The sequence below is a fragment of the Coenobita brevimanus genome, chromosome 57 (genome assembly GCF_032717465.1).
Source record: "Coenobita brevimanus isolate Jiangsu-jjx chromosome 57, ASM3271746v2, whole genome shotgun sequence".
NCBI lineage: Eukaryota > Metazoa > Arthropoda > Malacostraca > Decapoda > Coenobitidae > Coenobita > Coenobita brevimanus.
Window position 1 is genome coordinate 7,140,733 of NC_137010.1, and position 72,089 is coordinate 7,212,821.

The 72,089-nt window shown below is 42.3% G+C and overlaps 2 protein-coding genes across 2 annotated transcripts in view; both read right to left on the reverse strand.

Moving 5' to 3' along the window:
- Positions 1 to 2,510: 2,510 nt before the first annotated feature.
- Positions 2,511 to 32,121, reverse strand: ND-19 (NADH dehydrogenase [ubiquinone] 1 alpha subcomplex subunit 8). Its single transcript, XM_080274390.1, has 4 exons — positions 31,964 to 32,121; positions 22,337 to 22,512; positions 15,156 to 15,263; positions 2,511 to 3,125 (listed from the first exon to the last, which is right to left on the reverse strand). The coding sequence occupies exons 1-4, from the start codon at positions 32,087 to 32,089 to the stop codon at positions 3,011 to 3,013; spliced, it is 525 nt and encodes a 174-aa protein (XP_080130516.1). The 5' UTR covers positions 32,090 to 32,121; the 3' UTR covers positions 2,511 to 3,010.
- A 14,088-nt stretch (positions 32,122 to 46,209) lies between these two features.
- The window catches only part of LOC145402163 (RNA polymerase II-associated protein 1), a 46,894-nt gene continuing 21,014 nt past the window's right edge, over positions 46,210 to 72,089 (reverse strand). The window contains exons 5-11 of the mRNA XM_080274282.1: positions 64,243 to 64,877; positions 62,382 to 62,544; positions 60,051 to 60,208; positions 54,473 to 54,667; positions 52,965 to 53,071; positions 51,547 to 51,790; positions 46,210 to 48,405 (exon numbers count right to left, since the gene is read on the reverse strand). Coding sequence (XP_080130408.1) covers positions 46,246 to 48,405; positions 51,547 to 51,790; positions 52,965 to 53,071; positions 54,473 to 54,667; positions 60,051 to 60,208; positions 62,382 to 62,544; positions 64,243 to 64,877 — 3,662 coding nt within the window. The 3' untranslated portion in view covers positions 46,210 to 46,245. The remainder of the gene's footprint in view (positions 48,406 to 51,546; positions 51,791 to 52,964; positions 53,072 to 54,472; positions 54,668 to 60,050; positions 60,209 to 62,381; positions 62,545 to 64,242; positions 64,878 to 72,089) is intronic.

Here is a 72,089-nt window from a genome sequence, read left to right on the forward strand (position 1 = left end):
ACATTTTTCACAACCATTGACATTCTTAATTACAACAATTATATCTCTTTCAGTGTTTTACCTGATGGTGGGTATAAGTAGGGGTAATTTATGTGAGATAAGGTGGTAAGAAGGGGTAAAAGAGAGTTTTCTTTCTCTGATGCTCCACATAACACCCTCTGAGTTTCTCAGTCAGCTTATAAACTTTCACTGCTGCCAGGTTCACACCACTTCCCACACACAACCTTCTTTATCTTCCCCTGGTCCTTCCAAATCGTTCTGATGGTGCTTTCATTCATGTCATGCTTTTGTTGCCATTTTGATAAACGTACACATTACTTGAAACAGTAGAAGGTCCTTACCAATTCAATTCATATTCCTCCAGTTTGTTTTCTGTTTTTCTGACTATTTTCAGGATGGTAAACTACTTTTTTCTGCTAAAAAATTTTCCAATTTTTATTATCACATTCTTTAAGCCATACCTATGATTGGTACTCAAAGGTGGTTTTCATTTCCCAGCTGGATGCTAGGTCAGGTTAAGTCAGATTAAATTATTAGGTATAGTTAAGCTACATTAGGTTAAGTTTAGTTAAACACTTAGGTTATAGGCCCTTTTGCCTTAACCCTGACGAGTCAAACGAGTTGACACAGTGGAACACAGCTAAAAAAAAAGGGAGAAACAGATTTTGCATTAAACATTTATTTACCACCCAGTAATAATCAGAAAAATGCAACAAACTATCAGGAAGAAGAACAAAGACTGTGTAACTGAACATTAACTTATGAGAACACACGGCTGGGAGTATATATGCTGTATATTTTTTCTGATTACCAAACATTTTCGTTCAGTTTCGTCCCCTAAAACTGCAAAACCCATACGATTGTGGGGTACAGTCAGTGAAACACAAAAAGGGACCCAGTAGCAGTATGCTCAGTTGCTCCAAATGTGTTGGAAAGCATGAAATCGAACAAAAAATGTGGAACTGAACAAACTTGCAAGAATGTGTGGATGATTTTTTTTTTTTTTTCTTCTAATGAGCAAACATTTTTGTTCCATTTCGTCCATCCATCCATCATCCTATCCTATGTCGCCCCATAGACGAGTGTAGGAACCCAGGGCTAGGCAAGTTGGTCCTGACAGTTAAGGTGACAGTGACCAGCCTCATTCATCCCCGAGTGGAATTACGTGAGCAATAAACCCCAACCACCCATTGGATATAAACCTGCACAAGCTCATTCTGACTGTAGCACCTACATTATCCTCTAAACCACCAGGTGCCATAAATTGGTTATATGGTTACCACCCAGCATAGTAAATGGTTTCCTGATGTACAGAAAAACGTCTGGCTTGTCCCTCAGTGTAGTCACCCACAGGCAGAAGGAAGAGAAAAGAATGAAGGAAAGAATGACAAGAGGGAGTGGAAAGTCACCTGTAGGGAGAAGAAAGAGGAAAGAATGAAGGAAAGAAAGACAGAAGAGGAAGGATGGAAGAGAGAAAAGTGCACACACCCAAGTAGCACTACATCTAGTGAGTGGATGGTGAGTGCCCCCACCTTCCCTTATTTCATCTCCTAAAACTATAAACCCCATTTTGAGTGTGGGGTAGAATTAGGTGAGGTGTAAGAAAGGATTGATAACCGTATGCTCAGTCAGCTGGAAATGTGTAGGGAAGCACAAAATCTAACCAAGAATGTGGAACTGAACGGATGGATGAATTTTCTTTTTTCTAATTAGCAAACATTTTCATTCCATTTCGTCCTTTAAAACTGCAAAACCCATTATGAGTGTAGGGAAGAACTAGGCGAGGAACAAGAAAGGACCGAAAACCACATGCTCTATTGGTCTATAATTCTGTTGAGAAGAATGAAATCGAACGAAGAATGTGGAACTGAAAGCTAAATTACGAGAACGCATGGATAATGCTTTTTTTTTTTTTTTTTTTCTGATTAGCATACATTTTCATTCCATTTTGTATCCTGAAATTGCAAAACCCATAAATTTTCATCTAACCATACAACCCTGAGCGTGTCTAGGAAAGGTACCCAAGTCTGGAGGGTGATGCCACTGTGTGCGACTTTCAAATTTTTTTGCAAGGCCAGTTTACTTCCCACATGAGCTCGAGTTTTTCTGCTTGTTGATATGACCTGTCTCATTATGCTAAACGTGTCAGTCAACCGTGTGTTGCTCAAGGACTGAGTTTTATATATACTGTACATATATATATATATATATATATATATATATATATATACAGAATATATTATCTATCTATCTATCTATATAAAACAAGCTCACCAATTATGTACTCATCATTAAAACCATTCCTACTTAGAATTCAATTAAACTGCATCAAAATACATATTGTAAAAAGAATAATACCTAATAGCATTAGACCTGTGTCTGAAGCATAATATAATGACAAATCTTCTATACACTAATATATATATATATATATATATATATATATATATATATATATATATATATATATATATATCAACATGGGTCAAAATCTCAATCATTATGGAGCTACAATTCCTGATGGCCTTATGGGTGATTTAAGAGGGACACCATTCTTACCCCAAAGGTCACCAGTAACTGTAGGCTGTAACAAGTTATGATTTGGACCCATGTTCACACAGCATTTTTTGCTTAGAATTTCCACATCTGGCATTTCCCAAAGTTATGCCATGTCCTCCCACGACACTCTATAAATGAACCAACAGAGGTGCACAACTCAAGTACACTAACTGGTACACTTTCAAGCAAAGAAATAAATCTAATAGCATGGAACAGTTCTTATACTGTAGACTGTATCAATCTAAGAAGTTTTCCAACACAACATTTTGATATCCTACCACATAATTCTCAAGAAGTTTCAAGTTGGCATTCATACATGATGTCTACAATTAAAGATGATCCAGTGAAAGAAATACCACAATGTTTTCTGACCATCTCTAAACAGCACTTTTGAGTACATCTACTTTGAGGTTCGGGGAAAGTGCAACATGGATCTCCTTTCGTGTTGCCCTTACTGCATCCAGTACGAGCGGGACCCGTAGCGAGCCTTGTTGTTTGGTGACCTTTCTGGCATAGGTTCCGGGGCATCTGGGAACTCCAGAGGCTTGTGCAAGTCAGGCTTCTCCCTGTGATGGTTTGAAGTACTGTTAGGAGGGAGGTTTATAATGGCATTAATGAGATGGAGGAAATGATGGACTAGTTGTGTTGGAAGGTGACTTGGACAAAAACAGGGTTGCACTTGCCATTCCTCCCACACTCCCACAGCTACAAAGTGCTCCCCCAACAACTTGTCAGCTATCAATGGAGAGTAAATATCCAATGTTATTGTGGCAACCATCAGGATCATCATCATAATCTTCACCCTCTTTCCCATTAATACATGATGGAAGGGATCCAGAAAGTAATGGGAAACCACAAAAACTGGAGCACTATTAAAGCACCTGGTAAAATTGGCCACATATTCATTCACTCACCATTCAGGCCTGTAAAATTTTCTGCTCCACCCACCAGGTCAAATAATCCATCCAAAACTGTGCTTCTGTAAATGAGACCATTTCACTGACTGGCAAATTACCAAAAGGGTGCAATCCGTGTCATATACATCTCCATACTTCATCCACCCATCCAACCATATCTCAATGATGACTGGTATGATGGCACTTCAGTATATTTACTTATTTTAATGATGATTGTTATGATGGCACTACAGTATATTTACTCATTTCTGTACCTATTTTTTTTAACACCATTCTGGGCCAATGACATGCCAATGCATTATTTGTTAGCCAACTGAATTTGGCCCGATGACGCGGCGGTGCGTCACTTACTGGACAACTGAATCTGGGCCGATGACGCAGCAGTGTCATTTCTTGTATTTCATTATTTTCCCTACCAAGGAGCTGAAATTTTTGTTATATACCTTAGTTCATATACTTTGATATCATATTATTATAATGTAAATAAACACAAATCATGGGTGTGTAATTATACATCGTATATTTTTCATGCATATATATATTTTTTTTTCACTTTTTGTTGGTCACATGTTATCACAGAGACCTGAAAATGTTATGGGATGTGTGAAATTAGTTGTATTTTGTCACTGTACCATTAAATACTGATTTTTTTTTTTTTTTAATCCATATCATATTTGGGGGGAAGCAGCTCATAATTTTTTTTGTGATTTTTCTTCACTTAAAGTTTTATGATGTATACATTATATTTCATACATGATATATACCTATCCATCCATCCATCATCCAGTCCTATGTCGCCCCATGAGGAGCGCAGGAACCCGGGGCTAAGCACTTTGGTCCTGACATTTAAGATGAGAGTGACCAGCCTCATTCATCCCAGAGTGGCACTGTGTTAGCAATAAACCCCAACCACCTCTAGGATATAAACCTACACAGGCTCAATCCGACTGGAGCACCTTAATTACCCACTAACCACCAGGCACCATAATTTGGTTATATGGTTGCCACCCACCATAGTAAATGGTTTCCTTATTTCATATATGGTATTTTGATATGGTATGATATAGTAACTAAACACATATCTTGCATTTTTTTCAAGCTTAGGGTTTCCCCTTTTTTTTGGGGTCAAATACCATCAGAGAGACCTGAAAATTTTATGGGAAGTGTGAAATTAGTTGTATTTTGTCACTACCATCAAATATTGAATAAATATATATACAGGTAAGCCCTTAATTCACGTGAGGGTTACGTTCCCAGACCCTTCGCGTGTGGTAAATTCGCGTATACATTCTGCCCTTGTGTGCACATAATTACACATGTCTACTAAGTATATTACATCTGAATAATACTGTTTATGCATTACATAGACCTTATAAACTAGCATAAAGTATGAAAAACAACAAAAATGTAAGAAATTTAACACTGAAACCTGACAAGCACAAGCGTAGGTGGAGACACTTCAGCAGTCTGGTGCACAAACCCTCACTGCCTCCCATATGCTACATTCTGCCTTCTTTATTGTCCAAACAGTTGACTCATTCACCCAAAACATACGGTTCCAAGCCAGTTCACAGGCGTAGGTGAAGACACTTTAGCACAGTCTGGTGCACTAGCCCTCACTGACTCCCGTATGCTACGTTCTGTCTTCTTTATTGTAAGAACAGTTGACTCACCCGAAACACACGGTTCAGAGACAATTCACCATGGAGTCAGTTCACCATCAAAACATGGATGATTCCGTCATTCTATAATTATACTTATTATTGATTAATTAATACTTTAATAACTAATTTTCAGGTAGATTTTATATCTCATATAAGTAAAAAAAACTAGTGTACTGTACTTGCTAAATAAACTGGTATGTAAATAAATGACGGGGAATCGTCCTGACGGGGAATTGTCGCCGACATTCCTCCCTTAAGTTTGTCCAACACTATAACTTTCTCTGTCAGCAACATCACTTTACAAGTCCATTTTGGTGTGTTACCACATGCATCACTAGCACTATGCTTAGGGCCCAGGTTGGCAGACAAGGCAAGCAATCACTGGAAGGCTGAAAAATAAGCCACAAATAACGATTCGCGAGTCATGCATGGTTCGACCGTCGGATTCAAACTGACTGTGTGGACCGACCTTACACACACACACACACACACACATATATGTATGCGCACAGGCAGCAGGTAGGCATTTTTATATTTCATTTATTTCTCTTGTATGTTAAAATTATTTATTTGAATACTATAATTTTATGTTTTAATTACTGTACGAAAAATTCGTGGATAACCGAAATCGCGTGAATTAAGGGCTTACCTGTATATTTTTAATGTGTACATGCACATTGTACTTTCTGAGGGGGCTGCCCATAATTTCTTAGCGATTTTTCGATTTCTACGATATACAGTACACCTTATGTCATATACAATATATACCTTATTTCATATACTGTATTTTGATATATTATGATACATTAAGTAAAAGCAAATACTGATGTTTAATTATCATCATCATCATCAGGACCTTCTTTCCCACCCTAAGAAGGAGTGAGGAATAGCAGCGTCCAGACAGCCACAGTTTGCCCAGTTCAATAGGCCACACTTCCATTCACTCATCATTCAAGCCCACAGACTCCTGGCTCCATCTGATAGGCTAAAATGTTTCACCATATACTGTAGCTTCACATTTACCTATCTGATAGACTCTATACGAAAGCTGTCACATTAAGAGTGGTGCCAAATCACCGGCCATGCACTTCTCCACATAAAATTCATCCAGCCAACTCAATCTCTTGTCAGTCCCTTAGCCTCACCAACTTCATACCTCTCTTCCTCACACACTCATCCACCATATCTCTCCACCTTCTTCTTGACCTACCTCCCCTCCTCCCTCCTACAAATTTGCCCAAATATACCTTTTTCACCATTCTATTGTTATCCATTCTCTCCACATGACCATACCATCTCAGTACACTCTCTTTGATTCTGGTGATGACAGACTTCCTCACTCCGCATTTTTCATAAATCAAATTATTCCGTATCCTATCCACTCTCTTTACTCCATGTACATTCCTCAACAGTCCCATCTCCACTGCTCTTACTTCTGACCTTTCATTTTCATGCCACACCACAGTCACACACCCACACGTTAAACTTGACACTAACACTCCTTCAGATAAGCCCCGCACAGCTGCAACGATCAAGCCTCTGTTTCTTATCAAGGCCTTCACAGCACCAGCAGCTTTCCTTCCTTGTGTCACTCTACTTTCCACTTTTTTTGCACATTTTCCTTTCTTTTACATCACTGTACCCAGGTATTTCAACTTTCACCAATTCCAGTCTCTCTCCATTCACTGTAACATCACACTGGGAGTCACCTTCTCTCTAAATAACCATCACTTTACTCTTTTCTACATTAACTCTCAAGGCAAGACACTCACAGACATCTACAAAACTCTGTACTAGTCTACCAAGCTTGTCTGGTATTTGCAAGTACACCCATACCCCGTTAACCAGCACATCGAGAACCTGCACTTCGCTACACTAAACACAAGTAATAAGGGAACATTTCCACAATCTGAACAATTTGAATGTCTGTTACCCTGCTAATCTGACACCTCACCTCTCCCCAGGTTTGAAACGAAGCTCTCCTGGTCCTCCCGTTCTCCCTCCATCCCCTCTCTTCTCCCCTCCCCCCTTCATCCCTCCTCCATCCCCCACCACACACAGCACTGCCAGACATGTCACCCTCCCTGTCCCCCTGCCTTCCCCCACCCCTGGTTGTCTCCCTCTCCATCCCCCAGCCCTCCTCCACCCCTGCTTGTCTCCCATGTGTGTGTGTGTGTGTGTGAGTGAGTGAGTGAGTGAGATGGGGGGGGGGGGCAGAAGGCCTATCTGGCTTGCTTGCCTCCTTTTCCCTGTCCACCCACCCTCCTCCACCCCTGCCTGTCTCTCTCCCCATCCCCACACCCTCCCTCACCCCACTTGATGCACTGCCAGCAGCCTGCCTGGCTGTTTAGTAATCCTGAAGCAGTGTTGAACATCGCACATCTCACCACCCTACTCTGCTGCATGTGATGTTTGAAGTGTCATTTTGTAGCAATAATATTGTTTATGAGGATAATAGCATTACCTATGGTCTTTCTGTGTCAGTCTCTATTGATTGAGTAAGATATAGTGAGAGTTTGGGTTTGGGTCTGGAATGCATCTCTGGCTTTTCTTCAGTATCTTACAGGGAAAAACTGCTTTGATATCCAATATACTCGCTGACCGAACACTACCACTGGTATACAACACTGCCAGATATCAGGGTATGGGTGGAGTACTTTAACATCCCATACATCAAATCTGAGACATTTCATCCATCACCATTCATTACCAATGTCATTCCTCTCTCTATTACTCATGTATTTACTTCTCTCATTACCCCATCCATATACAGTAGTATCTCGCCAATAACGACTTTGACAATAACGTATTGGGCAATAACGATAAGTTAGAACAGATCCCCAGTTTCTATAATAACGTTCAGATTCACTTGAATAACGGTTATTTCGGGAATGCCAAGTTGTTATTCGACAAAGATGTCCATACCAAGATGAGGAATGAAACAGACAAACAAGAAGATATGAAGGAAATTGCCAAAAATGTGAGCAGTAGTGAGAAGGAGATGGAGGATCCTCCCCTTGCCACCTCCCCTGACTTGCCTGCCATCATCCCCTCCACCTCCACTGCCCCACCTGACTCACCAGCCGCCTCCCCCTCCACCTCCACAGCCTCAACTGCTCCACCTAGCACACCTGCAACCCCCACCATAATGACTGTTGCTGCATTCTGGAAGAAATATAACATTCGACAGGCTGTAAATTTCTTCGTCAAAACCTGGAATAATACAATATTGGGAACCATTAAGCAGGCCTGGTCGGCACTCCTGCAACAACTTAAGTCTGCTAGGATGGAGAGAGAGCAACCATTAGAATTAATGATTAATGACTGGACTTGTAAATCAGATTTCAAGAAAATACCAGAAACAGTATCACGACCGCTTTCTTTCAGAATGCCAGCCAACCGAAGAAAAACAACAGAGAGGGGCTGAGTAAATGAAGACAATGATGACATTTTGGACTTTCCTGAAGATTTTGACTTTGTGGGGTTTGATGAAGTGTTGACAGAAATGGGTGACCCTGGTGCGAGAGGAAGCAGAGGGGACATGGCCAGTGAGGGGTCAAGGGGTACACCGCAGTAGCCTCCATGCGCAAGCCTCAGAACAATCATCACACCAAACACCTCATTAACTTCTTTACGGTGAGTTTCACATTAATCACGATGATTTAATAACTAATCTTATTATTTCAGCTAGAAAAGTAGTGACAGGAGGGCTTCAAACGGTAAAAATGAGTAAGAGTCCTTGGGTGGTGGCACCAATATACCCTTTATGCATGTATTTTGTCATGCAAATAACGTTTTCGCTAATGACGGCTTTTCTTGGCACCAATTAGACATTGGCGAGATCCTACTGTGCATATACTGAACAACCATGGAGACATCACACAACCTTGTTGCATACCCACAGTGATCATGAACCATTCACTTAGATGCCCATTTACCTTACACATGCCTCACTACCATCATAAAAACCCTTCAAGGCACCTTGCAGCTTACCATCTACATCATACATACACAAAACCTTCCACAATCCTACTCTGTTTACTTTGTCCTATGCTTTTTCCCGATCCATAAACGCCATAATCACCTTACAGTCCTTCTCACAAGCATTCTCCACGATCTCTCTCATTGCAAATGTTTGATCCACACATCCTCTGCCACTCCTAAAGCCTCCCTGTTCATCACCACCAGGCCTTCTGATCTCTCTTACTTTCTCTATAATAATTCTTCCACATACCTTCCCTACAACACTCAATACACTTATGTCACGACAATTCTTGCACTCACTTAGCTCACCTTTATTTTTGTACAGGGGTAAAATCACAGCCTTTTTCCACTCTACTGGCACAGTTTCACTCATCCATGCCTTCTTTCATATCTCCAACAAGCACTTCATTCCTCTCTCTCCACTACACTTAACCATCTCTGCATACACCTCATCAACCCCAGCTACTTTCCCATTTTTCAGTCGTTTCACAAAGTTCTTCACTTCTGCAAGTGTCACGTTTCCTTGCACTGCATTCCTTCTCTGTACACTCTCAAAATCTGCACACCCTCAAAACCAATCATGTTTACAGCTGCTCTGCTCTCTCCATTCCCATTCATCAGACTTTCAAAATATTCTTTCCATCTGGTCCTTACTTCATCCCCATGGGTTAATAAAGTACCACTTACATCCTTCACACTTTCACATTTCTTTCCACTGTCCCTTCTACATTTCTGCACCTCTTTCCAAGATAATTTCCTATTTTCATTGTAATTTACAATAATTTTTCTTCCTACAGTTGTAGGTGAGGGTGCTAGCCATCCATTCGCTCGATGCAGTGCTGCTCTCAGGTGCCTGCCCTTTCCTCTCTTCCTTGCTTCTTTCCTTCTTCTGTCTATCGTTCATTCTTTCCTCTTCCTTCTGTCTATGGTTGACTGCACACTGGAGTGACAAGTCAAATGGTTTCCTGTACACCAGGAAACCATTTACTGTGCTGGGTGGTAACCATATAACCAAATTATGGTGCCTGGTGATTTAGTAAGTAATTAACCTTAAGACCCCATTTTGCTGAAGCTAAGTTGCCCCCAGCTGCAATTCAGGATCAATTTTTCAACTTTACCAAGGTAAAATTTTTTCTTACAGATTTGAAGAGCTTGAATTTTCTCACCTGAAAATGCCAATCTCAGTCCCCTAGGCCTAATGGTTACCGCAAAACCGCCGATCAAAGATTATATACTTCCCCCTCGTGATAAGACAGAAAACGGGAAAATATTGACGGAGGTTTCGCTAGAGAATCTTACCAAAATGAATGAACTCAATGTAAAATATGTTTGTATTTATGAAACTCAGTGTAGAAGTCAGTACGTATAGAAAAAAAAAAAAAAATCCAAACTCAAAAAATTCGGCCAAAACCAAATTTTCGCTAAAGATCCTTACCGAAATGTATGAAATCAATGTAAAATATGTTTCCAGTGATGAAACTAGGTGCAGGAGTCATCATCATGTGGAAAAAAAAAAAAAAAAAGGTGAGAGTACATAAACTCAGGCTGATCATGGCAGGGAAGTTACTGTGTCATATTCAGGACAGAGGATATGGAGGGAGGAGGGAGGAAGGTGGAGGTGGGGTGGGGGTCTCTAGTGGGGGGTGAGGAGGGATGAGACACCCCCAATGCAGGGAAGGTGGTGTGGGGGGTTTTATGGTGCAAGGAACACAAAGTGATGATAGCAGCGAAATTGCCACATCATTTGATATGAATGGGGGGTGGAGTGCAGTGGAGGAGGGGGGCTAGGGGAGGAAGGGTGAGAGGGCATGAGACACCCCCCCAGTACAATGTAGAAGTGGTATTGCTGAGTGGTTTGGGTGGGAGGGGACAGAGCTGGCTGTATCCAATCAGCCAGAGGGAGGTGGAGAAGTAGCTGGGAGGGGATCCCCCTGAAGACCTGGTCAGTGGGTGGGATCTTCCCTCCCACCACCTTAACCCTTAGTTCTGATTGGGTAGGAACCATTTACGTCATAAACGGGGCTAGCTTAGTGTTCGGCAGTTATTGACAGACCTTCTAAGCTTGTCCATCATAGGGCTCTATATGGCAAACAAGCAAACTGATGATTGTCAGTCATAGTACTTTAGGAGTTAAGGTATTCCAGTCGGATTCAGCCTGTGAAGGTTTTTATCCAAGGGGTGGTTGGGGTTTATTGCTCATGTAAGGCTACTCAAGGATGAGTGAGGCTGGTCACTCATCTTAAATGTCAGGACCAACTTGCCTAGTCTCAGGCTCCCATGCTTCTCATGAGGCAAAGCAGGATTGGACAATGGATGGATGTATCCATTACAGTATCAATGAATACTGAATTATTTGTCATACGTTACCATTCTACATCCAGATTCAGATTAATAGGGATATGGGTTGATGGTCCGATAACTCAGGAGGTACTTGATGGGAAAATGGTTGAGAACCCACGTCATGGAGTGTGACCTCAGGGATACGGTACTGAAGAGGGAGACTGCTAGAAACTGAGGAGCATGAACAGCCACCGTTAGGTGACCCAGGCCAATGCATGCAAGCATGTAGGAGCTTTTATAAATGACAAAACAATTTTCTCCAGTTTGGTTGCTTCAGTATGATCTCCTCTTGTCTTTACAATCATGTTCCTTCAGTTCTTTACAAGTTCCTTTGTACTCTCTGAGAGTTTGCTGTTTTGTTTCATGGTCTCCTACCTCCTATTTACAGAGCTGATTAATTCGCTCTTCTCATGAAGATTTTGTTTGTTTACTGTGTTGGTGTTTACTTCATCAATCAAGTGTGAGTACTTATTCTGCATTAACAACCAACATTCTGCTGCGTTCTTCCACACTAAAACAAAATTTGGCTGTTTCCTGAGGATAGCCTCTCCCTCTCTCTTCTGAGATCAAGTACAGTACACTGTATTACGTTTCACCATTCTACACTTATTTCGCTCAGTTTATCACAGCACCAGTATGTGATTTGTCAGTGAGGTTAAAATAGATCTCATTTTCTATTTCACCATTTGGGCCCTTCCACGTCCACCTACTGCTCTGTTTCTTTTGAAAGAACATGTTCACCACCCTCATTTCCTTTCATTAAATTCCACAAGCGTGTCACCTCTTGCATTCCAAAATGTCCTACTGCATTCCCAGCTACTCTTTTCTTGCCAACCTTTGCATTAAAGTCTTCTACTACATTTTTTTTTTTTTGACTCTGGGCATAGGCTTCAAATACTAGCACCTTAATAATACACTGTGCGTGAGTATATATTTTCCTCGCCTTAAGGTGCTAGTATTTGATTTCCCCCCCTTTTTTTTTTATGCTTATCAGCTGGAAAAAACATTGACAAAGACGATGATGTAGGTTTTATGGCAATGAATACACTTATGAATGGTGAAAATTAGCCGAGAAGAGAATTTTTGGGGTGTGCCTGGTGCCCTCGCCCTCAGGTTTTCATGGTCCTCACGATTTAATGATACACCGGCCTGGCAACAGCCCGGATCTAAATCTGATAAAAAATTGCTGGGCAAAGATGAAGAAAATCATGGCAGAGAAGAAGACACCCAATCTGAACAACCTCAAGACTGAACTGACAAATATTTGGTGCAAAGAAATGTCCTTAGATTACTTTAGAGATCTAAGTGATTCCATGCCAAAATGCATCCAACTGGTCCTGAAAAATAAGGAAAACATGATTTCATAATAATGACTGGCATTTCATGAACAAACATTGTGATATACTATGACTTCTGTGTTTTTTAATACCTTGTGGGGGGAGGTCTACAGTCAATTTGCGGTAGCTGTATCTCCTGTTCAGTTTCATTATTAGGCCTGCAATTCTCTCATTTATGCTGAAGAATTGTTCAGTGTTTATAATGAGATAGAAAGTGCAGTGTCATTTGAAAGGTAAATGTACACATTCTCATGTGAAAGAACCGGAATGATCATATAAGCACCCTGTATGATGATTTTTACCTAAGTACCCAAAAATACTGACAGTGAGTGCAATGGGGCCAGAGCACTGGGAGTAAATTTTTTTGAGTTTTGTATTGCATGCAATTACAAATATCTATCTATCTATTGCCAGACACCTTAATCCCATACAGGGTGACCACACACAAATTGCCTCCACGTCGCTCTGTCCTCCGCCATTTCACTGCACTGCTCCCAGCTCACACACCCCTTCTTCATATACCTCTCCACTCCATCCTTCCATCTCATCCTTGGCCTCCCCCTCTCTCTCTCTCTCCCCCTCCACCTCACTCACATACACTCTCCTTGTCAGTCTCTCACTCTCCATCCTCTCCACATGGCCAAACCACCTCAATGTGTTTCACTTAACGCCTCCTATCACATCCACATCCACACCACAATGCTCCTTCATATCCTCATTTGTCAACCTGTCTCTCCATGTGACTCCACATGCTCCTCTCAAAATAACTCATTTCCACTGCACTCACTCTTGACTTCTGTCTCTCCAACAAGGTCCAAGCTTCGCTTCTTTAAGTTAGAGTTGGTATCACAATATGTACTGTCATGTAACAACTTTTTCACTTCCATGCTCACTTCCCTGTTTCACATCAGTGCTTTCAAGGAAACAGCAACCTTTCTTCCTTGCTGCATCCTTTCAAGTACTTCAACCTCCAAACTTCCATTCTTACTCATCACACTACCCAAGTACTTAAACGTACTCACATTTTCCATTTCCTCCTCCTCCAACCTCACTGTACATTCACTGACTTCACTTCTCTCGAAGACCATAACTCTGTTCTTCTCTACAAGCACCTTTAGATTCCGTTTCTTTCACACTCTCCCAAACTCATTCACCAAGCCTTGCAGCTCCCCTTCATCTTCACTTAACAACACAGTGTCATCTGCAAACAACAACACAGGGAGTTTCCAAACACTGCCCTCTCTCATTAGAGCCACTCCAACATCCACAGCCCAACCTTGTATCTCTTTTATAACCCCATCCATAAACAGACTGAACAACCATGGAGACATGACACATCCCTGTTTCAACCCAAATATCATGATGAAAATTAGAAGTATTGTTCACAACTATTTAAGCATTACACACACACACAAAAGAAGGCATCATATATGCATGAATACTTTGGTGATGGTGTGGGTTGAGACCAGGGGGACCAAAGATAGCTGACACACCATACTGAATAGGTCCTGGTAACTAACTATTCGCCTATTGCCTGACGCCTCAATCCCGTAAGGGGTGGGCAAAAACAAATCGCCTCCATGTTGACCTGTTCCCTGCTATTTCACTGCCCTGCTCCCAGTTCACATCCCTCTTTCTCACATCTCTCTCCACTCCATCCCTCCATCTCATCCTCGGCTTCCCCACCCTCTCCCCCTTCCACCTCACTCACATACAACCTCCTTGTTAGTCTCTCGCTCTCTGTCCTCTCCACATGGCCAAACTGGTAATTGCATGAAGTTTTTAACTGAGTTTGTTGGACTGACATCCATGGCTGTGACTTGGTGATGCTGCTACTGACACCAATGGCAGTGAAAGGGTTAAAAATGTTTCATCAGACAATACACTATGGCAAAAGAATGACAAGTGCCACAGACGACATAGTACGAACCATTATTAAATAAATAATATTGATTAATGTTATTCGCATAAATTCTAACCATATTTATCTCTATCACTAGGCATGGGATCCACAAATAAGATCCACATCCATCAGATCCACAGCCACCACAAACTGTCTGCATTACAAGGGCATTACAAATATGTTCAACACACACACACACACACACTCTTAAGATTCTTCATGAAATGACTTCTTCTTTAGCCTTTACTCTACCTCTTGTTATGAAACTGATGTGGGCAGGCAATATACTACTTAACTAAAACTACACAGAGTGATGCAAAGGCTCTTGGTTCCTGGCAGAGAAATTATAAGCACAAAATACCAACTTGAACTGTAAACCATGGCAACTTAACAAGAGCTACTGTACTTTATCAGCAACTTAACTAAAAGCAAATATTGTGCAGTACATTACCTCAAGGTGCTGATAACCTTGGGGCGACAGAAGTAACCAAACTCCGGCCTCTCGATGTTCAGGTTGTCCAGGACGCACTTGTCAAAGATGGACTGGGTGTTGCGACAGCTGGCAGGGTAAAATGACATGAAGGAATGAAGGAAACAACAAAAACACAGGTACTCGCTATACTATAGGTTAGGATGGGTTCCAAAATATCATAAGTTGTCAACTAGTACTTTCAACCGGGGAAAACTCTTAACCCCTAAATTCCGTTCATCATCAACTAATGTGTTTTAGGCAAGGTATGCTCAGTCCGTTCCACAGCAGTATAGCAGAAGCCACAAAAAACTGGGGAGAGGTTGCCACACCTCTTTGATGACATAAATGGACGCTAGCAAATAAGAACAACAATATCTGGTGGTATCTGACATGACTGGTCCCCAAAGATGTGGTGGGAGGCCCACCCTCCTTGGCCATCTCTCCAGCTCCTTCTGCCCAATTCGATCCTCCTCTCACTGTCTCCTCCCACCCAAATCTCCTCCATACTCCCTCTATACCACTGGGGGGGGAGGGGGTGGCAGGCATATTCCCTTCCTACTGAGGCCCCACCATCGTCCTCCACCTCCCTAGCCCCCTCCCCCCACACCCACTCCACCTCTCTCTGCCCTACTGGTTCCTCATCTGACTGTCACCTCCCACCCACATCAAGCAAGCCAAACACCACACCATTGCATCACTGACTTACAAGTTATTGCCCTCTTCCTATTTTAAGTAATGGAATGTACATTATGTTATAACTGTTATTTGTTATTTATGTAAGGTTATTTAAGAGGAGCCTGTGGAGTCACGTGGAGAGACAGGCTGACGAATGAGGATATAAAGAAGCGTTGTGGTGTGGATGTGGATGTGATAGGAGACATTATGTGAAACACACTGAGGTGGTTTGGCCATGTGGAGAGGATGGAGGGTGAAAGACTGACGAAGAGAGTGTATGTGAGTGAGGTGGAGGGGGGAAGAGGGAGGGGGAGGCCGAGGATGAGATGGAGGGATGGGGTGGAGAGGTATATGAGAGAGAGGGGTGTGAGTTGGGAGCAGGGCAGTGAAATGGCGGGGGACAGGGCGACTTGGAGGCGATTTGTTTGTGGCCACCCCAAACGGGATTGAGGCGTCTGGCAATAGATAGATAGATAGATAGTTATTAGCCAAAGAATATTACAGTAGTTTCTTTGTATAATTTACCCATTTTCCGTAATTTTCAAGCTCATTTAAACGTCAGGACCAACTTGCCTAACCTCAGGCTCCTTTGCTCCTCATAGGGCAACACAGGATTGGATGATGAATGGATGGATGAACCTTAGTGATTGAATGGTACCTGCAACTTACGATTTTTTTTTTTTTTAATTATATCTGCCATTTGACCATTTGCACACATCAGTATGGGTTTTTTAGTGTTTCATACAACATATAATGTGCATTTTATTGTAAAATTTACATGCCGAACCATATGTCTTTACACAACAAGCAGTTTATTTTTTGTTTAGTTATTTCATTTATTTATATTATCACATCTTTTCTTCATTTATACATTTCAATAAATGTCAATATAAATATTTGCCTTACTGAATTATTTACTTCTGTGAATCGATATGTTTTTAGCTTACATGCAAAGGCAATTTTTTTTCCTCTTTTTTATGCACACTCATATGGCTTGTTTCACACCGGGGACGTTTCACATTGATTTGGGTGATTTTTGTAAGGTTATGTGGTGAAAAATAGGTATACACCAAAATTTTCCTATTTCTGTTCAAACGCAATGGGTAACTATTATAATATTTGACAGTCAACTGGGCAGTAACCATTAGGCCTATGGGACTGAGATTGGCATTTTCAGGTGTGTAAATTCAAACTCTTGAAATCGGTAAGAGAAAATTTTACATTGGTGAAAATTGAAAAATCTATGATTTTTGTGGCTGGGGCGACAGTTGGGCCTGGAAATTGGCGGACTCTAGGGGTTAAAATTAACATTATATTGTTGGTAGTACAGTAATGGCACATTAACAAGCCATAATTTTTTACAGTAGACTTAAGATATATATGGACATAAAATGCAACACATAATGAAGGCTTGTTGATTTCATGAAGAGAAAAAGTGAAGGACAGAGAATGAATAAAGTAACAAAAGAAGCTAGAGAGGCACTCAGTGGAGCACATCTCTCCGACAAGGGAAACGTAATTTCCAAACCACTCTTCAAAATGGTTAGGGTTTCGCAAAGTGTTTTCCAGATCCAGAATCTGTAATACGATCCAGATCAGTCCCAAAAGTTAATCGATTGTTCCCTGGGACATGGGCTAGCTACCCACCAAATCTGGTCCAATCTCTATTAGTTTTTGAGTAATCCTGCTAACAGACAAACAAACAAACAAACAAGGGTGATAACATATTTTCCTTGTCAGAGAGAAATACTGTACAGTATACAGAAATAATCAGCAGCATCTCTGATACCTGACTCCCTCCAAGGAATCCCAGACAAGGGACAGCCATGCCATAACTTCTCGCAGACTACTTTACCATCACATAATTGACTCATTCTCTCAAACACCCCACAACCTCTTCTTTTTCTCCGACCACAGGAGCTCAAGGATAGGCAGGCTACAACTAAGGATTATATAAAGGTAGGGTGACTTACCAATACCCCTAATGGCATTACAGGACTGCAAAATTTCCACACCAATCTTAGTCTTACTAAAGCTTACAGCACCTGTCTATTAAACCCTGACTGGACATTAATTACCATACCATCATGTCACACAAAAATGAAAACAATTAATCCTTTCACTGCTCTGAATTTATGTGGATATTATATTTCGGTTAGCACCAGAGTTTCTTGTTCAGCCGACAGAAATTCTGGTTTAGTAGTACAGGGCTAACCTTATCTCAGGTAACATTTTTTACTGCTTCAGGTTCATATCTTTATGTATAATTAGGCTTAATGTTTCTTTTGTTTCAATTATAAAGGCTCCAACATGCTCATATGCATCGGCCTTGGTCATCTAATGGCAGCTCTCCATGCTGCTCGATCTCTGGAAGCCTCTCTATTCAGTCCCTTATTCCTGAAGTCTCACTCTATGACCTCTTCCCAGATCTTTTTCAGTCTGCCCCTCGCAACCCTACCACCAACGTTCACATTCATTCATTCATCATCCAATCTTACATTGCCTCATGAGAAGCATAGAAGCCTGGGGCTAGGCAAGTTAGTCCTGACATTTAAGATGAGAGTGACCACCCTCACTCATCCCTGAATGGCATTACGTGAGCAATAAACCCCAACCACCCCTTGGATATAAACCTTTACCGGCTCAATCCGACTGGAGCGCCGTAATTACACACAAAACCTCCAGATGCCAAAATTTGGGTATAGGGTTACCACCCAGCATAGTAAATGGTTTCCTGGTATACAAGAAACCATTTGGCTTGTCACTCAGAGTAGAGTCACCCACAGGCAGAAGAAAGAGGAAAGAATGAATGAAAGGAAGACAAGAGGAAGTGTAAAGTCACAAGTAGGCAGAAGGACAAGGAAAGAATGAAGGAAAGAAAAACAGAAGAGGATGGAAGGAAAGAAGGATGGAGGGGAGGAAAGGGCAGACATCTGAGAGCAGCACTGCATCCAGTGAGTGGATGGTAAGCGCCCCCACCAACGTTCACACTTCCCATTTTCTACACCCAATTGTCATCCCCCATCCTCTCCACATACTCAAACCATCTCAATCAACATTCCAGTCCCATTCTTCCTCTCAACTGTTCCATCATAATCTAGCCACCCCAAGCCTTGCATTCAAAGACACATTACACATTCATGTAATCACCGTCATTTCTGTATATTTAAGCCAATGAATATCCTCTTCTGTGTCCAGATCTCACTCCCATACAGCATTACACTCCAAACACACTGCATACAAAGATCACTTAGTATGGAGGGAGAGCCCTTTCAATGTCAGGAGAGGCAACAGCTCCCTAAACTTCTTTCAACCACCCCTCACTCTAGCCACAGAGCTAGCACCAGCCCCACCTCTGGCACATAGCATGTCTCTCAAGTAACAAAGCTCTTCCACACATTCAAAAGACTCACCTGCAAGATCAATTTTTTCACGCCTGACAATTTCCATATGCAGTGTGTGTCCTCGACACACTGCACACACGAAATCAGCATTATCTCACAGTCAATCTATCTATCTACGCTGCTAGACACCACAATCCCACCAGGGGTGGTCATTTGTATCTGAGTTAGCTGTTTCACAGGGAGGGGCACTAATCCTATGCTAACCCACTTGCTGACATGTAGGGAACAGGTATGGGTTGGTTATATGGGTATCACCCAGCGTTGTAAATGATATCCTAGTTTACAGGAAACTATTTGGCTTTCAAAGTAAAGCCACCTGAAAAGGAAAGAAGAGAAATAAAAAGTAACAGGAAGGATGGGAGGAAATAGGAAGAGAGAGGGTAGACACAGAAAAAGTGACAAAGGTGAAGGAAATAGTAGACAGCACTACATCAACTGAGTGAATGATGGTCCCCATCACCTACCACCATTATCTCACAGTCTACCTCCAATACCACTGCATCTCTTTTATACCCTACCCACTATCACAAATACTGCACAATAAGGAATTACTTCCCATGCCCTTGTGGCAAACCATACATGGCAACTCTACCTCTTCTTGACAATACCACCACCAGATCTAGATACCATCACTTTAGTTTAATTTGCATTTACTCTCAATTCCCTGTACCCCATACCATCTCTCCACTTCCTAATTCTTTCCTCCACCTCTCCTTCATTCTCTGCAATCAATATCAAATCATCAGCATACAACAACTCCCACTGAAGTCCATTTCTGAAGGCATTTGAGAGGGTTTCATGCACCATGATGATAAGAGGCTCAAGATTAACCCTTAATGCATGCCAACATTCATGGAAAATTCACCACTCAAATCTCCATTCACTCTTACCTGGGTGTGAGCAACCACATACATAGCCACCACCACTCTAACCAGCCACTCCTCAATCCCAAGCTTTCTCATTGTCTATTTCACCACCTCCACTAGGACTCTGTCAACAGCCTTCACCAAATAAGCAAAAACAAAGTACATTTTTTTTTTACCTATATATTTTACCTGAAGCTGTTGAAAAATAAATATGGCATCCATTGTTCCTTTGTCTGGCATAAACCCAAACTGCATCTCAACAACATTCACTCGTCCTCTGATCATACCTTCCGAAACTCTCCATTGCCTTCATTATCTGGTCCAAAAGTTTTTTCCTTATTCCAGGGCATCAACCCTTCCCCTTGAACACATTTACAATCACACTCTTCAGCCAGTAATCTGAATACAACACACTCATATCAGATAATTTATATTTACTGTACTGTATCTATCCATGTACTCCATGACAATGGGTTTGATAAAAGGACCTTCAGGCAATTCTGTCCTGACCCAGTCAAAGAGTTAATAAAGGCATGATAAACCGACACAAATAACGTAAAATAAAAGCTCACCAAGTCAAACTTTACATAAATCAAAATTATTTGCTGTTAGACTCTGTCACGGTATACCATACCCTGTATATATTAAGGTAACTTCAAATATTTAGAATTACTGTATTTGCATACAGTACCAATATCATTCCATTGCATGTTTGCTTCAGTCTGCTTTATGCTTAATCTTTTGATCATTTTATAATCCAATGCATGAATTTGGAGTTATTTGGTAGGGCACATAGTCAGAAAGATTTTACAAAGCCAAACATTTTCCATCTTAGAAGTCAGTTAGGACTTTTCATTACTCAGAATCCCTTTTTAGTCCTGCTTAGCATGCTTTTACTGTAATATCCAAAAAAATGACAAAGACAAATAAGGAAACAGAAAAAAAGGTTAATAAAACAAAAAAACAATAAGGAATAATGTAGTGGTAGGTTGGGGCATTCACTATCCACTCACTCGATGTAATGCTGCTCTCAGGGGACTGCCCTTTCCCCTCTTCCTTCCTTCCTCTTCTGTCTTTCTTTCCTTCTTTCTTTTCTCTTCCTTCTGTCTCTGGGTGGCTCTACACTAAGTGACAGGCCAAATGGTTTCCTGTATACCAGGAAACCATCTACTATGCTGGGTGGTAACCATATAACCAAACTATGGCACCTGGTGGTTTGGTGGGTAATTATGGCACTACAACCAGACTGAGCCTTAGCAGATTTATATCCAATGGGTCACTGGGGTATATTGCTCATGTAATGCCACTCAGGGATGGGAGAGACTGGTCATTCATCTTAAATGTCAGGACCAACTTGCCTAGCCCCAGGCACCTACGCTCCTCATAGGGCAACACAGGATTAGATGATGTATGTATATACAAAGGAATAAATGGAGGGAGAAAGAGACAGGTTGAGAATCACAACTTATGAACTATACCCTCTCGTATCTCATATTTGTTCCTGAAGGCATATTAAGATTCAACATTCTCCTTTCCTTATCCTTCCTGCAAAAAAAATCTTGGAAGAAAATTATTATGATTTGTTTTTGCAGCATACAGAATCTTCCTGTACCTTGCTCTCCCTTAAAAAGTTAGCTATGAGGGAATACACCATATGGTTTGTTTATGAATCTGGCCCCTGATGCTAAAACAGTGAATGACAAGAAAGCCACAGAATGAAGAAAAGAATCATGTTAGAGAGGAAACTGAACAAGTTAAGGATGAAAGGGGTAAATTAAAAAAATATATATATATATATATATATATATATATATAAACAGATAAATACAGTGGTGAAGGAATTAAGAAATTATAAAAGAAATAAATAACAAAGAGAGGAGGGAAGGAAGGGAATGGAACAAGAAAAAGAAAGAAGGAAAAGAAGTGAAGAAATTGCAGCATACAAGAAGTTTCACATAAAGATGACAAATGAAAAACACATATATGACAGAAAATTTACACAACAGTGAAAAATCCAAATAAAGATGTTTCCTCAGCTAAGTAAAACTGTCTGACTACATGATGACTGTTTCTGACCCTTAAGTATGATGGATCTCTTTTAACCTAAATAACATCAATCTACTAATCTACAACCAGAATCCATCCAGGGTGATCATGATATGAATGCCTCAAAGTCCCTCTATCTCTCCTACATCCCAACAATTCAACAGCTTACTGGCGGTACTCTAGGTCCTTTGAGGATTGGTCAAGGCAGCGAGCATACTGGTTGAACTCCTCCAGGCAAGTCTTTTTGATGCTCCGGAAAAATTTCAGGGAACATGCCGTCACATCCTTCCCCTCCTGCAAGCACTTCCGTGGGTCCTGCTCCTCCTCACGGCATAGCATAAATTCCTGTGGGATGGGTTACTTCCATGATTATTTTCATGCTATGTTGGCTAGCAGATTAATCAGAGAGAGCAAACAATCCACCATCTCCATCCTGTGTATCCTCATACATGTGAAAAATCTGTTTGGTAATGCATTATTCTGGTTCATTACCAGACGAATTTTTCATTACCAAACTGGCCCACATTCGGTAATGAAAAATATCAAATGGTAACCCTGACTGGGGAGGGGGGAGGGGGGAGGAAGGAAGGGGTGAAGGGTCCGTTGTGTAACAGCTGTTCGGTGCCACGCGGCTATTTCAAATTACGGGTAGGAAAAAATTCGAATTTTGGGGGGATTTTTTTTCTTTTTTTTTTGGGGGGTCATTTTTGGGTTCCGAAGGTCCAGGCCCATAATGTCCGGTAAGTGGGGTGTCCTGAAAGTGGGCATCCGGAAAGTACAGGGATTACTGTATACACACACACACATATATATAAGTGTGTGTGTGTGTGTGTGTGTGTGTGTGTGTGTGTGTGTGTGTGTGTGTGTGTGTGTGTGTGTGGTAATCATAGGGGCATTTGTCTTAGTGTAATAGGAAAAGTGTATGGTAGGATACTTATTGACAGAGTTAGAGAAAGAACAGGAATTAGTTGGAGAAGAACAGGGAGGATTTAGGAAGGGAAGAGGTTGTGTAGATCAGATATTCATTCTTAGATTTTTAGTGGAAAAGTTTCTAGAGAAGGGAAAAAGTTGTATGCGGCATTCATGGATTTGGAGAAAGCATATGACAGGGTGGATAGACAAGGATTGTGGAAAGTAATAAGAATATGTGGAGCAGATGGAAAGTTGTTGAATGCTGTGAAGAGTATGTATGATGGTGCTAAGGCTGCAGTGCGTGTGGATGGTGAAATGAGTGAATTTTTCTCTTTGAAGGTTGGGTTGAAACAGGGATGTGTCATGTCTACATGGTTGTTCAATCTGTACATGGATGGGGTAATAAAAGAAGTACAAGGTAGGGCAGTGGATGTTGGAGTGGCCGTGGTGAGAGAGGGTAGTGTTTGGAAACTCCCTGTACTGTTGTTTGCAGATGATACGGTGTTGTTGAGTGAAGACGATGAGGAGCTGCAAGGCTTGGTGGATGAGTTTGAGACTGTAAGAAACGGAATTTAAAGGTGAATGTAGGGAAGAGTAGAGTGATGATCTCTGAGAGAGGCGAAGTCAGTGAATGTACAGTGAGGTTGGATGGTGAGGAAAAGGAAAAAGTGAGTGTGTTTAAGAACTTGGGGAGTGTGATGAGTAAGGATGGAAGTTTGAAGAGTGAAGTGCTTGAAAGGGTACAACAAGGAAGAAAGGTTGCTGGTTCCTTGAAAGCAGTGATAAGAAACAGGGAAGTAAGCATGGAAGTGAAAAAGTTACTACATGACAGTATTGTGATACCAACTCTAACATATGGAAGTGAAGCTTGGACGTTGTTGGAAGGACACAAGTCAAGAGTGAGAGCAGTAGAAATGAGGTATTTAAGAGGAGCCTGTGGAGTCACATGGAGAGACAGGCTGACAACTAAGGATATAAAGGAGCGTTGTGGTGTGGATGTGGATGTGATAGGAAGCGTTAGGAGAAACACACTGAGGTGGTTTGGCCATGTGGAGAGGATGGTGGGTGAGAGACTGATGAGGAGAGTGTATGTAGTGAGGTGGGGGGGAGAGGGAGGGGGAGGCCGAGGATGAGATGGAGGGATGGAGTAGTATATGAGCGAGGGGGGTGTTAGCTGGGAGCAGGGCAGTGAAATGGCAGGGGACAGGGCGACGTGGAGGGGATTGGTTTGTGGCCACCCTGTACAGGATTGAGGCGTCTGGCGATTAGATAGATAGATAGATAGACAGATATGTGTGTGTGTGTATATATATATATATATATATATATATATATAGGCTAGTACCTAGGCAATCAATCAATGTATATACAGGGTGTAATGCGACGTATGACAAAAACTTACATCAATGATCTCTCATGCAATTTTGAGTACAGTATATATATATATATATATATATATATATATATATATATATATATATATACTCAAAATTGCATGAGAGATCATTGATGTAAGTTTTTGTCATACGTCGCATTACACCCTGTTTATACATTGATTGATGTAATGCGACATTATGACAAAACTTACATCCATGATCTCTCATGCAATTTTGAGTATATATATATATACTGTATGTATATATATATATATATACTGTATATATATATATATATATATATATATATATATATATACTCAAAATTGCATGAAAGATCATTGATGTAAGTTTTTGTCATACGTCGCATTACACCCTGTATATACATTGATTGATTGCCTAGGTACTGGCCTATTGATAATGTCATCGCATAGCCAAAGGTTTGTAATTTCATCTCCTAATTAGTTTTTTACTCTACATTAAGTAGTTTGTTTGTTTTTTTGCAAATATTTGAAAACAGGGCAAAAATCGCCGATTACCCCTGGGTGGGAGAGAAAACGGCTGAGCCCCGAGCCCGGGGTTAAGGGGTTAATGATGTGGGTAGAAATACCACCACACCCCGCCTAATGATGGCCAAACCCCGGTTTGACAATGGGTTTTAATTTTTTTTTTTTTTACAATTTTGATGATGTTTCAGACAAAAATTGTGTGTTTACTGTAGGTTGACTTATAAAGAGTTTTTAAATTAATGTGTTTTAGCCATAGGTGGGGTGAATATTGTCATTTTGGGACACAGTTTACTAAGTTTGATTTTTTTCAGACATATTTGACAATTTTCAGATTTTATTTGTGGGTTTTAATGAGTTATTTACAGGTGTTAGGCTTAGGTTAGCTTCTTTTACAGCTGTTAGGACATTTAGATTGGGTTTAAACTTGTTTTTGGGCTCACTTGGGTGGGTTTTGGACTTGGTTGGGGGGGAAACATAAGGCTGAAAAACGCATCCCATTACACTACATGTTAAAACTACCCCGATAAACGATACCCCACCCAACAATGGGTTTTTACCTAACCAATTGCATCATTAAACTGGGGTATACCTGTACTTAGTTCAACTATCATACTCCTTGGACAACATGGCCCCCAAACTTATAAAACTCAATGTGTGTGTGTGTGTGTGTGTGTGTGTGTGTGTGTGTGTGTGTGTGTGTGTGTGTGTGTGTGTCTGTGTGTGTGTGTGTGTGTGTCTGTGTGTGTGTGTGTGTGTGTGCGCACATGTATGCGTGTGTGCTCCAGCTCAGAGGAGCAATGCAACAAAAGTCTGAAATGTTCCCACTAGCAGAAGTTTTAAAACAATGAACTGTAAAGTCCCATAAAGGAACATCTTCTAACACTGGTAGAGAAGACGGATCAGTACTTCTATCAGTCTACTGAAGTATTTGACTCAGTTTGAGATCTCTTTGCAAATCCCAACTATTCAGCTCTGACATTCGATAAGGAGGTGGAAACGGAATGTGTTTCGAGTGATCACACCTCGAAAATGAAACCTGGAAGTATGCCACTCAACTCTTTTTGGATATACAACCAAAAACAGCATCCATGCACCTCTTCAAGACCATTATTCATTCTTCTACAGTTTTCCATAACATACTGCTGCAAACTGGGATTTTCAGCTCAGGCAAATGTCACAGACCATAAAGAAGAAAGGCTTCCTTGTGCTGATGAGGAGATCTATCTATCTACCTATAGCCCGACGCCCTAATCCCGCAAAGGGTGGCCGCAGACAAAACGCCTCCAAGTCACTCTGTCACCCACCATTTGACTCCCCTCCCCCCAACTCACCCCCTCCTCCCTCATATACCTTTCAACTCCATCCCTCCACCTCATCCTTGGTCTACCCCTCCCTCCACCTCACCTACATACACCCTCTTAGTCAGTCTTTCATTCTCCATCCTCTCCACATGTCCAAACTACCTCAGTGTATTTCTCCTAATCTTTTCAACCACATCCACATCTACCCCACAACGTTCCTTCACTTCTTCATTCGTCAACCTGTCCCTCCACGTCACTCCACATGCTCCTCTCAAGTAACTCATTTCCACTGCTCTCACTCTTGACTTGTTCCCCTCTTGCAAGGTCCACGCCTCGCTTCCATACGTCAGGGTAGGGATCACAATACCATCATGCAGTGACTTCTTAACTTCCATACTCACCTCCCTATTTCTCATCACTGCTTTCAGTGTGCCAACAACCTTCCTTCCCTGCTGTACCCTTTCACGTACTTCATCTCCCAAAGTTCCATCCTTACTCATCACACTACCCAAGTACTTGAATGCACTCACATTCTCCATATCCTCACCATCCAACCTCACTGCACACTCTGTGACTTCATTCCTCTCAAACACCATAACTTTACTTTTGTTTACATTAACTCTCAGCTTCCTCCTCCTACACACTGTCCCAAATCCATTCACCAAACCTTGCAACTCCCATTCATCTTCACTCAACAATACTGTATCATCAGCAAACAGCAACACCGGAAGCTTCCAAATCTCACCCTCATTCATTAGGACCACCCCCATATCCACTGCCCTACCTTGTACCTCCTTTACAACCCCATCCATATATATATTAAACAGCCATGGAGACATTACACACCCCTGTTTCAGTCCCACATTGAGATCAAAGAACTCACTCAGCTCACCATCCACTCGCACCGTAGCCCTAGCTCCCTCGTACATACTCTTCACAGCACTCAACAATTTCCCCTCCACTCCATATATTCTTAATACCTTCCACATACCTTGCCTATCTATTCTGTCATAAGCTTTCTCCAAGTCCATGAAGGCAGCGTACACTTTCCTTCCCTTCTCTAGATACTTCTCCACTAAACATCTTAGAACAAATATCTGAGCTACACACCCTTTTCCCTTCCTAAATCCCCCTTGTTCTTCTCCAACTAGCTCCTCTGTCATATGCCTAACCCTATCAATGAGTATTCTACCAGTCACACTAAGAAGGCAAATACTGTACCCCTATGGTTACCACATACTTCTCTCTCCCCTTTTCCTTTGTACAGAGGAACAATTATACCTGATTTCCAGTCCTCTGGAACCCTTCCCTCTTCCCAAGCCAATCTACACAACTTCCATATCCACTCCACAAGAATCTCACCCCCATACCTAAGCATTTCACCACACACTCCATCAATTCCTGGGGCCTTTCCCAGCTTAATCTTCTTCATCGCTTCCACTACTTCCGACCTACTGATCTCTTCCTCGCTCTCTCATCTCTTCTTCTCCCAGCCATTCCCCAACCACTTATACTCACACTGCTCTCACTCTCTACATTCAACAAATCCTCAAAGTGCTCCTTCCATCTCCTCAATTTCTCTCTCTTCTCCACCAACAATCTATTATTCCTATCTTTCACTCCCCTACAATTTCCCCTTTCACACAGCCTTACTTTCTTTACCTCCTTCCAAAACAATTTCTTACTCTCCCTCCATTTCACACTCAGATTCCTCCCAAACTCTTCATCCACTTTCTTCTTACTCTCCTTCACCAGTCTCATAACCTCCCTTCTCCTGCTCACATATACCTCTCTCTTCTCTCTCTCATCTTCTCCCCTACCTCTACTCGCCAACCATTCACCATATGCCTTCTTCTTTTGTTCCACAGCTCGTTTCACCTCATCATTCCACCATGCTGTCCCTTGCACACCCTTGCATCTCCTCCTCACTCCACAAACCGCCTCACACACTGCACTTATCTCTTCCGTGAATATCTTACATACGTCTTCCACCCCTTCCATCTGCTCTAGGAGATGACTGTCTCAAATTTGACCTCATATAAATGAGACTACCACAGAAAAACAAGCTCACACTCCTCAGTGAATCTGTATACTGTACCTTGTGTATGAATTATGCATTTATGCAGCCACATTGTTTTATATTTTCTGTCTGTCTCATGATCATATACCAGCTACTGTACTTGTGATTTATGTTATAAATAAAGCTCTGATAGGAGTTTATTTTTTAAAGATATTTCTCATCAGTAAAAAATGGGATAAATGTGCACTTTACTTTTTGCAGGAGAAGGACCTTCCCAATTCAATTCACAGTCCTCCAGTTTGTCTTTTGTATACCAGTACTTCTGACAATTTTGTGGGTGGTAAATTACCTCTTCCTGCTGAAAAATTTCCCATTGTTATAATCAACAGGCTCCTTAAGTTGTAACTACAATTGCTTTGTTTCCAGCTTAGCAGAAGAAACTCACTCAATGTACTCAAAGGTGGATTTTGTTTCACAATTTCCCAAATGGAGGTTAGGTTTGGTTAGATCAAATCATTAGGTAGTTAAGCTAGGTTAGGTTGGATTTGGTTAAACATTTCCGCCATTACACTGATGAATTAAACAAATGTTGTCATAGAGGAACAGCTAAATACAACAGGGAAACAGATTTTGCATGAAACGTTTATTTACCAACCTAGAAACGATAAGGAAAATGTACTGGTAACAGACTATCACGAAGAACTGACTTGGTAAGGTGCTTCTACTGCCTCAAATAAAGCATATGTTTACCAAAAATGGTTAATATTAGCAATGCCACAACTGAAATTCAATTATTTTGAAGTGTTTTCTGATTATATCTCATCATTTACTAACACTTTTTTCTAAGACATTTCTGTCACATATGACCCCTGGGGTTAATAATGACCCCTACGAGGATTTTTTTTTTTGGGGGGGAGGGGGGATAATGAATGGAGGAAGGAAAAACAAAGGAAAAAAAATAAGTCCATGTGCCTAAAGGCATCCTCCATTCATAAAATACTTATAACAATTGGATTTAAAATCGAGAGGATTAAATGTATGTGGGAAGCAACTCCCAGGAAGTGAATTCCAGAGAGTAGTAGATCTGGGGATAAATGAATTTTGATAAGCAGAGGTTCTGCATTGTGGGGGAGAGAGTGTGAGTTCATGGACGTTTCCAGCTGCCAGAGTATGTCAGGAGAAAACGTGAAGGGGAGGCACAACTGAAGCCAGTTTGTTAGAGCACTTACAGTAAAAATACTGTACTGAAAAAATAGTGCTAAAGAAGCAACATCTCTACTCCAACTGCCTCAATGCAACCGCTCCACATCCACTCCACTGCGGTGAACAGTATTCGATCTGAGAACGCACATGACTTTTGTATATTGTGGCCATCTGCTCGTCAGTGAAGAACGCACGAAATCTGTACATAAGTCCCAGTTTTTTAGAAGCATTTTTAGCAAGGGATTTAACATAAGCTGTCCAGCTTAGGTTGGGGTTTAGAGTAACACCTAAGATATCAATTGTAGTAGATATGGGAATACTGACATCATTTAAAATTATGTAAGAGTCTGAAGGATTCTTTCTATTGGAGAAATTAATGTATTTAGTTTTCTGAGCATTAAATGGGACCAGATATTTTTTGTCCCCATTGATTAATTTTAGAAAGGTCCTGGTTCAGAGAAATTGCTGTGTTTATTTGGGAATTTATAATATCAAATTGTGTAAAGGTGATACTAAATGTGAAAGAACTATGAAGGGTCGAGTCATCAGCATAAGAGTGTATTAATTTGTGAGTGACAGATAGGAGGTCATTTGTATGAACGAAAAAGAGGGTTGGAGCCAAAACTAATCCCTGAGGTACACCAGCATTTATGGAATGAAACTGAGAACAAATTCCATCTACCATGACCCATATTTCTCTACTATGAAGGTAAGAAGAAATTAGTGAAACCAGTGATCCAAGGACAAAGTGTGACATCTTAGACAATAAGGCCTGGTGCCATACTCTGTCAAATGCTTTTGAAATATCAAGTGCTACTATGTGTGTTTCACCATGTTGGTCTATTGTTTTGTTAATCTGATGGGTAAGAAGGCAAAGAATATTTACAGCTGAACATTCCTGTCTAAATACATACTGCCGATCATTGATCAATTTATTGATTTCTAGACGTTTGACTATGTGTTTGTTAATTAGTCTCTCAAAAACTTTACCGAGAACCGAAGTTATTGCAACTGGTCTATAGTTTGATGGATCAGAAGTTGCCCCCTTTTAGGAACAGGATGGATATTTGCTTCTTTCCATGGGGCTGGAAAAATTGAGGTACAGATGCATAAGCAGAAAAATTTTGCTAATACAGGAGCCAACACTGAGGAGCAATTTTTAAGCACTACTCTATCTATCTATCTATCTATCTATAGCCCGACGCCCTAATCCCGCAAAGGGTGGCCGCAGACAAAACGCCTCCAAGTCACTCTGTCACCCACCATTTGACTCCCCTCCCCCCAACTCACCCCCCCTCCCTCATATACCTCTCAACTCCATCCCTCCACCTCATCCTCGGTCTACCCCTCCCTCTCCCTCCCTCCACCTCACCTACATACACCCTCTTAGTCAGTCTTTCATTCTCCATCCTCTCCACATGTCCAAACTACTGAAGGAATTTAATCTGGACCAGTGGCTCTGTCTGCTGATAGATTCTGTAATATGTCTTGTACGTATCTGGTGTGAATCATGAAAGGAGGTATTTGAGGAGAATCAAAATCAAGTACAGGAATAGTATGATTTTCTGAATTTAGGGCTGAGTTTGTTGAAAAAATGTCAACAAGAAGATCAGCTTTTCCACGTGGGTCACTTACTAGATTTCCATTGGGGGACTGTGACGGTGGAATGGAAGAGGTGGTAGTGAAGTTAGTTTTGAATGAATTAGGGGTTGACCAGAATATTTTGTTATCATTTGGATTGTTTAGTAGTGTGTTAGCTTGTCTATGTAGAAAGGTTGATTTTGAAAGATTGATAATAATTTTGGCATGGTTTCTGATATTTTTTTAATAATTAAAGGCTTCTTTGGTTTAGATCCTTGTATAAGTGTTATAGACTATTGATTTATGCTCTGTTACTCTAGCACAACTGTGGTCAAACCATTTAGGAGAATTACATCTTTTTCTGTAACTATGATGGGGAATGAATGTTTCCATGCTGACTTTAATGAAATCCTGTATGTGGCCCAATGTGGAAATGCATCATGGGAGAAAAAGGAGGTCCAAAGAACATCCATGAGAAAATTTTGAAGTCCCTCCCAGTCTGCCCTGTCGTATTGCCATTTAGTCATCACGACAGGTTCAGAGCAGGTGTGGTAGGTGTGAAACTTGTGGCTTGAATCAGACAATGATCCGAGGATCCGAGGGGGGACTTCACTTCGACATTATAATTATCTGAATTGGTTGTTAGAAACAAGTCAAATAGGTGCGGATTTTGTTTTCCGAAACAATACCAACTTTTCGACGGCCCTACCGGCAACGATACAGCATCAGAAACGTATTCTTTACAGCAGACAAATGCCAATGAAGGGCACAGATGGTGATTTATGTTCTCGTCTTGTATCACCAGACTTTAACATTCAGATACTTAGATGACTGTCAATAATTTATTACTGCTCATATGTTGCCATAAAAATAGTCACGGTCAGATGGACTCACATTATTCTCCCTCTCACACGTCTTTCCAAGGTGGAATGCTGCTGCTCTTAACGCCGGAGAGCTCAGATTAACCTCTTCCACCGTCAGTTCTTCCTCAGTGGGTAGTGTGAACTCTTTGGTGAACATCTCGAAGTTAAAATGTATCAACCCACACAGAATTACACTGATCCCGAACGGAAGACGGAAGTATGATCATTCGACAACATTTATTTTTCGACAACTTATTGTTTTAATACTGATGCAAACTGTGTAAGCATAGATACACTGTTAAGAAAATACTTTTCATATACCGAGACATAATAAAATATATTACTTGACTCAACCAATTAAGTTTGAATCACGCCAAAGTGGCGAAAATTTGCATAACTCGAACTTCTCAATCTCTGATCACAAAGGACGGGTATGAAAAGCAGTGGTTTACACGGGTTTTTTTCTCGAGGACGTCATTAGTTAATACGAAAAAAAAAAAAAATCACAAGCATGAATACGAAACTATCAAATCTTCATGACGTATGTCTATTAGACCTCTTTCTATCGATCAATACTGCACCATTAGCCTGTACCAGTCCATAGTTGGAAAGGACTTTTCAATATTCTCTGGGACACCTCAGGGTCCGTATTCTTGAAAACTTGTTTCCCGTGTTATGCAGCGTAGTCTGGGCTCCGACTTCTCGGGTTCAGATACGGTGCGGGCCCTGGGTTCTTTTTGTTCACGACCGGGTCAGAGCACACAGACAAGGAGGGGAAGTCCAAAAACCGACTGATCAAAGGCACACGCATATTAACAATAAGCTGAGTCACAATATATTACACACTACAGTCCGTGACCAAACCTAATTGATACAGAATATTAATAAAATGCCGGGTATAGTTACCGAGGGTATCACAACACCCCGAGGAGGACCCTGAGTCCCAGACAGAGCGCGACCTGACCCCGGGTGACAGGGACGCCCGAGCCACGCGCCTCTATGACCCGGAACTCGCCCGCCGCCACCATAGCAGAAAACGGAGACTGCCTTGCGGGCGAACTGACCCTCGACAGGATCGGGGTGGAGCTTCTCCTACAGCTCCAAGCAACACCCCTGCAAGGGCAAGTAGCCACGCCCTTTGTGAGATGGCCAGTAACCGCTCGGACCTTCAGGAGACGGCCAGTTGCCGCTCGGAAGGCTTACAAGAGATGGCCTGTAGCCTCTCTGCCCTTCAGGAGACGGCCGATAGCCGCTCCCCCTTAAGAGCCACGGCCTGTAGCCGGGCTCATGCAACAGCCGGTAGCCGCACCCTTAAAAGTCCACAACCTGTAGCTGGGCCACACGGCAGGAGATATCTGGTAGCCGTTCCTCGTCAGGTGCTGCTCTAACCCCCTGCAGGAACCAGTGATGGCCGATAGCTGCACTGGGGAGAGATGAATACATCCCCTCTCCTCCTGTAGTTGCCTCAGAGAACAGGACACAGGCAACGGCCAGTAGCCGCGCCCGTCGGCAAGAGATGACCGGAAGCTGCTCCTCGTCGGCATGTCGTTCTCTATACGGGGATAAGGCAACAGCCGGTAGCCGCACTTCACATGCTCCCCCATCAGGGAGTCAGGCCTGGGCGACAGCCGGTAGCCACACCTACTATGAAGGAATGGTCAGTAGCTGCTCTCATTTCGTAGCCCACGGTAACCCAGAGATGTCTGGTAGCCGCGCCTGGGAGGAGCACCAAAGCCCCTCGACCCCTGTGACTCCACTACAAGAAGATCCTCTGCCATCAGACCTGCCGACAGGCGGAGGCGCAGACGACCCTATTATCCACCACCAGAAAGGCAACCCGCAGGAGGAAAGCCTCGACCCCGAGGACCTGTGGAGAGGCCCTGTACTATCCCCAGGGTTGTTCTCCACCCAACGGACCCTACCTGATGGACTCCGATGAAGACCGACGCCACAGCCCACCCCTGATGGTGTCTCCGATGGCAGGAGACCGCAGCTGCTGGGCCCCCGAGGCCGCCCACAGGACCAACGGGCGAGGCCTCTCCCTATCCCAACGTAGACATTGGAAAAGTTACTAGAGAAGGGAAAGAAGCTGTATGCGGCCTTCATGGATTTGGAGAAAGCACATAACAGGGTGAATAGACAAATATTGTGGAAAGTAGTAAGAATATATGGAGTAGATGGGAAGTTGTTGAAGGCCGTGAAGAGTATGTATGAGGGTGCTAAGGCTGCAGTGCGTGTGGATAATGAACTGAGTGAATTTTACTATTTGAAGGTTGGATTGAAACAAGGGTGTGTCATGTCTCCATGGTTGTTCAATCTGTATATGGATGGGGTTAAAAAAGAGATACAGGGTAGACCAGTGGATATGGAGCAGCCCTAGTGAAAGAGGGCAGTGTTTGGAAACTACCCGTACTGTTGTTTGCAGATGATACTGTGTTATTAAGTGAAGATGAAGGGAAGCTGCAAGGCTTGGTGGATATGTTTGGGAGAGTGTGAGAGAAACATAATCTAAAGGTGAATATGGGGGAGAGTAAAGTTATGGTCTTCAAGAGAAGTGGTCAGTGAATGTACAGTGAGGCTGGAGGAGGAGGAAATTGAAAATGTGAGTACTTGGGCAGTGTGATGAGTAAGGATGGAAGGTTAGAGGGTGAAGTGCTTGAAAGAGTGCAACAGGGAAGGAAGGATGCTGGTTCCTTGAACGCAATAATAAGAAACAGGGAAGTGAGCATGGAAGTGAAAAAGCTACTACATGACTATTGTGATACCAACTCTAACACACGGAAGTGAAGCTTGGACCTTGCTGGAGGGACAGAAGTCAAGAGTGACAGCAGTGGAAATGGGGTATTTGGGAGGAGCATGTGAAGTCACATGGAGAAACAGACTGACAAATGAGGAAGTGAAGAATTATTGTGGTATGGATGTGGATGTGATAGGAAGCGTTAGGAGAAACATACTGAGGTGGTTTGAACATGTGGAGAGGATGGAGAGCAGGAGACTGACGAGAAAAGTGTATGTGAGTGCAGTGGAGGGGGAGGCCAAGGATGAGATGGAGGAATGGAGTGGAGAAGTATATAAGCAAAGGGAGTGCGAGCTGGGAGCAGGGCAATGAAATGGTGGGGGACAGGGCAACATGGAGGTGATTTGTTTGTGGCCACCCCTTACAGGATTAAGGCATCTGGCAATTGATAGATACAGTAGTTGGTAATTGTATTTAATTAACTGATAAGTTAATTGTAACAATTGTAATTGTGGAAGGGAAGGAAAGTGGTACTGGTAAGGTAACCTTGTGCCAAGCTGTCATTATGGGATTAATATACCCTGGGATCAATCCACCTAAGCCGTATTTTGACAGTTCTACTGACTTTGTCCCGAACACCTGTTCTTTCATGGGACCTGACCCAGCTCCTTGTCCCCCTTCGATTGGAAATGCCGAGGCCCAGGATCTCGTGGTGGAAGAGGTGTATGATCCAGAGCCCTTGCTCCTCCCTAATCTGTAGATTTTACCAATCACTGATGCCAGTGTCACCAGAGAACTCCTACTCAGGTTGCTTGGGAGAAGCTAGACCGAATAAAAAGGCACAGAGAAAGAAAGCTTGACACACTCATTCACACTTTTTCCGCTAGACACATATTCCTCATGGCTCACACATACACACTCTTCCCATCAGTGAACTATGTTAACAGAGACTGGGAGCTGAAGTCTTACGTCCCTGGTTGTGATAATTCAGAAGGCCGACACACAGCATTTAACATCGCATCTGCCTATGAGGAAACTGTCAATCGGTTCAGTATTCAAGGGAAAGTAAAGAAAGTTGTAGCTGATAATGCATATTAATGGTGAATGCATTTGACATTTCTTTAAGTTTCTACAAAGATCAGGAAGAAGAGGAGGCTGGAAATTCATGTGACCCCAACATCATTGATGAGTATATTTGCTTAGATGTTCTGACTTACCTTCCTCAAAGATTGGGATGTTTTGCACACAGGCTACTCAGCAACTGTGTGTGAGAGGTGGATTTACTCACTTAAATGTAAAATATTCACTATTCTCATCAGCACTTCAGAAAATTGCATCTTTGATCAGCTCAGTGAGGAAATCAACAGTAGCTGCTCTGTACCCCTTGATCTAAAGGGATTGTTCTCCAGACACAAAATGTGACAAGACAGAATTCACAGCTGAAAGTGGTGAAAATATTCTGTAGAACCCTGTAGAGGTGAATAATGCAATTGATCTTCTGTCCCAGAGACAGCAATGGAGTAAGAAAATCATGCCAGTGGAGATTTCTGCCTTAAAGGTGCTTGTGATTGTCCTCGAACCTTTTCACGAGGCCTTGGAAGTTATGGAGGGGCAGAAGAAGGTGACCATAACTGCTACTGGCCAGTGATTCAGGGACTTAAACCCTCACTGGAGAATCTAATTCATAATACCAAATTACAATACTGTGAACAACTGGCTGAAGTGCTATTGGCCTCTGTGAATATTAGATTGGATCCATACTTGGAAATGAGAGATGTTGAAGTGGCAGCATTTTTGGATCCTAGGTTCAAACTGGTCTGGCTTTCACTACAAGGGCAGAAGGACCAAGTGCTGGCATATGTCAAGGAAATGCTTGAAGAATTGGAGGTGGTTCACGAGGGGTCAACAATGAATAAAGAGTGTGACAAGGATGGTCTAACAGAAGGATTACCGGAATCAAAATGACCCAGACTGTTCTCATTTATACCAAGTGTTCACCAAAGCTCCAAAATCAACGGGGATCAGAGGGATGCACAGTGTCAATGAGCCTTTTGTTGAAGCAATATGTAGAGGAAGGAACTCTGCCATTTTCCAGTGATTCAATGCTATCCTGGAAAGAAGTGTCACAAGCTTTGAATCCACTGAAGAACCTTGCAAGAGAGGTAATTGGGTGTACTGCTACATCTGCTCCATCAGAGTGAGTTTTCAGCATTGCCGGAAATTATTTCACTGCAAACAGATCTCAACTTGGTGTCAATTCTTTCCACTCAATGTTATTAAGTGCAACAGTGAATTGTCTGAAAAACTACAGGCTCTTTAGTTACTGTCTGCAACTTGTACAAAAATGAAATCTTGATTTTTGTTTTCAAATTAGTTTGTGCCACTGTAAATAAAAAACAACCTTACAATGCCAAATTTGTATTTTTCTTAACCAAAACGATTTTTTTTTCCCAAATTCGAGGATTTGTAATTATAACTGCAATTATAATTTATTTTGTTTTGCAGTAATTGTAATTGTACTGTAACTGCTATTCCCAAATGTATTTGTATTAAATTTCTGAAGCATAATTGCATCAATCTGGCACCAGTCTACCAAGCTCTTGTCCATTGTTTGCATGCAGCACTGTATCATCTGCACACATCACATCTAAGATACTCCATCTTTCACCATTCATTACCAACATCATTCCTCTCTGCATCATTCACATTCTTCTCTATCTCTATCTATTGCCAGACGCCTCAATCCCGTTTGGGGTGGCCTCAAACAAATTGCCTACAAGTCGCCCTGTCCCCCGCCATTTCACTCCCCTGCTCCCAACTCACACCCCCCTCTCTCATATACCTCTCCACCCCATCTCTCCACCTCATCCTTGGCCTCCCCCTCCCTCTTTCCCCCTCCACCTCACTCACATACACTCTCTTCGTCAGTCTTTGACCCTTCATCCTCTCCACATGGCCAAACCACCTCAGTGTGTTCCTCATAACGCTTCCTATCACATCCACAACAACACCACAACGCTCCTTTATATCCTCATTCGTCAGCCTGTCTCTCCATGTGACTCCACAGGCTCCTCTTAAATAACTCACTTCCACGGCTCTCACTCTTGACTTGTGTCCTTCCAACAATGTCCAAGCTTCACTTCCGTACGTTAGAGTTGGTATCACAATACTGTCATGTAGTAACTTTTTCACTTCCATACTCACTTCCCTGTTTCTTATCACTGCTTTCAAAGAACACACATTCTTACCTCTCATAACTTGATCCAAATATACAGTATATTAAACAACCATGGGGACATCACAAAACCTTGTCTCATTTTTTTTTTTTTTTACTTAGAAGTTCGCCAACCCTTACACATGCTTCACTATTATTGTAAACACTCTTAACAGCACTTAAAAGCTTACCATCTACATCATACATATGCAAAACCTTCCATAATCCTGTCTACCATGTATGCTTTTTTCCAGATCCAGTAATGCCATAAATACAGTACCTTATAATCCTGCTCACAAGCCTTTTCCACTATGCCTCACTGAAAATATCTGATTCACACATCCTGTCACTCCTAAAGTCACCCTGTTTGTTATGGGACTTCTGATATGACCTTTACTTTATGATAATTCTTCCATATACCTTTGCTACAACACTCATGAACCTTATGCCACTATATTTGCACTCACTCTACTCACCTTTATTCTTGTACTGAGGTAAAATCACAGCCTTTCCATTCTGCTAGTACAGTTTAACTTATCCATACCTGCCACACCTTTTACAAACACTTCATTCTGTAATAACCGGAAATGAAACTTAACAAATTAATCACTGGTATGACCGAGATTCGATCTTAGGGCCCCGCGCTCCAAATGCGCGTACGTTACCACTAAGCAAAGGAGAGAACCCCCGCTTTTCCTTTAGGCAACGTGGGCTTTTACAGACCCCATTACATCACTCTTTTCTTCCCTTGGTGATTAATTTGGTGAATTTTAAACACATGGCAGTGTGGCATCGGAGACCACCACTGGGGACGCTGCGGACCACACCGGCCAGCTCATCCCTGGGATGTAAGGACTAGGATGCTGTCAGCTAACCATCATCATCACTGTCCTCCAAGCCTCACCTCACATCCCACACTGCTGCCCACCAATGTGATAACCAGAAATGAAACATAACAAATAAATCTCTAGTAAGACTGAGATTTGATCTCAGGCCCTCACACTTCAAATGCATGCACGTTACCACTGAGCTAAAGAAAGGATCCCCACTTTGTCTCTAGGCAACGCGGGCTTTTACAGACCCAATTACAATTTCATTCTCTCCACTACCCTTACCAGTAATCTCTGCATACACTTCACAAATGCCTGCTGCTTTCCCATTCTTGAGCCATTTCATGGCATTCTTCACTTCTGCCAATGTCACATTTCCTTATCTGCACACGCCAAAACTAGTCAAAACCAATCATGTTTATGACTGCTCTGCTCTCACCATTCCCATTTATCAGCCTTCCAAAATATTATTTCCATTTAGTTCTTATTTCACTTTCACTGGTTAGTACAGTATTTTTTCACTTTCACCCCTCACAGTTTCACACTTCTTTCCACTTTCACTTCTGCATTTTTGCTATTGTAAAACTGTTGAAATGACAATTACTCTGTCAAGCAAACAAATATTAACACACTGTTGCAACACAGTTGGTATTAAACAGTACTTTAATTATGACAATCAATGTTATTAGATTGTGAATGATATGCATGTTTTACAAAAACCAGTTTCTCAGTCCTCAATAATCATCTCCTGAATTACAGTGTATTTGTAAAATTAGTACAGTATATTCTATACTTACTTTACACCAGACCCCAAATCCTCTTGTGTACCCCCTGGGAGTTCCTGAACCACAGTTTGAGGACCCCTGGTCTACATGCAGGTTCTAGTGTCTATTTTTTATTACTCCTGTGTCTTCATGTTGATGTATATGAAACTTAGAACAGACAGAGGAGACAGGTTCAAATGGGGAGATGGTTTGGAGTGGGATATGAGAGAACAGGGCATAGAGGAGGAAGACACAACAGATAGATGACTATGAAGTAGATGCACAATTGGACTGGCCGACCCCAAAGAGAAAGAGGGCTATGAAGAAAACGATAAGAACTGAGAGGCTCAAAGAAGTGACGAACACTACACACCACACACTTTAACATCTTCAGCACTGTATAAAAACACTGTAATGCTGAACTTCCACATCACACACTTTGACATCTTCAACATTCTGCATAAACCAGTGCTAAACCTCCTTGTTTTTCAGTGATACCATAATGAACTGTCAATATCTGTATTCACTGAACACATATAACAGTCATCATCATCATCATCATCATCATCCAGACCTCCTTTTTCACCCTAGGGCAGGCTGAGGAGTAGCAACATCCAGACAGCCCAAGTCTCCCCAATTCAATAGGCCATGCTTCAATTCACTCATCATTCAAGCCCACGGAATCCTACCTTTATCTGATATGCCAAAAACTTTTACCACAGTCTGTAGCTTCATATAAACATATCTAGCAGAATCAATTTGAAAGCTGTCACATTAAAAAACGGTGCCAAATCCCTGACAGTGCGCTTCTTCTCACAACACTCATCTAGTCAGCTTGATCTCTTGTCAGTCCCCTAGCCTCACCAAATTCCATACCTCTCTTCCTCACTCACTTATCCACCATTTCCCTCTACCTTCTCCTTGGCCTACCTCACCTCCTCCCTCCTTCAAATTTGCTCAGATAAACCTTTTTCACATGTAATGGTACTGTACGTATCAGAGTATGGAAAACACATAAAATGCTTCTTTATACTTCAGTACTGCTGATTACATTTCTCAAAGAGTAAAATAATGTAATCACAAATGTTCATACTACAACCACTTCAGCCCAAGGATGTTTTATCAAACCTGAGCATATTCCTTTGGGACTAGCCAGAAATAAATGGAGAAGACACTCTTGGGTTGATGGTATTAATGGAGGTAGTCTCTAACCTCTTCAGCCTGGAAATGTTTCTCAAAAGCTGAACAGGGGAATCTGAGACTAACCACATTAAATAAAAAGGTTGTTACTGAGCTTATGGGAATAACTTTAGTCTAGAAGCACTTGCAAAACTGCAGCTGAGTTTTCTACATATGTTAAGACTTTAAATGCAGTAATGATTTCTTTACTGAAATTCACATTTAAATTCTATATACAGTAATAAATATGAATAATATTGCACTAACTTACTGAAAATACTTCAATGTATGTACAGTGAAACTTCATTATAACGGATTAACTCGGGGAAAAGATGGATGGCATATCCGACAGTTCATCATATATGTCGTTTGACAGGAACCCACTACAGTACACCAAACCTTGGGTCAGTATACTCTATAAGAAAAATGGTCTAGTAGATACTGCATTTTTTTTTTTTCTTTTATGTAAGGAAGAAGGAACAAAAAGACTTGAAGCCCACAAGATTGATCCTTCCAGGAAAAAACAGAAACAAGATAACACAGAGCCAAATTCAAGATCCGTTCATTTCGAGATGCCTGGACACACTGCGTTTGACAGACTGGAGGTCGTATGTAGAAGTTATATTACAAGATATGCAAATAAATCAATACTGTATGGGTATGACCTATGTTCCTTAATATATAATACATCAACATGCTATACAGAACTACAGTCACACCTCACTATATGATGATGAAATGTGAGTTACTGAGCAGCAAGGTCAATAGGGGTATAACATGGGTTCAATGGGGACAGGGAGGGGCCTATGACCCCGCAACCTAAAATAAAATTTAAAAAACTCTGCCACTCGCCTGAAGTATGTCCTAGGCCAGTTTGTCATCACCAAGGGCACCCCCAAGACTGGGGGACAGCTGGAGGGCCTGAACAATCATTCCAGGTCCTCAGAAGGGGTGAAGAGAGATGGGAAGAATAAAGCGGTGAGGGTGAGGGAGAGTGATGCAGTAAGGGTGATGGAGAGTGATGCGGTGAGGGTGAGGGAGAGCATGGCAGTGTGGCAGTGAAGGAACGTGGCAGTGTGGCAGCAGGGAAGCATGACAGTGGGGAAGCATAAGGGTGAGCCAGATGGCAATGAAGACGAGACATATACAAAGGTGGCAGATGAGGGAGAACATAGCATTTGCACCCCACTCACTGAAGGCCTTGGGTCTTCCTCAGTACTGGTTGCATGGAGGAAGAAGATGATGGTGGTCTGCCACGCTGCCTTTTTCTTTGATGTCAAGAGCTCCCTGTTCAGTCTCATGTGTTGCTCTATGTCGTGTGTCACACCGTCACTCCTTGCCGAGTGTATGAAATTCCTCATCTTTGCTAGAAACTCCTTCAAGGTCTTGAATCTGAAAACATGAAAGGGCTCGTCCTCCCTGCCATCCTTGCCACTTTCCTGTGACTCTGCCACCCATTTCCTTAGCTCAATGAGCTCCTCTGCTGAGAGTTGTTTGGTGTGGCTGTCAAGGACCTCTTGAACATCTCTGTCAACCTCACCAAATCCTAACTCATGTGAGAGATTGAGAATTTCATGCCAGATGTTCTCCAATGCCAGGAACCCCGTGAAGGAGTGCACACACTCTGGCCATACTTTTTGCCAGATAACATTCAGAGTGCTTGATTGCACCTCATTCCATGGTCCATGATGCTTTCACTGGTGTTTTTTATATTATACATTTTCCAGATGTGATATATTGTGTCAGTCTCCCCTGGGTCACTCACCCTCACCATTAGATTCACAGTGCAGTGGAGGTAATGGGCCCTGAAAATAATGACACATTGGTCCATTGGGTGGAGCAACAATGTTGTGTTGGTGGGCAGGTACACCACTCTGATATTATCCACCCAGTCCTCCATGCCATCAAGGTGGCTCAGGAGGTTGTCAACCAGGAGGAGGAAACAGTTTACCAGACTGCTCCGGCTGGCATATGTAGTCACACAGGTGGGGGGACAGGTATCATGCCATGTAAGAGCGGCAGAGTGAAGAGGTTAGCCAAGCCCTGGAGTTACACTTCCAAATAACCCCAAAGTTCTCCTTAGCCTACCTTGCCAGTGTCCAGGGATTCCTCTAATGATAAACATGGAGGGGTCTGAACTTATGGTACCCCCCTACATTCACAAGAAGGAGGGTGAGGCAGTCTTCAGATGCCTCAAATGTGACATATCATTCTTCCTTGCTTATGTACGTCTTCTGGGAGGTATGTTTCCAAAATAGGTCTGTCTCATCAAAATTCAGGACCTGTTTTGGAAAGTATCCCCCTTCCTCAACGACTGTCTTCAAGTTCGCTGGGAAGGCCTCAGCTTTCATATTTTCAGCACTAGCAACCTCCCCATGTATGGTCACATATCTAAGGCCACCACAAGCCTTAAACTGCTCAAACCAACCCCTGCCAGCCCTGAACTCCTCCTTGGCCTCCACTTTTTGCTTATCCATGAGGTACCCGAGATCCTTCCAAAGACCGAGAACCTTAGTACTCATAAAACTACGACGCAGGGTCTGCTTCGCTTGGTTCAGTTCATTAACTCACAGTGCTAGAAAATGCTCCATCTCCTACATTATGAGTTCCCTTGTTCTGGTTAGTTGTTTAGTAGTCAGGGTAGGCAGGTTCTGTGACATCACTAGGACAGCATCTGATTTCTTTATTCCCGTAAAGACCCTAGTCTGGGGTATTTTTAAGGCCTGAGCAATCTTGCTCACTCCATCTCTCCTTATGGAACTTAATAATGTCCAAATTCACATCAAGCAAAAGGCTATGCTCTTTTCGTCTTGTCCTCAGCAGCATCAGCAGCACCAAGGTTTCCACTGGGGGTTGCACCAGACATGATTATTAAGTTATGAGTTTCAGTTATCCATCTACTTTTATTGTACGTAGTACTATTTGCTGCTCACCTGCTTTCTTATTTGGTGACTGCAATGGTTTTTCAATGTTTTTACACAGTGGAGGTCAGATAACTCAGAGAAGGCACGGATGATGATCACAGGTGCAGGACATGTGAGTGAGTGGATGAGGGAGATGAGATCCAGGTGCAGGACACATGAGAGAGTGGATGAGGGAGATGAGGTCTCCGAAGGGATGGTGCGAAGAAGGCCACCAGCTTAGTATCCTGAGATGAGGGTTCGGCACATGTAAATACAGTCTGTCCTCATCTAACACGTTTAATTGCTTCCGCACACCTACCATGTTTGAGAAATTTTGTGTTACGGGGACTCTTGAAACCTCCTAAATCCTTCCGCACCCCTGCCCAAAGTCCACTTTTTCCCTCTTTGTGGTGCAAAATTTTTTTATACTCCCCAATTTTAACCTCCTAGAAAGCATTAATATAGTTCAAAATATTATAAAAGAGTATTATTACAGTTAAAAACCACATTTTATTTACCTTATGAGAGGATAAGAGGAAACACACTATGTCGGAGGGAACAGGCAGACTGGGGGCACAAGCGGGAGCAGGCAGAGTGGGGGCGCAAACAGGAGTAGGGAGTGTCCTGATTAGTTGGGTGGTTCAAAAGCGAGAATCCTGAAGTGTGATTAGATGACACCCATTGGCAAGGCAACGCTCCTATAATTCATCTCATCACCGCCCGCCCAGTTCAAATAACCGAGTTAGCTTCATCAATGGCCGTTAAAAGCTATAGTGCTTCCGGGAAATTATACTGTGTTAGACCATTTTTGTGTTAGCGAAAACCGTGTTAGATGAGGATAGACTGTACTGGGTGGCCATCTTGGGTCAAATATATGACTGTTAGTTTGCATGCATCACTGAAACTGCATAGAAGTGCTGTTAGTAGTTAATTACAATTGTCATTTTAGCAAATGTTATCATTATCACAAAACTTGGTATAACTTTTAGTTCATCATTCTAGGGATTTATTGCATAACAAGTAATCATATAGCAAGGTCTGACTGTAAAGCTGGCCTCATTGCTATAGACAATAATAAAAAGAAGAGGAAATACCTAGTCTGGGTTCGATATTTCACAATTTTGTCTGGCTGGTTGCCTATATTGGACCTTGGTTTAGTATAGAATAAAAAAAGTTGTCCAGTAAGGTCAAGGGGGCTGTTATATTCAAAGTCTGGCATGAACAAGCCCGTTAAACTGATGTCTCACTGTAGTTGCTTTTTTTCTACATAATGTTAACATTTTAAACAGTAATAATTTCTGCAATTAAATTTGCAGTTTAATTTTGAAAAATACATAATAAAGAAATATGAATGCCATTTTAATAACATTTCTTGCATAACCAAAGATTTTGTAAGGAACATTTCAACCCCCACTGTATTATCTTTCTTAATATTAGTATACCAGAGAGGAGACCTGGGACACTAAGAAGTGAAGGGTGGAAACCGCTTATAAAACAATGTGTGATTTCAGCATTAAAATAATGGAAAAGAGCCTCTGTATCATGCTTTTATTTCTGGTGTTTATCTCTCTTCACTTCTGAGCATCTTGATTAATTTCATTTTTTTTTAAATCAAAGGATGATACTTCATACACTACAACCAATAACAACATGTGAGGCCAACCTATGGAGGAAACGGCCTGTCAATGGTTTAAGTGTTTGGCGCACTGATAGCTATTCTGCTATCATCAACCAGTCCAATTTTTTAAAAATCTCTCTCTCTATTGCCAGATACCTTAATCCCATAAAGGGTGGCCGTTTGTCTTATGAGCTTGTTTATTTTGGTGAGGGGCACTAACCCTCCACCAACCCACTTGACATAACCATTTATACTTCATGATGCCTTTTGTACTATAATTTTAATACTATCTGATGACTTTATTAAAATCTGGAGAGATTTTTCAAAAATGGAAGTGTTAGATACAGCTTTCATTTGCCCCTTCATTACCAGGGTCTCTCCTAAAATGAACAAAATCATATAACAGCATCCATCCATCCATCCATCATCCAATCCTATGTTGCCCCATGAGAAGCATAGGAACCTGGGGCTAAGCAAGTTGGACCCGACATTTAAGATGAGAGTGACCAGCCTCATTCAACCCTGAGTGGCATTACATGAGCAATAAACCCCAAACACGCCTTGGATAAAAACCTGCACCAGCTCAGTCCAATTGGAGCACCCTAATTACTCACTAACCACCAGACACCATATTTTTGTTTTATGGTTACCACTCAGCATGGTAAATGGTTTCCTGGTGTTCAGAAAACCACTTGGCTTGTCACTCACTGTATAGTAACCCACAGGCAGAAGGAAGAGGAAGATTGAAGGAAAGAAAAACAGAAGAGGGAGTGTAAAGACAACCATAGGCAGAAGAGGAAAGAATGAAGGTAAGAAAGACAGAAGAGGAAGGATGGAAGAGAGGAAAGGGCAGACACCTAAAGCACCACTACATCAAGTGAGTGGCAAGAATGAAATTTAAAAATTGTAACTGGACTCAAGATGTTAAACACAACTTCCAATCCATACATCATGGATTTAATATGGTCATGAAGACAATAAAAAAAAAAATCTAGTTTCTCAACTACATGATGGATATTACTGAATGGGACTCTGGCTCCTCATGCTTCAGTTGGGCCAGCAGACTCCTCATGCTGCAGTCTGCCCAGCAAGGTGATGTTGAGTGTGGAGCAATGCCAGGGAATGAAGGAATGAATTTTTTGTTGCACTGATCATTCCAGACCCGAGGCTGGCACGATACTTGTATATCAGCCCCTCCTCTGTCTCAGCTGGGTGATGAAACTGCCGCAATGGTAGAAACCTCCCAACCTGCTCAGATGTCAAGTAAACAAACTGCAGGGCATCACAGAGATCACCCCAGAGAATTGTCCGAAACTCTGCTGGCAAATATTGCTGCAGTGGGACAAGCAGATACAAGGCAAATGTTGAATCACCATAGGATACACTCATGTAATGCTCTGCCAACCTCTTATACCAGTCACTGCAAGATGTAAAACAATCAATAGTTCCATGAGGATCCAGTTTTGCATAGCCATCCTGTTTCAGTAACTCAGCAATGCAGCCCTGAAGATATGAACTAACAGTAGGGTCCAGAAACAGGTCATTGGCTGCAAGGAATGTGAGTGAAAGGTGCTGCAGCCAGAACATGTGAGAGCTGGGGCGCAAGACTGTGCTACGTCTGTGCTTTAACCCTAAGTAGGCCATCTGTAAGCAACGAGTGACTGTTAGAAGGTCCTCAGGCGACGACTGGTCAGTCTTGTACCCTTGCATGTCCTGTTTATGTGTCTGGGGAATCTGCGAAGATTTATAAGCATGCTTGATGGGGCTCAGAGGCCAGTAAGAATCTAGGCACAGTGGAAACTCAGTGTGGCTTATTGTGATTCCATTAATCACAAAAGGAATGCCATTTTTAAGCACTGCACTTGCTTCGTATTCCCGTTTTGTGATCAGTGATCCGCTTAGCTCACTTCCAATAGCTGGGAGAGCTTGGACAATTGTTGCAGTCAGCTGGACAGGCGTTAGAACTGGTTGTGCTAAGGCTGGTGATTTAAGTGGCTCATAATCCCTAACACTCAGGTCCCCAACACTACCACTCACCCCAGAGAGATCAGGTACAAACTTTGGGTTACAGATCACTTGAGTCAGTAGTACCTTAATCAAGTGTTCATCACCTTTATGTACACATGTTACTACACACATGGATGTCTGGTGGTACAGCTCTCTCTTGTTCACATCAGTCACACCTGCCAATTGAAGGAGGTTGCTGATGAAATGAGTCTCTATTCTGGCTAACCAGTGTTCGGAGAGATTTCTCTTGGATGAGCAAACTCTGATGAGATATTCTAAAACTTCTTGTGAATCCAACAACTGTATTGTAGAGGAAGGGTTTAGAGCTGGATGGAGGGAATGGAGAGAGAGGAGGAGGGTTGAGAGAGGCAAAAGAAGAGGGAATGGGGAGGAAGGCTGGATAATTGGTACCACCTCCCCTCCAAAGCTAACACAGCCAAGGGAACCAAGGTTTATTGGGTCTCTCTGTGTGCCTGGCTTCTGGGTGCTGATAAGACAAGAGTGGCGGGCCAAGGAAGCAAGGAGACTTTGAAAACTGGTTGTCATAAGTGATGGTGAAATAACATTATTGTACAAAGTCTCAATCATCCTGAGCACCATCTCAGCACTGTATGATGTTTGGTCTTTCCATTTCATGTAATACGCACTCAAGAAATCACAACAGCTTCCAATGAGCCTTAAGGCCGAAAATGAAGCTTGGGCCACTCGACTGATTTGAACCAGCCACTTGGCCAGACATGTCTCAACCAAATGTGGCAGATCTCTAAGGTCATTCCAAGTCAGGTCGGGAGGTTGCAACACCTGGCTCTTGCCATCGAGGCCTAACAGCGTCCCCTGATTCAGCTTCATTCTAGCGTGGAGGAGGGAGTGTGAAGCTGCTACATTTACTGCTCGGGTCAACGTGTTTATCATCTGAGCTCCCACATCATAATTGAACTTATTTTGGTCAGTGGCCTCATTTACATCCACTCGGTCCCGGTAAAAGACCAGCTGCTTCACAAATAATGGGTAAAAGCTCAGTACAGATTCCACTGATTTTGAGAGACCATAGGCAAGGAAGACAGCCCAAACAGCATATGCTTCTTGACTCAATAGTAAGGCCTCCTGCAAGGGTAAATTGACTACCGAAGGCTCCAGTGACACATAGATCAGAATCCGGCTCATCACCTCATATGTGTTGACCAGAAGAGCAGCAAGTTCACGACCTTTGGAAGCCAGCACCTGTGGGATTGGAAAATGGCAATCATTAAAAATTAGGCCAACTAACAACCTTCGGCAGGAATGTCCTGTACTTGCTAGAAAAAACATCTTGGAAGATACTACAGCCTGCACACAACTCAACAGCTCATCTGTTCTTCAACTGTATGATCCTTGTGCTTGCCCTGCTCTGGTACTGAGATGGTGTTCAAGTACAAGTGAAGTAGAGTGCTGACTGGAAGAGTGTATGACAAATCCCAGCAAACCTAAGACAGTTCTGATCATCTGAGTTCTGTTAACATATATTTCTGTGATCTTCCACAAGACCTGCTAATATCATCATAATAGTCCTGAATAAGATATCCCTGGCATATATTAGTATAAATTGTAAGTCTACAGTGCTAAAACCCATGTAGTAACATGTGAAGGTGTGTGTACCATATGTTATGTGAGAGGAATGGTAAGAACAGAAAGAAAAAGCTACAGTACTAAATCCCATGGGGTAACATGTGAAGATGTGTGTACCACATGTTATTTTGTGGGAGGAATGGTCGGAGAAGAAAGAAAAAAAGCTACAGTACTAAAACTAATGTGGTAACATGTGAAGGTGCATATACCAAATGTTATTATGTAGGAGGAATGGTCAGAACAGAAAGAAAAAAATTACAATACTAAAATCCATGGGGTAACATGTGAAGGTGTGTATACTATATGTCGTTTTGTGGAAGGAATGGTAGGAACAAAATGAAAAAACAAGTTACAATGCATTCTTAAATATTCATAATAAAATACTGTGCCTACCTAACAACATGTATAAACAAGAACAACATGCCTAAATGAAAATTATTTTATTTTGGAGAACCAGAGTATAGAAGAATGAAATGCTGCAATACTGAGAAACAAGAATTATGGATTTCTCAAATAAAATGGAGTGTGTGCTTATGTTAAATCTCACAATATTCACAAACTGCCACAATTTTCACAAGTACTCCTACACTTTTTCCACAATATTCTCAACCCTTTCATCACCATCTAGTCACCTCCCTAAGCCACCCTCCCACATATCCATCACTAGATCATTCCACCTTAATCTGCTGCACCATCATTGCCAAGCTGTAAATAATGTGGTCCCCTGGTTATTGCAAATTTAGTTAACGAGGTTTTCATTTTCACAGCACAATGAAAATCTGCACTCCTGCCATTACCGGGCATTTTTCTATTCAAAACATCGTTACTGCTCACCTGAGCTAGTTTCTGCCAACAATGATGTGCAGCATCTGTGGTTTCTGGTGCCCTTGTGGGATTCAAAAATGAGGCTCTACTCAAGGAGTTAATCCAAGATGGTGGAGATCACTAACTCTCCACCTTGCCTCACAACCCCTTACCTCAAGCCCATTTCATGTTTGTCTATGGCACATGTTTCTTCCTTACTGTGCCCTTTTCATCACTTTCTGTTAACCTAACAATGCCTATGTGAATTTCTGATACCACAACAGTATGTATGTATTTACTAGTTATAAATGTTGTAAAAGGGAAAATTTGGGTTATACGAGCAGGGTGCCAAGTACCATTTAGGAAAAATCCCATAGGTTCTATAGTTTCATTATCATGCACTAGGCTTGGTACCAACTATGCATGATAACCAAGGGATCGCTGTACTGCATGTTTAGGCCAAAATGACACAATTTTGTGCATCAGTCTTATGAGATGTTATTTTTCAACAGCCAAGTTTTTTTTTTTTTTTTTTTTTTTTTTTTTTTTTTTTTTAAATAAATGCTGTCAACTTCCCTGTTTGTTCTACATGTTTTAGTAACAAACTCTCAGACATGCACAGCCAACTCTCAGGCACTCACTGCTAACTCTTAGCCACTCACTACCAACTCCCAATTACTCACAGCCAACTCTCAGCCACTTACAGCCAATTCTCAACCACTCACAGCAACTCTCAGCCACTCTCAACCACTCACAGCAACTCTCAGGCACTCACAGCCCACTCTCAGCCTCTCTACCTATCTTGTCAACCAACCCAGGCTGCTCTCCTTAGTGTACTCATCATCTTTCTCTCCTCTTTCACCCATCACAACCTTCCTGCTCCTCCCATGCACTCTTCATTCTTCCACCAGTCAAAGTTACCCTGTTTCATGTGTTGCTCATCTTCAAAAACTAAAGTCTGTATCTGTAAAGCTGCTACTATTATATGTTACCCTACTTTGTAAACTTCACTTTTTATCTTCATTTCTGCAACTTCTTTCTCAGTCTTCCACCACCAACTTCCACCACACTTGGTCACCTGCCTTCACACACTGCTCACCCTCAAAAACTACAGTGCATGCCTCACTGATAGATATCACAGACTAGCTTCACAGATACCACTCTAGGTCACACTCTCTCAAGTATTTTTCTTTCATTTTACCTTGTTCATGGTCTACATCACTACATTCTCACCACTCTAAATCACCCTCCCATATGTATTTAATTTCACTTTGTTCTTGGTCTACTTTCTCTATCCTCTCACCAGTCTAGGTCACCCTTCATCATATAGTTCACTTTTACTTCACCTTGTTCTTCAACTACCATCACCACTTTCTCACTCCTCTAAGCAATCCTATACTGTATCCAGCTGGAGACAAAAGTTCTCCTAATATTTCACCCCTTCTACTAAGTTGCTCACTTTCCTCTGTTAGCTAATACTGCTAAAATGAGAGAGCTTTGGTATGCTTCACTGCCCACAGATTATCACTGATACAGTGTACTGCACTAAAGAGAAAAGTGGTGGACATGCCCCAAGTGTGAAATACATGCAGAGGAACAGTAGGTAAACTTTTGCCCCTGGCTGTACCATTGCAGCACTCACCCTCAGTAATTTTCGAGTATGCCTAGGAGGGACCCTACAAAGCAGTGTCCTGGTTGCCACTCTAGGCCAACCAATTTCAATCAGCCCACTCATCATATCACCTTGTTCTCAACCATTCATCATCATCCCCCCCATGCCTCCAGGCCATCCTCCATCCCTCTTGAAATATAAATAATCTTTCATCGTAACCTCCACAAAAAATCTCCTGAAGCATCCAGCTGAAGTGGCCAGTTCCTACAACCCAAGTTCATATTCAGATAAGCCTGGGACCACAATAACAACAACTCTCCCTCTCACACCTCTGCACTTACCCTCAAAAACTGTAATGCATGCCTAAGTGGGACCCCATACAATGTGGTCATGGTTGTGACGGGGGTGCCTGAGAAGAGTGGTGAGAGGTTATGTGGTAAGAAATTGTGTATGATGATGTGCAGGAGGCGCGGGGTGCGAGCCAGACTCCACGCAGCCACCAGGGAGTGCTGGGCTATACGTGTCAGTAGTCCAAGGATGTTGGTTACTGTCTCTGGCCCTGGTTTGGTGGTCTCCAGGAGGTACCTGAGGTGATGCTTGTGCAGTGATTAATCCCTTCACTACAAGGACATCTTTCTTATCTTATTCTTGCTACTTTCAACATCTTTCATTCAGCTTACGAAAAGCTTTTAAAACTTGATGGGACTGAAATACTGTAGTCTTATTAAACTCCTTCAACATAAAAGGCTTTACTCAAGCTATATACATCATCTGAAAAAATATATATCACCAGATTCAAGGGGTTAAGTGTACATTATATGATTAACCTTATATGGTGCCCGATTACCTACATACCCTCCCCATGTACTGGTAAAATAACTGTATCCGAGCCATGGGAGCAGTCTGAAGAATCCAGTTTCACCTGTCACCATTAATCCATTCATGGTCTCGAGAACAGTTTTCTAATTCAACTAATGCTAGGTAATTTTATTTAGTTGAGAGTGAGGCACCAAAACCTGAGAGTTAACAACTAGAGAGACAAAAACACATTCAGGTTTTTAAAAGTTGGGAAATAACTTTACACTGATGGATACAAAGTCTATGTGCATTCTTGTAAAAGCTGCATCACTGATGGATCAATTTGCTGAAAGTTCGTAGTGTGCATTTCAGCTTTTCAACCCTGGTCAAGGCAGTGGCTACTGAATATTTATGGCACCTGGGAGTCTTTTTGGTTCACGTGTCCCTCAAGCTGTTACTACTGTCACCATTTATCCCCTCATGGTTGAGATAACTGTATAATGCTATTTTGGCTCATGCCAGATGATATTTTTAGATGACTGAATCATAGAAACCTGAGTGTTAAGTGAAACCCTAGGGGTCATTGGGACTATCTATCTATCTACCTATCAATCTATCTACTGATCTATCTTTCTATCTACAGTAGCTATCATCAAATCCTTAATTGGCACATGAACAGCGAAGGGATCCTGGGTAAGGCTACTCAGTCGAACTTTAAGATATATGACCAGTTGTTCATCCCTGAATGTCATGATAGGATCTATAAATCTCAATCAGCCCTTACATAAGCCTTTATATGGCACATCTGGTTGGAACACATTAACCCACTAGACCACAAGGCATCAATCTGGCTACGTAGTTCAACATTCACACTCCTGAGTCTCTATTCCAGCTAACCACTGACTATTTTATTAAACCCATGGTGAGTCATAGCAGCCTGAGAGTAAAACAGTCAACATACCTTAGCCTCAAGTGAGTGTCAGTCCTGATGAGTGCTCGGATCACATCCAGCTTCACTATCTCATGGTCCTTCAGCTCACTCTCCTCCTTATCAAGCTCTTGCCTTGCCTGATGTCAACAAAAACAACTTACTTGAGGAAATTTCTCTGTGATGTACAGTTGCCCTAAGAAGTGATAGCAGAGTACAGTACCCAGAATATTTCAGTCAGTGATAATGCATTAACTCTTCCTTATATCTTTGCATGATGACATCGCTCAAGGACAGTTAGGAATAAGTTGCAGCGTTGAACTCTAGAATGGTAAACTGAAATTATTTTTGGTAACCTATCTATCCACTGCCAGATGCCTTAATCCCGTAAAGGGTGGCCACAAACAGATCGTCTCCATGTCGCCCTGTCCCTCGCCATTTCATTGCCCTGCTCCCAGCTCACATCCCCCTCTCTCATATACCTCTCCACTCCATCTCTCCATCTCATCCTTGGCCTCCTCCTCCCTCTCCCCCCTCTACCTCACTCACATAAACTCTCCTCGTCTCCTGCTTTCTATCCTCTCCACATGTCCAAACCACCTCAGTGTGTTTCTCCTAATGCTGCCTATCACATCAACATCAACACCACAATGCTCCTTCACTTCCTCATTTGTCAGTCTGACTCTCTACGTAACTCCACATGTTCCTCTCACATAACTCATTTCCACTGCTCTCACTCTTGACTTGCATCCTACCAACAATGGTCCAAGCTTCACTTCCATACGTTACAGTTGGTATCGCAATACTGTCATGCAGAGACTTTTTTTGTATTTCCAAGCTCACCTCACATCCCTGTTCCTTATCACTGCTTTCAAAGTACCAGCAACCTTTCTTCCCTGTTGTACCCTTTCAAGTACTTCACCCTCTAAAATTCCGTCCTTACTCATCACACTACCCAAGTACTTAAACAGGCTCAATATTATTAAAAATGACAGTGCAATGTTATGTCTTTATCCCCAGGAATGGAACATTTGTTAAAAATGACATTACAGTATTATTTCTTAATCCCTATAATGTATACACTGAAATAGTCTTTTTGATTCCATCTTTCCTTCTTATGACCTCTAGTTTTTAATTACAGTATCCAAGCTTCTCAGAATGAACATATCTTGAATTCAGCTCTCAATTTTTTTTTTCCTATCTGAGATATTTTGCAGGCTTCAGTCCTTTCTTTGAAATAAACAAAACTGTGCACCAGACAGTCATGCTGATCTTGGTGTTAAAGTCTAAGTTTAGAACTTCAGATAATTTTTTAGTAAGGAAAGCCCAAAATTTCCAATGATATTTCTGAAAGTACATGACAAAGACAGAATGTATTTGGCTCCCTCAATCACCAATGACTGCATTCTGTAACGTGGGATGTATGCATTCCATAATGACTGTCAAAAATTAGGGACTTGCAATCTATCTATCTATCTTGCAATCTACTCCGTAATTTAAGGCTTAGGTATCCAGCCCTAAGAACTGCTCCCCAATCTGACCTTGTCACTGGCATGGACTCGACTGGCCACACCAGGTTCCAGACCCGCCGGTGACCAGGGTCGGGCCAGTTCCAGGCAACGGGTGTCAGGATCACTGGAGATGAGGTGCAGCAGCGCTCGTACTGCCTCACTGTACACCAAATGGGATGACTCATCCAGGGCAAATCGCAGCAACAGCACTCCTCCAGCCTCAACCTGCAGTGGCAACATTTCTCTCTCTCTCTCTCTCTCTCTCTCTTTCTCTCTGTACACACACACTTGCACACACACTTGGACGTGAGCATTTCTGCACATCCTGGGAGGTGGATGGGCTCGGCTGGTCGCGGGAACACTTGTGATTCAAAAGTTCGACCTATCGCATGTGGACATGACTTCAGAGGGCCCATCGTTAAACAGGGGCGCGGCAAGGTATACCTGTACTGTACATGTATTTAATTTTATTTACGACTGTACTCCAGTACAAAAATAATGGTGAGCAAAGGGAGTGCAAGAACTGTCATTGCATAAGTTTACTGAGCGTGATAGGGAAGTTATATGGAAGAATTACAGTAAAACCTCACTGTAATGGACTAATTGGGACCCAAATCATTCCAAAAAGAGCAAAACTCCAAAAAAAGCAACATCAACACTTCCCCCTGCTAACCCGGACTTTTTCCGATATATCAAACATTAGTTCAGATTGCACTAAAGGTTTTTGAACTGTTTTCACTACCACTGCAGTACTGTACTGCATTATACATTCACTGCAATAATCAAATGGTATAATATATATAATAATAATATACTGTTGTGTGGTAGGTGGAGGCACTCACCATCCATTCACTTGATGTAGTGCTGCTCTCGGATGTCTGCCCTTTCCTCTCCTCCATCCTTCTTTTCATCCATCCTCTTCTGTCTTTCTTTTCTTCATTCTTTCCTCTTTCTTCTGCCTGAGGGTGACTTTGCACTCCCTTTTGTGTCTTTCTTTCCTTCATTCTTTCCTCTTCCTTCTGCCTATGGGTGACTCTACACTGAGTGACAAGCCAAATGGTTTCCTGTACACCAGGAAACCATTTACTATGCTGGGTGGTAACCATATAACCAAATTTTGGCGCCTGGTGGTTTAGTGGGTAATAATGGTGCTCCAATCGGATTGAGCCGGTGAAGGTTCATGTCCAAGGGATGGCTGGGGTTGATTGCTCACGTAATGCCAGTCAGGGATGAGTGAGGCAGGTCACTCTCATCTTAAGTGCCAGGACCAACTTGCCTGGCCCTGGGATCCTACGCTCCTCATGGGGCAACATAGGATTAGATGATGGATGGATGGATGGATAATGTACTGTACACTAATAAACACGTTTTTTATTTACCTTATTGTGGTGAACACAGCTGAAGTGGTCAGGCAGTCTGGACTGCTTCTGGCTTTATCGGACTTTTTCCGATATACAATATAAGAATTAAGTCAATTAGCTCCTCGATTCCGATAAAAGCAAATTCCAGTCAATTGAAGTCCAGTATATTGAGGTTTTACTGTACAGTATAGAGAAAGTACGAGAGATATCAGAAGTCCAAGTGAGTGATAAACAGGGTGAACAGATTGACTTTAAGAGTGTCAGAGGATGTGTAGATCAAATATTTGAAGTAAGTGGAGATGGCTTGTGAGAAGGACTATAATGAGTTTATGGCATTTATGGATCTGGAAAAAGCATACAGCAAAGTACAATGAGAAGGATTGTGGAAGGTTTTGTGCATGTATGGTGTAGATGGTAAGCTGCTAGGTGCCATCATGAGTTTTTATGATGGTAGTGAGGCATGTGCAGAGGGGTGTGCTCCTTTGAACTGTCTGCTTGCATTCCTCCACTTCTGCAACGGGCGCTCCGTCCAGCAGTAAACTCTCATCCCTTTTCTGTCCAACTCTCTAATGCAAGAGTTAACAGTTACTCCCAGTCCTTCATTTACGCAACAGGTCAATTCTGGAACTGTCTCCCTCTGTCTGTATTTCCTGCTAGCTACGATCTCCAGTCTTTCAAACGTGGTGTGTCCAGGCATCTCGAAATGGTCGGATCTTGAATTTGGCTCACTCTTGTATTTTGTTTTTCTCTTGGAAGGAACAGTTATTGCAGGCTCATGGCCTTTGGTTCCTTCTTCCAAGCATTAAAAAAAAAAACACACACACACACACACAAAAAAAGGGTATCTAAGTGAATGGCTCACGATCAATGTGGGCATGCAACAAGATTGTGTGATGTCCCTATGGCTGTTCAACATATACATGGATGGGGTGCTGACAGAATTAAAAACACAAGTAACGGAGAGAGGGATGGCATTGGTAATGCATGGTGACATGGAATATCTCAAATTTGTTTTATGCTGATGATGCAGTGATAATTACAAATACCAAACAAAAACTTGGAACTAGTGCAGAGTTTTGTTGATGGCTGTAACCATCATGCCTTGAGAGTAAGTGCAGAAAAAAGTAAAGTGATTGTTACTGAAAAAGAAGGTGACTCCCAGTGTAATGTGACAATGAAAGGAGAGACACTGGAATTGGTGAAAGAGTTCAAATACCTTGGTACAGTGCTAGAAAGGAGAGGAAAATGTGCAAAAGAAGTGGAAAGTAGAGTGACACAAGGAAGGAAAGTAGCTGATGCTATGGAGGCCTTGATAAGAAACAGAGGCTTCTGCATGAAGCTTACATGAAGAAGTGTTAGTGCCAACTTTATCACATCGGTGAGACTATGGTGTGGCATGAAAATGAAAAGTCAAGAGTGAGAGCAGTGGAGATAGGATTGCTGAGGAATGTGTGTGGAGTACAGACGGTGGACAAGATACAAAATAATGTGATTCGTGAAAGATGTGGAGTGAGGAAGTCTGTGGACACCAGTATCGATAAGAGTGTACCGAGATAGTATGGTTATGTGGAGAGAATGGATAACAATAGTGTGGTGAAAAAGGTATATCTGAGCGAAGAAGGGAAGAGGTGAGGTAGGCCAAGGAGAAGGTGGAGGGATATGGTCAATGTATGCGTGAGGAAGAGAGGTATGGAAGGCGGTGAGACTAGGGGACTGACAAGGGACTGAACTGACTAGAAGAATGCTGTAATAAGTGCATGATCAGAGATTGACTCTATCGGATATGTTTATGTAAGGCTACAGAACGTGGTGAAAGCTTTTGGCTTATCAGACATAGCCAGGATTCTGCGAGCTTGAATGATGAGTGAATGGAAGCGTGGCCGATTGAACTGGGCAAACTTGGGCTGTTTGAATGTTGTTGCTCCTCACTCTGCCCCAAGGTGGGAAAGAAGGTCCAGATGATGATGATGATGATGACAATTTCTGCAGACTTTCATATAAAAAAAGGGGGAGGAATACAGTAATGGAGAAATGGAATACAGCACTAACAAGCTAGAGTAAAGGAGTCTCTGTGTTTATAATTTAAGGCTACCATAAATATAGTATACACTCATACCCCATTATCCAGGGCACTGATAACCGGTGCTTCACTAGACCGAACACAAGAAATAGGGAAACATTTCCACAATCCAAACACTCTGAATGTCCGTCGCCTCAGTAGTCCAACACCCCGCCTGTCCAGTCTGGCATCGCGCCCCTCTCTAGGTTTGAAAAAAGGCTCTCCCGGTCCTCCTGTTCTCCCTCCATTCCCTCGCTTCTCCTCCCCATCCCTCTACCAACCCCCACCACACTCAGCACTGCCAGACATGTCTCCCTCCCTGTCCCCCTGTCTTCCCCCACCCCTGGCTGTCTCCCTCTCCATCCCCCAGCCCTCCTCCACCCCTGCTTGTCTCCTATGTGTGTGTGTGTGTGTGTGTGTGTGTGTGTGTGTGTGTGTGTGTGTGTGTGTGTGTGTGTGTGTGTGTGTGTGTGTGTGTGTGTGTGTGTGTGTGAGTGAGTGAGTGAGTGAGTGAGTGAGTGAGTGAGTGAGTGAGTGGAGAGAGAGAGAGAGAGAGAGAGAGAGAGAGAGAGAGAGAGAGAGTGGGTGTGAGTGAGTGAGTGAGTGTGAGTGAGACTAGTGAGTGAGTGTGAGTGAGACTGGTGAGTGAGTGAGTGAGTGAGTGAGTGTGAGTCAGACTGGTTAGTGAGTGAGTGAGTGTGAGTCAGACTGGTGAGTGAGTGAGTGAGTGAGAATGGGGGGGGGAGGTAATAGGGCTGTTTGGCTTTCTTGCCTCCTCACATCCCCCCACCATCCCCCATCCCTATTTGTCTCCCTCCCCATCCTCCTGCCCTCCCCCACCCCTGCTTGGTGCACTGCCAGGAGCCTGCCTGGCTGTTTAGTTGCCCTGAAGTGGTGTTAAACACCGCACGTCCCACCATTCTACCCTCCTGCATGTGATGTATGATGTGTCAATTTTAGCAAGAGTATTGTTTATGCAGTTAATAACATTGCCTCTGGTGTTTCTGTGTCAGTCTCTATTGATTAAGGTATATGAGAGGTTGGGTTTGGGTCTGGAACACATCTCTGGCTTTTCTTCAGTCTCTTACGTGGAAGCCTGCTTCGATATCTGAGATACTTGCTGACCGAACAATCCCACTGGTACACAACGCTGCTGGATATCAGGGTATGGGTGTACAGTGGCAACCTGCTATAATAAAGTACACTGGAAAAGAAGAGCATGTGGGAATTGAGAAACAGATCACAACTGAGATGAAGAGATACATGCAAAATGTCATTCATTCATTCGTCATCCAATCCAGTGTTGCCCCATGAGGAGCATAGAAGCCCGGGCTAGGCAAGTTGGTCCTGACATTTAAGATGAGAGTGACCAGCCTCACTCATCCCTGAGTGGCATTATGTGAGCAATAAACCCCAACCACACCTTGGATATAAACCTTCACAGGCTCAATCCGACTAGAGCGCCTTAATTGCCCACTAAACCACCAGGTGCCAAAATTTGTTTATATGGTTACCACCCAGCATAGTAAATGGTTTCCTGGTGTACAGGAAACCATTTGGCTTGTAACTCAGTGTAGAGTCACCCACAGGCTGATGGAAGAGGAAATAATGAAGGAAAGAAAGACAGACGAGGATGGAAGAAAAGATGGATGGAGGAGAGGAAAAGGCAGATACATGAGAGCAGTACTACATCAAGTGAGTGGATGGACAAAGCGATATAAATGAAGACTTAGCGGTGCATCTGGACATTTACATCAAGCAATCTCAGTACAGTACAACGATAGGAACAGACTTGAATTAATCTGCACAGGTATAGTTAGGCCTTAAAGTGGATATGATCGAATAATCTTAAATCATATTCCTGTATTGTACAGACGATAAGGAAATCCACAGCAGGGGTCTTTGATGTTCTAAATATATTCCCCCTCCCTCTTCCTCTGCTGCAGCAAATTATGAAGCTGCCTGAATCACAGCCTCTCAAAAACATCCCCAAAAGACATACTGTACAGCCAGACCTTATTATGAGTCATCTTTGTTATTGTTGTTGTTGTTTAACCGTGTAAATAAAATAAAAAAATGCTTGCGAAAGCTTCAATATTTTCCATAAACTTAATTTACCAATATCCCCTCATTTGCAGCATGAGTTGCATGGATAAACTTGTGATATCCACGAAGACAAGACTCTTACCACCAACTGTGTGACGGGAGGGTTGACACAGGTGTCGTAGAGGCCTTCCTTCGCGTTGCGTAGGATGTTGGCTAGCGTGTGCAGTCCGATGTGCCGCTGCTGCAGCACTTGGGAACGGATATGAGTGAACACTTCATCGATGGTGTACCCGGCCCGACCTGTGTGTACCAGACAAAAGAAACTGTTTAACCACTCGAATGTGGCTGACATCCTTCTTAATTTAATCTTACTATTACAAGATTATTTTGCTCAAATTATGAAATGCCCCTCATATTCTAAAGGGTTCATTAAGGCTGTATCTAACTTCTCAAATTCAAAAAGTCTCACCTAACCTGAGTAATAATGTCGTCTGGAGACAGCAAGAATAAAATGAAAAAAACACACCCAAACTGAATGGACTAACAGATAAACGATGCATCACAAGCAAGGAACCGTTTGATAGAGAAGTAATAACCTGAGGACAGGAAATGATTGATGGAAATCTGGTCCAGAGGCAAGAAACTATTTGAATGAAAACTAGTGGTTTAGTGGCAGGGAACTGTTTGATGGAGAAATAATGGCTCATTGGGAACTTGAGGAACTGTTTCCTGGAGAACTGATGGATTAATGGCAAGAAACTGCCTGATGGAGAACTAATGGTTTAATGGCAAGGAACTGTTTGCTTGAGAAATAATGGCTCATTGGGGAGGAACTGGTTGCTGGAGAACCAATGGTTTAGTGGCATGGAACTGTTTGATGGAGAACTAATGGTTTAGCAGCAAGGATCTGTTTGATGGAGAACTAATTGTTTAAGGGCAAGGATCTGTTTGAAGGAGAACTAATGGTTTAATGGCGAGGATCTGTTTGAAGGAGAACTAATGGTTTAGTGGCAAGGAACTGACTGATGGAGACATGACTGACCACAGGATATTAACTGTTTGATAAAGAACTGCTAGATCAGACAAAAGAAACTGATAATGACGATGTACTAGATGAAAGAATTGACACAACAAAAGATGGAGGCAAGATGAACATGACCACTACATGTCTGATATAATTAAATATAAAGACATGATGAATTTGACAAAAGAAAATGACAACAAAGATGGTGGCATGATGAACCAGGCCAATGAAACTGACACTGCAAAAGATACAGGCACGAAGAACTCTATCACTGAAACTGACACTGCCAAAGATACAGGCATTATGAACTAGACCCATGAAACTGTCATGGCAGAAGATAGACATAATGAACTAGACCAATGAAACTGACACACCAAAAGATACAGGCATGATGAACTAGACCAATGAAAGTGACACCGCAAAAGATGCAGGCATGATGAACGAGACCAAAGAGACTGACACAGCAAAAGATACAGGCATGATGAACTACACCAATGAAAGTGACAATGAAACAGATACAGGAACGATGACTAGACCAATAAAACTGACACCGCAAAAGATATGGGCATGATGAACTAGATTACAGAAAATAACATTGCAAAAGATACAGGCATGATAACTTAGATCAATAAAGTGAATGGCAAAAGATTCCCTCCTTTCTCTCCTTTACTGTTCTTCTTCCTCCCTTTTATTTATTTTTTTCTTTCCTACCTTTCATTCTTTGTTACCTTTCCTCAAATTCTTTTCTCTTCTTTCTTCCCTTTGTTTATTTTTTTCCACCCTTTAATTCTTTTTCCTCCCATTAATTCTTTTCCTTTCTTCCCTTTCTTCTCTCTCTCTCTCACTAGTCACACACAGATGTTTTAACTGTTATCTTATTGCAGATGTTTTACTATTTTAAAATTTACTATTATAATGTTATAACTATAGGTAATACTTTGTCACAAATGTCTGAAAAATAAAACAAAAATGAGCCAAACACTGAAGGGTTTGAAGATCTCTTGAGTTTTAGCTGAGCTCAGCCTGTGCAAGTTAAGCCAAATTCATGGATGGTGGAATGGGGTCAGAGTTCTGATCACCAGACAATCAAAACTATGCAATTCACACTCACACATCTCCGAGGATGGCTGCATATCCTCTAGTCCTGATGGGATCCCTCCTGTTGTTCTCAAGAAATGTGTTTTCACGATGACATTCTGCCTACACAATCTTGTCTTTGTCTATCAACCTACATAAGTCCCAGCTGGAAAGTTGATTATATTCAGCCTATCCCAAAAAGAGGTAGGCCAACTCTTTAACTTGAGTGCACACACACGCACACACACACATACAACTTTCTATCTACAGTACTGTATTTATCTACCTTTCTATCTCCTATATCTGCCTGTCTGTCCGTGTCTGTTTGTCTGTCTGTCTGCCTCTCTCTCTCTCTCTCTATTTTCTGTGTACCTGGTTCCTCCCCATGATGGTGCAAGGCTTTCCGGTATGAGATGTCACAGTCATAGGGCAAGATGTCCCCCTCGAAGCTGAATCTTGCCACAAACCCCTCATTGTTCTTAAGGGGACGTGGGCTGGGCATCTCTGTCATCCACCGCAGCTTCTCATATTCCACCTGGCCAGCAGCATAAGGAAGAGGGAATGAACAATGTGATGAACAAAGTATATGATAAAGGTAAGAAAAAGAATGTGACCGGAAAATATTAAAAATAAGAAGTACAGTGAAAGTAAAAAACAAAATAACAAATAAAAAAATAAAACTAAGGTAATTTGTATTATTTCATTGATGAACTTTTTTTTTTTTTTTTTTTTTTTTTAAGATACTGTAAACAACTGATGGGGTTTATCTTGCTGTATGTTGAAGCCCAACTGAAACAGTACCGTATGTTGCTTACAACAGAACACAGAGGAAAACTGGTCGAATTCTATCTTGAGGGAAAATCGGCTATTAGTGTTCAATGGACACACTGTCATCATTTTGGGGTTACCAAGGCACCCAATAGACAGACAGTCCGGACAATCATGAAGAAATTTGGAACCAAGAAAAATGAATACAATGTAAACAAAGGGAGATCCAATCAACCCAGAGCAGTTAGAACCACAGAAAACATTGATCCAGTCCGTCAGTCTGCAACACAAAGTCCAAAGAAATCCAGCCAAAGACAATCACAGGAATTGGGTCTGAGCAGGACAAGCACCTGTCATATTTTGAGACTGGACCTGAAGTTATTCCCATACCACATTCAAATTAAGCACAAGTTAACAGCAGAGGACAAAAAAGCTTCAGTAGTAATGTGTAACTGGTTCAGTACCATGATGGAAGATGAACAAAGAATCAACAATCTTTGGTTCAGCGATGAGGCCCACTTCCACCTGATGGTAAAGGTGAATTCAAAGCACTATGTATTATGGAGGACCTGATGAAGTTTTGCAATGGCCTTTGCACAGCTCAGAAGTTACAGCTTGGTGTGCAGTGACCTTCAAAGCGATCATAGGTCCTTACTGGTCTGAAGACAATGATGGACAGACAGTAACACTGACCTTAGAGAATTATCATTTGTTCTATGCATCTGACAAAGGTTTGTGGAGGATGAAGCAACACCTCATTCTGCATTTTTAACACCTGAACTGCAAGTAAAGAAATCTGGTAATAGGGTAATCTCATGAAAGACAGAAAACCCCTGGGCATCTCACTCTTCTGACCTCAACCCTCTTGATTTTTTTTCCTCTGGGGGTATGCTAAGGACAATAATTATGGTGGCAACCTATGGACACCTTAAGACCTGAAGGCATCCATCACAAATTTCATCAAAGCCATCCCGTTGCATTTGTGAGGATGTGTGGTTGAAAACTTTGCAGTGAGATACTGAGCACCACCTGTACGATTTCTGCTTGTTACATGTGACATATAAACATGTGACAAAACTCCTGGACCCAGGTATCAAGATGGCATGTCCCAGAAACAAACATATGAAATCAGAATGTTCTATAAAAGATTCATTATTGTGAGATTTTTTCTGGCCCTCCCTGTACATGTGAATACAGTGTTTGACAAACACTAAATAATTATAGTGTATGATAAAGGTAAGTAAACAAGATGTAATACATAAAAGGAAGCACAAAACTCACCTCCCTAACAAATGGGGCAGGGAGAATTCAAAAACAGACTCATCATCACCACCACCATCATCATCTAATAGTAAGACAGCTACTAACATCAATGATATATCCAGCGAACTGAGTCACACATCCATTCACTTATCATTCATACTTATAACTCAGAGCTCCTAGAAAAACAGTAACAAATTCTTACCTTTCCCATATTGAGCCACTGCTCAGCTTCTGAGGGAGGTATAGGCAACTCAGACTCTACAATCTTACATTCTGATTCTTCATTACCAGCTACCTTCTTCTCAGCTGGGTAACTCACATCTCCTGCCTCTCTACTCTGTTTCCTCTTACTGGCCCACAGACTGCTACTATGAGCATAATTTTCTGGGCTTTTAACACAACCCTGGTCTGTATCTGTCTCCACATCCTCACAATCCATTTCAGAATTTTGCAATACTGGTGTGCTTTCCTTTTGGAAATCAGATAGCTTCCCTTGTGTTCCATCATCCCCAAACCCAGAAACTGCTGGCACTGATGAAGTGTGAAGTTTATAAAGACCTTGCAAACGATGTGATGACTGTAATTTATTATCAGGTCTCCCTTCTACTTTCCTTTCCTCTTGCTTCAGTGTTTCCTTACTCCCCTGTGGTCTGCTAGTCTTCGGGTTGCGCAGTGACCTAAAGAAGGCTATCTGCTCTGGAGTGAGGCTGGCTAAGAGACTCTGTTGCTCCCTCAGTCTCTCCTCATGACTCAGGCTTGCCAGTTTGGCCATGTTCTCCTCATGGATCTTCTCTGTCTCTGAAGTGTCCAAACCTTTGATGACATAGCTACAGCTGCCTGCCAAGTATTTGGAGAAAAAAAACAAATATTGAGTAGAACAGCCATAAGACAGGTTAATTTGTTAATGATTGGGTGGTTTGTTACTTAATTGATGACTCTTTCAGTAAGTCATGTTATGTGCTTAAACAAAGATACTCAGAGGCAGATGCAGCACAGGAGTGAAGGGGGAAAAGTACTGACTAATCATGATAAAGAGTGACTGAAAAGTAACATTACCCATCAAAAAAGAGCTCCATAATCAGTGACACATTAGAATCTTTCTTCTATCCAACATGTGGTTCTACTAAAGAGTTACCCTGAACCACTGCTGCCTCCCAAAATGTAGTGTGTCCTGCCTAACACCAGTACTGCTTTGATCTCAGTGAGAAGTTCATGCCTTTTTCCCATACAAAGTTGGTATTTATTAATGAAAATTTTTTCAAAAGGCAGTCTTATATGCAAGACACAAGCAGATATTCCAGTTCTTAGTAAGAGTGTTTAATTTACATGTACTTTATATATATATATATATATATATATATATATATATATATATATATATATATCCCATTGGAGCCCGGTGTCCAGAATATTGGACAGAACTGGGATTTTTCAAGTCTTTATAAAGTAGGGAACCCCCGGGTAGGGACCTACGAGCTTCGCGACTATGAACTGATAGGCGGAGGGCGGTACGCTTAGTACCCATCAAGCGCCATGCCTTGCCCAGCACCCCTGGGATCAAATGGGATATATATATATATATATATATATATATATATATATATATATTGTGGTAGGTGGTGGCGACCATCATCCATTCACTTCTTGCAGTGCTGCCTACTTCTTCCTTAGCCTTTATCATTCTTTCTCTGTGCCTGCCCTCCTCTCTTCCTATTTCTCCCATCTTTCCTGTCACTTCTTATTGCTTTTCTTTCCTTTACAGGTGGCTTTACATTGAGTGACAAGCCAAATGGTTTCCTGTATGCCAAGAAACCATTTACAACACTGGGTGGTAACCATATAACCAAACCATATGTGCTCCCTATGTGTCAACAAGCAGGTTGGTGGAGGGTTAGTGCCCCTCCCTGTAAAACAAATAACTCAAAGTCAAATGGCCACCCCTTATGGGATTATGGTGTCTGGCAATATATAAATATATATACTGTATATATATATATATATATATATATATATATATATATACAGTGCTCGTCAGAAGTATGGAGCGCCCTGCGTCCCTCCTGAGAAACAAACCTTTCAACATTGAAAAAACATATAAATAATGCATTTTATTTACCTTTAGTGCTTCGTAGGGTAGCCTTTACGTTTCTTCACGGACCTGAGACGTCTTGGAAGTGAAAGGGCGAGGCTCCTGAGGTGCTGGAGCGGTATTTTGTCCCAGGAGTCACGAATGGCGGCTTCCAGCTTAGGCAGAGAGCTCACGTCCATCCCTTGGAGACTCTTCTTTACGAGGTACCAGAGGTTTTCAATCGGGTTGAGGTCTGGGCTATTTCCTGGCCAGTCTGTCATGAATGATACCTCGCAGTCACGAAGCCAATTGGTGACCGATTTGGCCTTGTGAGCAGGTGCACCGTCCTGCTGAAACACTCGTGCACCTGTTAGCTCGAAGGAGTCTGGTAAATGATCACACAGAAGCTCCAGGTAAACATCCTGATTCACTCTGAGGTTCTTGGGAAGTACAACAAGCTTCCCCAAACCCTTCCCTGAAAAACAACCCCATACTATGAGTGAATCAGGATGTTTAACTGTGCTTTCTACATACCGTGGGTCAAGTGGGTCACTACCTTTGCATGCTCCTCTGTTACAGGTAACACTAAACGTTGCCTCATCAGACCACAACACTGACAACCATTGCTCCTCACCCCAATTTAGATATTTATTAGCAAAGGCAAGCCTACGAATTCTCTGGCTGCTAGAGAGAAGAGGCTTTTTCACAGGCCTGTGACTTGTGTAACCAAGCTCATGCACCCTACGAGACACTGTTCTCACTGACACCTCACCAAACACTTCTGGGTTGCTCTCCTTAATTTTCCTTGCACTCACACGAGGATTAAACTCCACTGCACATTTTAAAACATTAACAGACCTTGGGGAAGTTTTCCTAGGCCCACCAGACCTCGGTTTCTTTGTGGGAACTTCACCACTGTTTTCCTCCCGAAACCGCGCACACCAACGACGCACTGTCGATCGTGCCACACCAACCAATTCACTAATTTCCTTTGTCTGGTGGCCTGCCTCCTTTAGAGCAATGATCTGGGATATGATTTCACTCGATAGTTCACGGGTAGGTGCCATAACAAAGTTTTGAAGGCCAAAACACTGCGGGACACTCGGTAAAAAATGGCGCAATTTGAGAGGGACACTCGGCGGAGTTCCTCTCTCTCAGGCAGCCCGTGGGCGACTGAGGCGGGAACCAACCAGCGCGTCAGAAGGCCCCAGGCTACCGTGACGTCATGCTCGGAGCTCAAACTTGTGGCTCAATTCTTACCCCTAAAAATGGGTGATTCTTTTTGGGCCATAAGTATTGCGCGCCCGGCGGACAACGCTGAATACTTCTGACGAGCACTGTATATATACAATCATCATCATCCAATCCTACGTTGCCCCATGAGGAGGGCAGAAGTCCGGGGCTTGGCAAATTAGTCCTGACATTTAAGATAATAGTGACCAGCCTCACTCATCCCTGAGTGGCATTACGTAAGCAATAAACCCCAACCATCCCTTGGATATAAACCTTCACAGGCTCAATCCAATTGGAGCGCCATAATTACCCACTAAACCACCAGGCGCCAAAATATGATTGTATGGTTACCACCCAATGTAGTAAATGGTTTCCTGGTGTATAGGAAACCATTTCGCTTGTCACTCATTGTAGTCACCCACAGGCAGAAGGAAGAGGAAAGAATGAAGGAAAGAAAGACAGGAAAGGATGGAAGGAAAAAAAGATGGAGGAGAGGAACCATTTTCTTTGCAGCTTCACCTTGGCCATCACTAAGCGATGGTCTGAGCCTTCCTTTCCCCACCCTCTACACACTCTTGCATCCAACACTTGTCTTCTCATTCGCTCATCCACGCACACGTAGTCTACCGTTGCCTTTCATTCAACAAGTTCACCATCCATCCTCCTCATCACCATTCATCCTCCATTTGTACAAGGGAATAATTATACCTGACTTCCAATCCTCCGGGGACTTTACCTTCCTCCCAGGCCAATCTGCACATCTTCCACATCCATTCTATTACTATCTCTCCCCCATGCTTCAGCATTTCACCACACACTCCATCAATTCCTGGGGCTTTCCCCATTTTGACTTTTTTCATTGCTTCCACAACTTCCATCCCACTGATTTCTCCCTGTCTTCTCACCTCCCTCCTTCTCCTAGCCATTCCCCAGTCACTTATACTCGCACTACTTTCATTCTCTATGTTCAACAATTCGTTAAAGTGCTCTCTCCATCTGCTCACTTTTTCTCCCTTCTCAACTAGTAACCTACCATTTTTATCTTTCACTCCCCTACTAACTTCATTGCCACCCTGTCTGACTATCTTTACCTATTTTTAGAACATTTTCCTACATAATTTCTAACGCCAAGAAAACCATGCAAAAAAAAAAAAAAACCTATACACTACTGTATGTACAGTATCCCTCCTAATTTTGGCAGAATTTTCCAGTCATTCTGCCATATTTAGACATCAGAACACACATAGGAATATCAAAAATTATTTTTAACACCAAGAAAACCTTGAAAAACAAAAAAGAAAAAGAAAACCAAAAAACACCCTACCTATGCACTACTGTGTGTACAGTACCCCTCCTAATTCTGACACTGTTGTTCAGCCATTCTGACATATTTAGACATCAAAACACACATAGGAATATCAAATGTAATTTTTAACACTAAGAAAACCATGCAAAAAAAACAACAACAACTACTACTATACTATACTATATATCTAGGCTGCCTCCCCCAAAGAAAGGGAGGTAGCCGTGACAGGACGACACACTCCCAATTTACTCATCCACACACACACACATTCATTTGCATCTTAACCTCAAGGGAAGAAGGGACAGTTCCTTACCGCACCACACTGCATGAGGGTTAACTGCGCAGTGCAATCAGTGACATCCGCAGCAGGGCCTGACAGAAGAACTGGTTTACCCCTGCCGCATCATAATGGACCCATTCCTTTACCCGCACCTGACCTGATCAGCTGATCAGACCCAATGTCGTAGAATGTACACTCAGGGCTGCGTCATCATTTACTCATTCACAGTTTCTCTCCAATCATTCCTATTATGCGCAGCCATTCTTCCTTGCTCAACAGACATTCCTCTCGCATCCAACACTCTCTTCACACTGTCAATTCATCCTATTCATGGTCTTCCTCTCAGCCTTACACCTCTCACATCTGATCCAATTGTCTCTTTCACCAATCGCTCATCATCCAATCTCTCCATATGCCCAAACTATTGCGACACCCTCTGCTCAACTCGATCAGCCATCTCCTGCACAATGCCAGTTCGCTTTCACACTTCATCATTTCTCGCTCGATCCATATGCATCAATCCACACATACTCCTCAGACACTTCACCTCCATTACATTCAAACTTTTCCTCTCTGCTACACCCATACTCCACATTTCAGCCCCATACAATGTAGTCAGTACAACAACACTCTCATACAGGCTTGTCATTACATCCACTGTAAGTAAACAACATCTAAAGACTTTTTTCATTCCTTCCAGCACCTTTCCTACTTCATTCAATCTAAACTTCACTTCTGCATCTATTCTTCCATCCACAGCAACATGTGACCCTAAATACTTAAAACACTCTATCTCCTCAAGCAACTCACCATTCAAAACTATATTAATCCTCCTACCATCTACCAACCTCATACACTTCATCACTTTACTCTTGTTCTCATTTACTCTCAATTTCCTCCTTTCACACACCCTTCCAAACTCTACCAACTGTCTCAATCTCTCCTATGAATCAGCAACCAGTGTAGTATCATCTGCAAACAGCAGCTGATTCAGATTCCACTCTCTACCATCAGCATTCACCAGACTCAAACTTCAACCTAACACTCTTGCATTCACCAGACTCAAACCTCCACCTAACACTCTTGCATTCACCTCCCTTACAACACCATCCACATAAATATTAAACAACCAAGGAGTCACCACACATCCCTGACGCAGCCCCACTCTCACGGGAAACCAATCACTCACAATATTTCCCACCCATACACATGCTCTACTATTTACATAAAAACTTTTCACTCCTTTTAGCAAACTACTATCAGGCCCATACAATCTTAACAGTCCACAAAGCCTCTCTATCATTTCTATCATATGCTTTCTCTAATTCCATGAACGCCCAAAACACATCCTTACCTTTCGCTAAATACTTTTCACACACCTGTCTCACAGCAAACACCTGATCCACTCATCCCCTCCCTCTCCTAAAGCCACAATGCTCATCACCAATCACTCCTTCATTACCCTCTCTCACTCTCTTAATGAACATTCTGCTATACACCTTACCTACAACACTCAACAGACTTACACCCCTAAAGCTAGTAAAGGTCTCCCTCGTTTTACGATTGGTATGCGTTCCCAGAAAGGCAATCAAAAACCAGAATATCGTAAAGCGAAATTAAGATTTAATGGGATAAATAGGGATGCGTTCCTGGACTCGTGTATAAGGAACCCAAGACCCATACAAGTGATCTAATATGCATGTTTTATGTACTGTAGAGTCGTGCTTGTCTCCCCAGCTTTCTTAATGTTGACAGCATGCTTTATAACAGTCGATACAGTCGACTGTGCAAGACTCATGGAACGAGCGGTGAAGTTTGCCTCCTCTCCTGTTTTGTGCTGTTTCACAATATTAAGCTTAGACTCCAGGGTTAAGGACGTTCTTGCTTCCTTTGGCTTCATATCACCAGCACCAGATGTTGCAGGGCATTTACAAGACATCACGGTGGTGGCACTAGGGGTGCAAAATATGAAGAACAGGAGAAATAGTAATATCATGGGCAATGATGCACACAGATGCACAGAGGTTGTATGCTGAACAAGCACGCGGGTGAGACTGGCAAAAGCGCGGGAAACTGTGTGGGTGGGGCGGGTATGCCACGCATCTCTCAGCTGATCTGCCTGTGAGTGCAGGATTTCCACATGCCCAATCGCAAATGCGAGAGAGCTCAATCGTAAAATGAACACTTGGTACTAAAGAAGAAGGATCATAAATGTGAAATATCGTAAAACGATACAACGTAAAATGAGGGAGACCTGTACATTCATACTTATCACCCTTACCTTTATACAATGGAACCACACAAGCTCTTGCCCAGTCAGCTGGCACCATAAAAAAAAAAATAGAAACCAAAAAACACCCTACCTTTACACTACTGTGTGTACAGTACCCCCCTAATATTGGCACTATTTTCAGGCCAATCTGCCATATTTTGACAACAAAACACACATGGGAATATCCTAAATAAATTTAAGCACCAAGGAAACTATGAAAAAAGACTAAAGTTCCCTGCTAAAAACCATTCAACTGGGGTACTTACCACCCTGCACACCGCAGACAGGCTTCTTAACCTGCTCACCTCCAGCAGGGGTAAAGTTGTCCCATGTGGTCTAGTGGTCAACCATCGCATTTAGCAAAGGACAAAGAACTCCTCCTCTACCTGCTAGAGCTGAGCAACGAGTGGTGACGTGCAGTGATGGTGGCCTACCCGCCAAAGGAGACTAAGAAGACAGCCACAAACTTTCGTCCAACGAAGGCTCAATGGCTGTCAACGTGTTCATTTGCGGGTCCAATGGTGAAGGCGGGAAGCGAGGTGGTGGTGATGGTGAGAATAGGCTGGCACTCTTCAGGGTGGCAGGCTTGAAGGAGTCGATCCTGGTCTGATGATAGGACCAAAGATTCTGCAGGAGGATGACAGCATCCCACACTGGCCACAACTCCACTGCCATGTAAAGCAGCACCAATTCCCTGTGACAGTGCGGGCACTCGGCATACTCCAGCACCTCTTCCAGACTGGGACGTAGGGCACTGAGACGAGGGAGTGATGGTGTTGCAGGGGGCTGCGAGTCAGGTTCTTCATCCTCGTCCTCGTCGGTGTCACGGTCCTCTTTCATGCCCGCAGAGGCAGCAGCAGCAATCTCCTCATCAGACATGGTCTGATAAT

Coding starts and splice junctions, on each gene's coding strand:
- ND-19 (XM_080274390.1), bottom strand. CDS start 32,089: ATGTTCACCAAAGAGTTCACACTACCCACTGAGGAAGAACTGACGGTG. Junction 22,513..31,963: donor CGTGTGAGAGGGAGAATAAT/GTGAGTCCATCT, acceptor CCCATCCCACAG/GAATTTATGCTATGCCGTGA. Junction 15,264..22,336: donor AAGGACCTAGAGTACCGCCA/GTAAGCTGTTGA, acceptor TTACCCTGCCAG/CTGTCGCAACACCCAGTCCA.